This window comes from Ipomoea nil, unplaced genomic scaffold, assembly GCF_001879475.1.
Source record: "Ipomoea nil cultivar Tokyo-kokei standard unplaced genomic scaffold, Asagao_1.1 scaffold0382, whole genome shotgun sequence".
Classification (NCBI taxonomy): Eukaryota; Viridiplantae; Streptophyta; class Magnoliopsida; order Solanales; family Convolvulaceae; genus Ipomoea; species Ipomoea nil.
In genome coordinates, this window is record NW_017616810.1 from 502,911 (window position 1) to 574,577 (window position 71,667).

The 71,667-nt window shown below is 34.4% G+C and overlaps 9 protein-coding genes across 9 annotated transcripts; 4 read left to right on the forward strand and 5 right to left on the reverse strand.

Moving 5' to 3' along the window:
* Nucleotides 1-5,549: 5,549 nt before the first annotated feature.
* Nucleotides 5,550-9,140, forward strand: LOC109171866 (purine permease 1-like). Its single transcript, XM_019320942.1, has 2 exons — nt 5,550-6,245; nt 8,749-9,140. The coding sequence occupies exons 1-2, from the start codon at nt 5,550-5,552 to the stop codon at nt 9,097-9,099; spliced, it is 1,047 nt and encodes a 348-aa protein (XP_019176487.1). The 3' UTR covers nt 9,100-9,140.
* A 1,657-nt stretch (nt 9,141-10,797) lies between these two features.
* Nucleotides 10,798-11,418, reverse strand: LOC109171825 (zinc finger protein 7-like). Its single transcript, XM_019320905.1, has one exon. It carries the CDS (start codon nt 11,416-11,418, stop codon nt 10,798-10,800), a length of 621 nt encoding a protein of 206 aa, XP_019176450.1.
* Nucleotides 11,419-17,248: 5,830 nt separating this feature from the next.
* LOC109172068 (S-adenosylmethionine decarboxylase proenzyme-like) lies at nt 17,249-19,698 on the forward strand. The gene is made up of 3 exons (XM_019321229.1): nt 17,249-17,328; nt 17,950-18,097; nt 18,206-19,698. The coding sequence occupies exon 3, from the start codon at nt 18,427-18,429 to the stop codon at nt 19,513-19,515; it is 1,089 nt and encodes a 362-aa protein (XP_019176774.1). The 5' UTR covers nt 17,249-17,328; nt 17,950-18,097; nt 18,206-18,426; the 3' UTR covers nt 19,516-19,698.
* Nucleotides 19,699-20,046: 348 nt separating this feature from the next.
* On the forward strand, nt 20,047-22,849 carry LOC109171826 (pentatricopeptide repeat-containing protein At5g16860). The gene has a single exon (XM_019320906.1). The coding sequence runs from the start codon at nt 20,047-20,049 to the stop codon at nt 22,561-22,563; it is 2,517 nt and encodes an 838-aa protein (XP_019176451.1). The 3' UTR covers nt 22,564-22,849.
* Nucleotides 22,850-27,785: 4,936 nt separating this feature from the next.
* Nucleotides 27,786-28,496, reverse strand: LOC109171827 (zinc finger protein GIS-like). The gene has a single exon (XM_019320907.1). It carries the CDS (start codon nt 28,494-28,496, stop codon nt 27,786-27,788), a length of 711 nt encoding a protein of 236 aa, XP_019176452.1.
* A 14,818-nt stretch (nt 28,497-43,314) lies between these two features.
* LOC109171828 (probable pectinesterase 29) lies at nt 43,315-46,026 on the reverse strand. Its single transcript, XM_019320908.1, has 5 exons — nt 45,705-46,026; nt 45,208-45,364; nt 44,817-45,029; nt 44,055-44,299; nt 43,315-43,492 (listed from the first exon to the last, which is right to left on the reverse strand). The coding sequence occupies exons 1-5, from the start codon at nt 45,914-45,916 to the stop codon at nt 43,315-43,317; spliced, it is 1,005 nt and encodes a 334-aa protein (XP_019176453.1). The 5' UTR covers nt 45,917-46,026.
* Nucleotides 46,027-51,141: 5,115 nt separating this feature from the next.
* On the forward strand, nt 51,142-54,835 carry LOC109171893 (cyclin-SDS). The gene is made up of 7 exons (XM_019320981.1): nt 51,142-52,131; nt 52,352-52,513; nt 53,128-53,294; nt 53,962-54,090; nt 54,193-54,373; nt 54,549-54,593; nt 54,741-54,835. The coding sequence occupies exons 1-7, from the start codon at nt 51,142-51,144 to the stop codon at nt 54,768-54,770; spliced, it is 1,704 nt and encodes a 567-aa protein (XP_019176526.1). The 3' UTR covers nt 54,771-54,835.
* A 110-nt stretch (nt 54,836-54,945) lies between these two features.
* Nucleotides 54,946-58,136, reverse strand: LOC109171894 (binding partner of ACD11 1-like). The gene is made up of 6 exons (XM_019320982.1): nt 58,059-58,136; nt 57,705-57,779; nt 57,465-57,568; nt 57,226-57,301; nt 56,844-56,927; nt 54,946-55,833 (listed from the first exon to the last, which is right to left on the reverse strand). Exons 1-6 carry the CDS (start codon nt 58,062-58,064, stop codon nt 55,294-55,296), a joined length of 885 nt encoding a protein of 294 aa, XP_019176527.1. The 5' UTR covers nt 58,065-58,136; the 3' UTR covers nt 54,946-55,293.
* Nucleotides 58,137-59,661: 1,525 nt separating this feature from the next.
* On the reverse strand, nt 59,662-65,589 carry LOC109171892 (histidine kinase 4). Its single transcript, XM_019320980.1, has 13 exons — nt 65,464-65,589; nt 65,207-65,370; nt 64,650-65,016; nt 64,172-64,405; nt 63,914-64,083; nt 63,070-63,288; nt 62,769-62,955; nt 62,615-62,666; nt 62,288-62,517; nt 62,026-62,124; nt 61,130-61,827; nt 60,540-61,040; nt 59,662-60,316 (listed from the first exon to the last, which is right to left on the reverse strand). The coding sequence occupies exons 3-13, from the start codon at nt 64,974-64,976 to the stop codon at nt 60,061-60,063; spliced, it is 2,973 nt and encodes a 990-aa protein (XP_019176525.1). The 5' UTR covers nt 64,977-65,016; nt 65,207-65,370; nt 65,464-65,589; the 3' UTR covers nt 59,662-60,060.
* Nucleotides 65,590-71,667: the final 6,078 nt, after the last annotated feature.

The following is a 71,667-nucleotide window of genomic DNA, read 5'->3' on the forward strand; positions in this document are numbered from 1 at the left end:
TAAATTTTTTTACTAAATTAAAATTATATTATGATCAAACGCTTACCATTATGTCAAGAGTTATAATTAGTAATAAATGTGCAATTTTAATTTCGTATGCTTATGTAGCAGTCAGTATCATATTTCGATGATAGAATGCTGGATATGGACTTCTCAACATCCACCCACCAAGGGAAACTAAAGAAAGAAAGAAAAATTAATGAAAAATAATTATCAGTATTGATGCTAACTAAATCCAGATAAGAATAAATCAGAGATATAAGGTGTGGGATGTTCTTTTCGATAAAGACGCAAAATGGCACATTGTTCTTGCCGCTCTTGGGATGATGGCTCACAACGTAATAATGAAAAAAATAAATTTTGAAAACTTTTTTTAAAATGATTTTAGGTGAGACGTTGTTATTTTTTTATTTAAAAATCATGATAACATACTTTCTTATGTGTATAACACACGTAAAACACTAGTATATAATTATATATATAAATAATAAATGTATAATAATTTGACTATCATTTTAAATATTTAGTTGCGATATGTATTGCAGAATAAAAAGTAAACCGTTGATACATTTTTTACACTTTTTATTAGAGGTAGGCATTTCGGTTCGAATTATCAAAAACGAATTGAACAGTTTGTTTTGATTTATTATTAAAAACCGTTTGGTTATATATATATATATATATATATATATATATATATATATATATATATATATATATAATTTTACCAAACACTTTCAAGCATAACAGCTAGCTTAATAACTCTTCAATTTTCAGCTCATGGTTTATAGCTTTTCAGTTCCTTTTAAGCTTTCTGCTAAGTTTGCCAAAACATAGCCATAAGCGTTTCAATACTTTGGGTGTTTGATTTTTGGTGAATAACTACATTTTAATGAATGATTTTTACATTTTCGCTTGACAGAGAATCAAAATTGTAACAATTTTTTAGAGTTAAGAATACATTTAAAGGGTTAAATAAGCCCCTAAGTTTTACACCAAAAGTTTATTAGACACTTAAACTTTAAAAATGTGCAATTAAACTTTCAATCATGTTTAATTGAGCTAAGAAAATCCATGAACCAGTAAATGACCTTTGATTACAGTTCATTTTAATTCCAGCGAAAAAAATCCGGCGACCGACGATGGCCAAGCTGTCGCTGATCGCCATATACGGCGGAAGGCGACCTTCTCGGGGGAAGGCCACCAGAACCGATTACCTTCCACTAGAGAAGGCGACCAGAAATCTGGTCGCCTTCCCTGAGAATGCAACCAAATAGGTTGCCTTCACTTGTAGAAGGCGACCAGAAATCTGGTTGCCTTCTCCAAGGGATGACGACTAGTTTCCTGGTTGCCTTCCCTTGGAGAAAGCGACCAGAATGGTCGCCTTCCGCCGTATATGGAGATCGGCGACAGCTTGACCGTTGCCAGTCGTTGGATTTTTTTCGCTGGATGAAAATGACCTGTAATTATAGGTCATTTATAGGTTCATGGGCTTCATTGACTCAATTTGACATGTTTGAGGGTTTAATTGTAACTTTTTAAAGTTTAAGTGCCTAATTGACTTTTGGTGTAAAGTTTAAGTGACTATTTGACCATTTTCCCTATAACTTTTAGTGAGAACCAAAACAACCCATTGTGAAAATTATGGCAAATTATGTTGTGGAACCGTGTCCACCAAAACTGTCATAATTGTGAATATAGAGTTCAAAAATTATGAACATCAAGTTCTGTAATTGTGAATATAGAGTTCAATAATTGTGAATATGAAGTTCAAAAATTATGAACATAGAGCTTTATAATTATAAACATAGAGTTCTGTAATTATGAACATAGAGTTCTGTAATTGTGAATATAGAGTTTAATAATTGTGAAATGAAGTTCAAAAATTATGAACATAAAATTTTATAATTGTGAACATAGAGTCCAGTAATTATGAATATAGAACCGTTTCCACCTTGCAAACGAAAATTTGAGGGACAAAAATGTGTTTTTTTTTTTTTTGAACTTTTAATTTGGCCACAAGACAGATCTTTTTGGGCCGTATTTGATGGGTTAAAAGCCACGACTTTGGGCCAATGGAAATAGGTTTTAATTTCTCTTTTCTTTCTTTATTTTATTTTTATTGTTTTTAAATTCGGATTTCTCTTCTTGTTCAAATTAAGTACAAATAAAAATTTACTTAATTTTTTTTTGTATTTACTTTTCTTGCACAATAAGCAATATTTGACTAGTAATATTAACTCTGTGTTGTAAAAATCCCCTCTACTTGCCAGTCGGCCGCCTAGCGTATCACCATAATCAGTGGTGTAGGTGGTCGACTAGGCCGCTTGGCCCGCTTAGACGCTGACCGCAAATTATGCCCTGGAAACGTGTTCAGCATTCATGGTGAACACGGGTCCAAACAGTGTCATTTTTACAGAAAAAAATAATAATTAATGTGCTGTTAACGGAGCACGTTTGTTTAGATTATGAATTTTCTATAATGAGATTATGAACAACATAGAATTCATAATCGCATAAAAGAAAAACGTTTATTAAATTATGAACTTTCTGTTATGAGATTATGAATTTACATTTATGTAATTATGAATTTTCTGTAAATTCATAATCTCATAACAGAAAATTCATAATTTCATAACAGAAAATTCATAATCTCATAAAAGAAAATTCATAATTTCATAACTGCACATTCATAATTTATGAATGTAGAAGAAACTTGCGCGAAGAAGAAGTGAAACCGCGAAATGTGAAAATGAAGAAGAAAAGTCGCGCAGTTAATTAAGAAAAAAAAAAAAAGATAACGGTGCACCGTTACCGTTGGGACCGTGTTATGGTGAACACGGTTCCATGGCATAACGATTGGGCGCTGACCACCTAGGCCTCTTAGGCGCTGACCACCTTGGCCTCTTAGGCGCCGACTAGATCTCATAAGCACCGACTAGGTCGCCTAGTCGAGCGATTAGCTATTCTTTTTTTTTTTTTTAAAGGATTATTTCACTCCAAATAATATTGTTTTGAGCGAAATAACCCTAAATTGTTCAAACTCTAGATGTTTTTTAGGTTAATATTTATCATTTTAGTATTAACTATTAAAGTATTAAATAATTTAAAATTATTAGTCTTAAAAAATTTTTAAAAACAAAAAGTAAAATAAAAAAATACATGAGCGCCTAGGCGTCAATTAATTGCCGCCTCAGGTGCCCCGCCCGAAAAGTATCTAACGATTTTTTCAACCAAGACATAAAAGCTATAAAAATGAGAAGTTAGAAAGGTATGTGTATGGCAGAGCAGAAATGCGTGTGTCTGGCAGGGAAAGCAGTTCTCAAGGGATACGGTTGTACGGGAGGCTTTGGCATATTGGCAGAATTGGAGGTTCGTACATGTTGAGGGGGAGGATTGCCGAGGTGGGGGTGTGGTCAGCGAGGTATGGCAACCGCCAGATCCCGGGAGGTTGAAGCTGCATACTGATGCTGCCTTTGACTCTGTTCGTAATAGAATGGGGTTGGGTGGGTGTTGAGGGATGAGAATGGGCATTTCATGGCTGCTAATAGCATTTGCGTGCAAGGCCAGTATTCTGTAGTTGAGGCTGAGGTGTTGTGCGTGAGGGGGGCCCTGTCTTGGTTGCATGATATTGGGATGGGGGAAGTAGATGTGGAAACTGATGCCCAACTCTGTATTAATGCGTTAAATTCTGAACCTTTTTTTAATGCTTTTGATTTTTTAGTTGAGGATGTAAAGCAAGTGGCCTCTATGCTCAATGGGGTTCACTTTAGTTATGCTAAGCGATCTGCGAATCGTGCGGCCCATGTGTTAGCTAGGGAAGTCGTTCCCGTGTCAGGTCCTGAGAAGTGGTTTGATATTCCTCCTAGTTTTCTTGTTGCGATCATTGACTCTGATATAATCAATTAAGTTCCGTTTTCCAAAAAAAAGAAAGGTATATGTATAGAATTTGAAAAACGTGAAAAGCAACAATATTCATTTAAAAAAAAAAAAAAAAACTACATATTATCACCTCAATAAAATATTAACTAAAAATTAATGAGACAAAGATAATATTAAGTCAACAAATTACTTTTGATGCAATGGTTACATGCACGTTATTCACTAATGTAAATAATATAATATAATCAAGAACTATTAACATTTTTGAAATGTATTCCGTAGTGGCCTTGATGAACTAGCTAACTCGTAACAGATATTATTTTCTTTACTCAAACCCGATTAGTCATCACCTGACTCGTTATTTCAAAGCTCAGGAGGATCATATATGTACCCAAAAATATTCTCTAATACTGCAAGATTGTTTAATTTAAGGTGTCATATGGACATGAAGAAATGAATAGCAAAGTTCGAAGTAGGCAACGTTAATTCTTATTGTCATTGTTGATACCTTGTTTGGGCGAAGCACCTTTCCACTTCCGGCTTTCCGGCTTTCATAGTAGTAATAATTATGAAGGGATATGATATTTGCTAGAATATTTGAAGGGAACATTATTTTCAAAACAATCTCTTGAATATGGTTACAACTTTAATTTTTTAAAAAATAATTTTTATTTTCGTATTTAAAGTTTTTAAAAAGTGAAAACTTGTGTGAGATCATCTCACGGATTCTTGTTCGTGAAATGAGTCGAGTCGAGATGAAAATGTAATACTTATATAAAAAAAATGTAATATCAATCAAGAACAAAGTGTTTGTTACTTAACTCGAGTGATTTGAATTAATTAAATCAATAATTACATAAATACAAGATATTGAGTATGAAAGATAATGCATTGTATTAAAGACTTGTATAAAAATGATTACAAGAGAGATTGAAAGAGTGGAACATGATCTCTCTAGGCCAAGACGTACAATGGCCATATTTATATAATATTACAAGGTAGGGACCTAACAAAACCCTTAAAAATAAGGTACGTTGGGTCACGAGACTAAGTCAATGTCCATGATTAAGAGCTATCATTTCAGCCCTAGAGACCAGCTCTACCTGGAGGTAGCCCGGAGTCTATATTTTTGAGCTGTTTTTAATATATCCGTCACATTAGAGTCATGGCTAAAATATAACAAAATTATTTGTGTATGACTAAATTTGAAAGAATAATCAAAATTGAAAACAAAATATGATATTACTTCTTTATCAAACAAACAACTTCGTTATGCCACATTGTCTTCCATTTTTAAAGTTTACTCAGAACAAACAAACACACACCTATATATAGGGTCAAGTTTGAGTGCGAATAGTGTTTTCTGTATGATCGTACAATTAGACACTGTTAAGTATATATAAATATATCACAAAATATTAAAAAATGTACCATTAGATATAGTGTATTTTTGTGTGTGGTGTATTTATGCATTTGATTCTGATACATTTTCAAAGACTTTATGTATACTTAATGGTGCAATTCGCACCGACAATATCAAAAGCCCATCCTAATTTAAATCAGTATCTATATATATTCGTTATTAGTGTAGAACTGTAGATTATATAGAAGAGAAAATGAACAGAAACAAAGAAATGGAAGCCGACGACGTTAGCCGGCGGCGGCGGATGAGAAGAGCACTTCTTGTGCTGAGCTGTATAATGTTAGCCGTAGGCAACTGCGCCGGCCCATTGATCATGCGGCTTTATTTCATCCGCGGCGGGAAGCGTATATGGCTTTCCAGCTGGCTCGTAACAGCCGGCTGGCCGGTAATGCCCGCCATTCTGCTCATATCCTATTTGCGCCGCCGAAGCCGAAGCCACGGCCCCGAAAAAGCCAAGCCGATTCTCATGAAGCCAGCCGTATTCCTAGCCAGCGCGGCGATCGGCGTTCTTCAGGGGCTCGACGATTACCTTTACGCCTACGGGGAAGCCAGGCTCCCGGCTTCCACGGCTGGGCTGGTTATCTCCACCGAGCTGGCTTTCACGGCCGGCTTCGCTTTCGTTCTGGTGAAACAGAAGTTCACGGCGCATTCCGTCAACGCCGTTTATGTTTTGACGATGGCGGCGGCGGTTTTGGCGGTCCGGTCTAACGGGGACCGGTGGAAGGGGGAGTCGACGGCGGACTACGTGTTTGGGTTCGCGATGATGGTGGCGGCGGCGGCCCTGTACGGAGCTATTTTGCCGTTGATCGAGCTGATGAATAAGAAGGTGGTGAAAACGGGTGAGATCAGCTACACGGTGGTGTTGGAGATTCAGGCAGTAATCTGTTTCTCGGCGACGGCGTTTTGCACCGTCGGAATGCTCATAAACAAAGACTTCCAGGTCCCATCCTATTACTTAGTTACTATGAAAAAGAGTTTTTTTTTTTTTTTTTTTTTTTTTTTTTTTTTTTTGATAAATGAAAAAAAGTTAATTAACGAGATGGTCTTGAGTATAGCGAAACTACTAATTTAGTCTTTAATACTTTTTTAAATGTAATTAAGTCTTCAATTTTAAAAATCTTAACTAATTTGATTATTCATTTGTTTAGTTGTCATATGTCTGTTTAATTCGGGACCGAATTAATGGTTTTGCAATTGTCAAGCGTCCATTTCGGTAATTATTCGAGACTAAATTGGTAATTTCACTATAGTCAAGGGACTATTTTGATAATTAACTTTTCGTTCAATAAGATAGGAAATGATGCTTGCATTGTGATGTAAAATTTCAGCAATCCCTCGAATTAAACAAATTTCTGACGTTGACCGAACTAATGACCAATTTAATTAAGATTTACAAAGTTTGAGAACTTTAAAAAAAAAAAAAAAACAAAAAAACAAGTCAGGGATAAAATTAGTAATTTTACTATAGTCAATGGATCATTTCAGTATTTAACTATGTTGAATTTGGAAGATGGAATGGTCTGGCGGGTGGAGAATAATACCACCCGCCAGTTAGGCGGAAGCAATATGAAGAATCAAGACTAGGAAATGAATATAAAACTGAAATTATATTGGTATTATCTCTGTTTCTAATACAGAAACACAGTACATATATATACACAAATACATAACTGTAAGTAACTATCCATAACTGACACATATTCATAAACGTACACAACCCTATAGATAAACCTAACTCTTTAGTTTTCAACACTCCCCCTCAAGCTGGAACATCTAGAAGTTTCAAGCTTGGATTAAAACATACACTCTACATTACAAATGAAGATTAAAAGCAGCTAGAGAATAACAGTGTTGGATGGCTTCGGAGGAACAATGCTGATAGTGTTAATTGCCACGTAAGTAGTAATTAAGTGAATACGAGACCAATTAAAGCAAGTAAATGTCTTTTATTGATTACAGTGAAGCCCTAAGTACAATCTACTTGGTTGCTCTGAGTACCGACTGACTGCGGTCGGGATTCTCTAACAACAACCTATCGATCGTCCAAAAGTCCTCCACACTGTAGCTATCGCGGGTATTTATAGCCGCGGAACCGGAGACACAAATCCGGCTGTTCGGCATGCTTCCCACGTAGCCACCACGTGTCGTCGTCCCGGGTGCCCTGCCTGTCAACGCGTGGAGCCGCCACGTGTCCTTCGTCAGCTTTCTCGCCTAAGGGCTACCGCTCGGTGGTCGACACTGCCGCTCGAGCAACTCCCGGTCGGACCTCGACCGGGTTCTTCACTAGAAGCCCGACCTGTTACCTGCAAAGACAAGAAGACAAAGACAAAGGCACACCGGCCGGGGTAAAGTTATGTCGGTCGGGATATTCCCTACCAAATGCTATAAACAACCCTTGGGAATGAAGGCACCAGGGCGAAGCTTGTCACAAACAACCTTGGGAATGAAGTCACCAAGGGCGAGGATTAACACGAACACCCTCACAGCAGCATAAGCATTCTAGGATTTGCCATTCAACAATCTCCATCAAGAACGGCAGAGCAACCAAATTATGAGCAGCAAAGGGGATGTAGTAGAGCCCATAGATTGTTGTATGAATACCAAGAAAACCACATGATTGTTTTTTATACCTCTTATAGGATAAGTGAATAACAAAAGAAGCTTCCGAAAATAAACAAGGTGCCAAACATGAAAACCCTAGGGACTAAGTATGGTATACCGAATATAAAGAAACAAATATGGTTATACCAAAAACACCCCGGAAAGAGGTTTGGCAACCAACCCAAAAAGCCTTCAAACTTCACCAAAAGGTCCAAGGGCAAAACAACAATCTGGAATTTTCACCGGAGAATACATCACAAGGAAAAATACAATTTTGATGTTTGAAATACCCTAGGAAAGTAGGCTCTGATACCATGTTGAATTTGAAAGATGGAATGGCCTGGCGAGTGGAGAATAATGCCACCCGCCAGTTAGGCGGAAACAATATGAAGAATCAAGACTAGGAAATGAATATAAAACTGAAATTATATTGGTATTATCTCTGTTTCTAATACAGAAACACAGTACATATATATACACAAATACATAACTGTAAGTAACTACCCATAACTGACACCTATTCATAAACAGACACAACCCTATAGATAAACCTAACTCTTTAGTTTTCAACAAACTATAAGAAAAAAAATCCAATTAAACTATCTAATACATACCTTAAAAAGAAAAATGCAACCTTAGCCAAGTTCAATTGATTTTGTAAGTACAAGGTTTCAAGTGATGTTTGGTGCCCACAAAGAGTCCATAACTTTGTTTGGGTATAACTTTGTTGCTATCCTATCTAGACTCTATTTATTATTCACAATCTACCGCTTAGGAACAAACTGAAAATTAATTTTGAATCTAGTCGGTTAAATTTGGCATTGAAAATAAGGAATTTGCAGGCAATTCCGAGGGAGGCAAGAGAGTTCGAACTAGGAGAAGGCAAGTACTATTTGGTGGTAGCATGCAGCGCCGTGGTTTGGCAGTTGTTCTTCGTGGGAGCCATTGGAGTCATCTTTTGTGCTTCGTCGCTGTTTTCAGGTATAGTGACGACCCTTCTCCTCCCCGTCACTGAAATCTTAGCCGTCGTCTTCTTCAAGGAAACCTTCCACGCCGAGAAGGGTATCGCTCTCGCGCTCTCTCTTTGGGGTTTCTTTTTCTATTTCTATGGCGAGATGGCAGCAGCAAATGGGACGAAATCCACAGCTCCCCAAACAGTAGATGATCAGATGCTTATTCCAGAAGAGGCTTAGACGACAACTTTGTCGTTATTAATTATGGTGACCCGTAAAGGTTTAGGCTTGGTGATGCAATTTAATGTTTTGGATTCCAGTTTGATTAACAACTGTTGAATATTTATTGCAAATTATATCGTGGATCAGGTCTATCATGCGTGTTGTAAACCCTAATTCAGATTATGTATTTGTAGTACCGTTAACATACCTTAATTCAGATTATGTATTTGTAGTTAACAAATTATGTACTTTAAGTTAATTTAAGAAATTATTTTTTCAAAGAATAACATTGTCAAAAATAATTTTTTTTTATTTTTGTAAAATATGAATTGAAATAATTATTTTGAAGAGGAACCTAGTACATTTTTACAACATAAAAGAAAAATATTGGAGAGTAAAAGATGTTGAAAATGAAAGATAGACCTTTGCAGTACGTACAAAAATAGAGTGAATTCCAATTTTGGTCCTACTGTTATAGGGGCGTTTTCAATTTTAGTCCACCTTAATTTTTTTTGCCACTTTAGAACCACTATTATTGAATGTGTTCCACTTTTAGTCCCACCGTTAGTATTTCCATCAAGAGGCCATATAATCTAGGGGTATTTTGACATTTCTTCTCATCCAAGACTATGTTTGACTAAAGAAATGAGAACATTAAACATAAAACCTAAGAAACCTCGCCGACCCATGTTGGAACGAACGAAACGATGTAGCTTTGGCTTCCCATTCTCGTTGTTCGAAGAGCCATCTTCGAATATCGGAGGAGGAGGAGGACGAAACACCTGGATTAAAAGAAAAGAGACAAACATAAAAAGACCAAAATACCCTTTGATTATACGGCCTCTTGACGGAAATATTAACGGTGGACTAAAAGTGGAACACATTCAATAACAGTGGTTGTAAAGTGGCAAAAAAAATTAAAGTGGATTGAAATTGGAAACACCCCTATAATAGTAGGACCAAAAATGGAATTCACTCTACAAAAATACTACCTGGATTCTAAAAATTTACCTCAACTTTTATTATGTGTGTACACGTAAGTACACGTGCACTGTTTTTTTAATTAACCGCCTAGACGGTTTAGGCACTAAACGTTCCTCTATGCCTAGCGCCTCCTGCAACCGTTCTTATAACACACGTGCATACGTACGTATACATGCACAATGACATACGTTGCACACGTAAGCACATGCGCGCACATTCTATACACATGAACACTATTGTAGCTTTATTAATTTACTTTCACATCGGTAGTACTAAAAAAAATGTACTTTCACATCAATTGCTTACTATAGATTTGCATATACCATTCATTTTGTAGCGCTAAGTCAAAAATACAAGGAACGAAGAGCTTATTATACTGGTGCCCATAAAATTACATATTGAAATCGAATTTGTATGTGTCTTGTGTCAACGTTGTTGAGATATTTTGCTCTAATCTTTACACATATTATTATTGAGTTATGTCTTGGGACATTTATATTTATACATTTAAATTATTTTCTTTTTAAGTGTATTTTATAGCATTATATTATCGATCCAATTAAATTAAAAACAAAAACATGCATTTAATTAAAAGTTCAAATAATTAAAAAAAAAACTAAAACAAAAGTAAAAAAGTTTACTTTGATTATAATAATAATAAGATAACATTGCAAATGCAATTCAATGCATAAAATAACAATTTGAAAGGAAAAAAAAAAAAAAAAAACACAATTAAAGCTTCAGAGTCAAATTGATCCCCCAAGCATCTTCTTCATCCTTTCCCTTCTTATCATCTCTCAATAAAGGATTGTTTTGACCTTCAGTTTTTGAATCACCTGCAAAAGTACGATTACCATCAACTTTAATCGTAGAAGTAAATTGACCCATGTTGATATCCAGTTTAGATGAATTTGCGACGGAAGTCGTCGCAAAAGGACCATTATTGATCATCAGATTACTTGCTGGCCTTATCATGTCAAGGCGAGAGTAGTTTTGTCCCAAAAGTAACGGTTGATGATAGAAAGGCAGCCTAGGAAAGTTGGGCATTCCAAGGGACCTATTGATCAAAGGGTTATAGATGGGCATTTGTGACGAAAAAGTTGAGTAGGGGCGAGGATAGTAAGGATGGTAGCGCGAGTTGACAAAGGTATCGATCAACCCTTGGCGCCTTTTTGCCGAGGCACGCTCACTTTTATGAGCGTTTTGGTGGCCACCGAGAGCTTGAGAACTCGAGAATTCTCTCTTACAAAATTTGCAAGAGAAATTCTTATTAGCTGGTAAAGAATCATCATCTCGACGTTCATTAGGCTCTCCCTCATTCGAGGAATTGCTATTACTAATTATTGCTTCCATCTAGACAAATAAGCCAAGATTTTTGACTCGAGGATATGACTAGAGTCTGAATTGAACAGGTATAAATAGTATATCGAATCGAATAAATTCTCTAAATAGCCCATTATGGAAATTTTACACATTTTTGAAAAACAATTAAATCTTCATATGGCGTTATACATTCATTCCAAATTAGAAAAAATGATAATACTTTTTCCATACTCGGTCAGTAAATATTTTTCCAAATTTACCAAAATTTTAAATATGACTAAAATTGTAGTACATGGATCTGCAACTTCAACTCCTGATTATTTCACGTTTATTTAAGTATTTAAAATTTTCATTTATGGAATTGTGAGTTTATTATATGATCTCAAGTAATAAATAATTGCTAATCAGTAATTACTAATTGTCTTATGATTATTATTAATTTTTTATATATATGCTATTTCACTACTACTTGATATGATTTGTGATACATGCAATTCTTTTTCATATTTATTCATTACTTATAAATTAATTAGTCTCACTATAATATATTATATAGTTAAATAAATTTACATTAGAAATACAAAATTTGGTACAATAGTCACTGTTTTTATTTTCTTTTTTAGTGACAAAAAAAAAAAAAAAAAAAAAAAAAAACCGAATGTGTGCACTTGGTCGGCCATCACTTTCGGGCCATATAATTAAGTTGGAAAATTGTTTTAAAAAAAATTGGCTGTTCTTTAAAAAAATCTTACTTATATATAAGTTGGAAAATTGCACCACAAATAAAATCAATCATTATTTTGTGGACCATGGTCACATAATTATGTGGATCATATTATTAAATAATGTATATTCAGTAGACAAATAATATACTTTTAATATATTAAAAATGTACAATGTATTCAGGAAAAATATATTATTTGAGTACTGAAAATACATCATTTTATATAATGTATACTCAATATACGAATAATGTATTTTTAATATATTAAAAATGTGCTTTTTATTATGGTCAACGCAACACTGTGTGAACATCACGCAATAATAATTTGCCAGATAAATGACAATGAAAAAGTTGATCTTTTGATCAGTACAAAGTTTATTTTAAGTAAGTATTGTCAGATTAATTGTATGCCAGTTGGAAAATGGTACTCTTAATGAAGAAATATTTTAAATGAGTTCCTAACGACTAAAATCCACTAATTTGAATTTGGTATAAACATAATTGTTTTTTAAATAAACTTAATTAGTGTTAAAGATTAGTATGAACTGAGTCACCGGGCTTGGCCATTCCTCGGATAATTTTTTAAAAAAAAAAAAGAAAAGAAAAAAGATTAGTATGAACTTGGTCTAAAAAATAAAATATATTTTTATATGAAAATGTTTAACACCAAATTAAATTTTATACTATCTGATTGAACCTATTATATATGACGAGTTCTATTACATGTACTCTCAAATGTTAGTCTTTAGTTGACAATTTTTTAGAACATAATTATAAAATTTGATTACCCTTTCAATTAAAAATCATATTCTCTAATTAAATTTTTTTTTAGGCTTATTTAATCTTTTTTTCCCTATAACTATGACTAAAATTTTTAAATATGCAATAGTCTAAATCTAAGATTAATAGTTACGGGCCCAAATCTATGATTAATGGCTATGTGCAAATTATGTTATGCATCTGTGTGCACCATGCATAGTGCACACGGATGTAAAAACGACGTCGTTTTATTTAAATAAAAAAAAATCAACTTCAATTGCTGTTAGTTATGTAAATATATGTTCATAATTTTATAATTTCACATTCTGGATTTATAGTTAGGAAATTATGGATGTGTATTTATGTAATTCTGGATTTATAGTTATGAAGTATGGATGTGTAATTATGCATGCAATTCTGAATGTATAGTTATGCAGTTATAGTTTCACATTATGAATGTATAGTTATGAAGTTATGGATGTGTAGTTATGCATGCAATTCTGAATGTATAGTTATGAAGTTATGAGTGTGTAGTTATGCAATTCTGGATTTATAGTTATGAAGTTATGGACGTGTAGTTATGTAATTATGAATGTTAGACGTCAGGGCCGGTCCAAACATTTTATAAGCCCGGGGCGAAATTTTAAAAAAGGGCCCCTATATGAAAAATTTAAATTTATGAATATTGAAATAGCCAATCAACAATCTTTATTTCTACCAACCGGTAAAGATGTATCTTCAATCCCTACATAAATAAATGAATAAACACATTACACAACTTACAAAATAAAATAAAATAAAAGCAATCTTCATATAATAAACCTAATAAACTTACAATTTCATTCTACATAGGAATCTTAAGAAATAGAATTAAAAGACAAATAAAATTCCTAATTCCCAACTCTTAAACAACAAATCAATAATTCCTAATTTCAAAATGTAATATGCAATTCATTTTTCAATTTCATTTTTTTTTCATTTTTTTAATGTAATCTGCGATTCAAAATGTAATCTTCAAATCAATTTCAAAATGTAATACGCTATAATATGTAATGCCGGGCCTGTAAGATGAACATTGCATTTATTTTTTTCTACTAAACAAACAAACTATAGTAGTCTAGCTATGTCTACAGTGCCAGTGTGCCACAGTGGAGAATGTGGAGATGAAATCAAAGGAGTTTGAGCCAACCAGACTGAACTGAAACTTGATAATTTATGAGGACAAGTAATAGCAGGCCTGACAAATCAAATTTTTTTTTTTAAATGTAGTCTGCACTTTCTAATTTCATTCACAAATAAAAATTCCTAAATTCATAATTCCTAAATTCATATTACATTCAAAAAAAAATTCTTTCTCAAATAAGAATTCCTAATTTAGAATGTAATATGCACTTACTAATTTTGTGAGAATGTAATATGTAATTCCTAAATCCTAACAATTAACAAATAACAATTCATAAATTCATATTACATTAACAAATAGCAATGCCTAATTTGCAATTTTAAACCTAATCTGTAGATCATTTTTTTTTTTTTTTGGAGTACAGTTCCTAAATCCTAAATTCCCAAATCATAAAATACCTTTGCAATTGCAGATTACTGAGATTAGGCTGGCGAAGGCTGAAGGCGAGGGCGCGAGACATAGGACGGCAACCTGGAGAGTGGCGAAGAAGAGGCAGAAGGCGGCGTCTCATCTTCGTATTCCCGTTTTTCCGTCTTCCACTCTTTTCCTCTGTTATTCGTTTTTTATTTAAATATATATTATCTATTAAGTACGACGTATTAATATATATATATATATATATATATATATATATATATATATATATATATATATATATATATATATAATATTAATACATTATCTATGGGCCCCCTATAGACTTGGGCCATGGGCAGGTGCCCAAGCTGCCCATGCCCCTGGGCCGGCCTGTGTATAGTTATGAAGTTATGGATGTGTAGTTATGCAATTCTGGATTTATAGTGATGAAGTTATAGATGTGTAGTTATGCAATTCTGGATTTATAGTGATGAAGTTATAGATGTGTAGTTATGCAATTCTGGATGTATAGTTATGAAGTTATGGATGTGTAGTTATGCAATTATGGATTTATAGTTACGAAGTTATGGATGTGTAGTTATGCAATTCTGGATGTATAGTTATGAAGTAACAGATGTGTAGTTATGCAATTCTGAATTTTTTTTTTTAAGTCGGACGTCAAAACGACGTCGTTTTTGCAACCGTGTGCACCATGCATGGTGCACACGGTTGCACAACATAACGCTCCATGGTTATGAGTGTTTAGTAAACAAAAATGTAATTTTTTTTTTGTCACCGACAATTCCGACAAAATCATTTGGTTCATGAAATGTTAAATTATCTTTGATGGTTGGGAATGTTAGATTCATGTGTTTGGTTATAATTGAAATATGTAATATAAACTTGTTTGGTTTTGGAGTTATCTTTTATGTTATACTCTGTAATTATTATTTTGTACTTTAATACTCTTAACATAATTTTCATGTATTTCAATAAACTTTAAAATTAAAAGGGATAAGGGTCAAATAAGTCCGCTAGCTATATTGATTCATTCAATTAGGCCTTTCAACTTCAAAAAACTCAAATTAGAACCTTAAATTAAAAAAAAAAAAAAATACAATTACACTATTTTGTAAGTTACCTTCAGGTACCCGGTAAATTATTGATTATATTTTTCAAGCTGATTGGGAAGGGGAAATGGCACCCGGTTAACATCAAATATGTATTTTATAATAATTAGAAGGGAAAATGGCAACCCCCCCCCCCCCCCCCCCCCTCTCCCCCCGCGAGTTATATGCTTATAACACTTTTTTTACCTGAGTTATTCATGTATATATGCCGCTTAGTTATGTTAAAAGCGACGATTTTTCTCCCGCTTAGTATTTCATTTACTCCGTATTTTTTTTTGTTCTCCAACTAATTATTGCTTATATGTAGGGATGAGTACCGGTTCGATTCAAACCTAATTGGACACTGTAACAATTGAACCGAAATAGTAGAGAGGATTTGGTTACGATTTAGAACCGAAATAAAATAAAATAAAATAAAATAATTGTTGAATTTAGACTATTTTAACGATAAAAAATAAAATTTACATAAATAAATAAATTTTGAATCAACGGTTCAAAATTGAAACTGGAACCAAACCGAACCGATTTATCATTTACCAATAGTGTTTGATCATTTTCGCATTTATTATAATTCCACATATGAGTAGATATGACTACGCTTCGATTTCGGTTTACAGTTATGGAAATTGATAAATCGTAACGGGAACCTTTTAGGAAGGTTCCAGTTGCGGTTTGAACTGCCAGTTCGGTTCCAGTCCACGGTTCTTGTAAATGATAAATCGGAACGAGAATCTTTTATGAAGGTTCCAATTTCGGATTGAACCGTCATTCCAAATTTAACATTTTTTTTTTTTTTTTTTACGGTTCTGAATCGTAACCAGAAATGTCCCTACTGTTTCAGTTCGGTTGCTACAGTGTACGATTAGGTTCGAATCGAACCATTGTCATTTATACATATAAGCAATCATTTTTTGGAGAAGAAAAATAAATGAAATACTTATTTTTAAGGGTATTTAAAGTGTGCATTTAACAATAAATGAGAAAAAAACTGTCACTTTTAACCTAACTGATAGGAAAAATATAGATACATGAATAACTCAAGAAAAAAAAATGCTATAAGCATATAACTTATAAGGAAAAAAATGTCATTTTTCCTATTTTTTATGCGAAATTAAAGAGCATTTTTCTCAAGTTACATTAGACGAGGACAGATTAGTCAAAAAGTTAGTCCAGCCATCGTTACATTGCATACATTAAATCCTTGTATGGAAAAATCAACCTGATTCGTACTTTGTTCCTTAATTGGACTGGTCCAATGTAAATATAAATTAGTTTGAATATAATATGAATTTAATATGTCTCTTACATTTAGGATCTGCTTTGGACACTTGACCAAAAAATAAGGAATCCAAATTCCAACACAATTCCGGAAGGGTAAGACCGTAAATGTGCTCCAACATACGTGGCGTACTACTGCCCAACCCTACCGCGTATATATAAACGGCCCTGCGTCTTGCAAATTCATCCGCTCATTCACGTCTCGTAAACGGTCCTGAGAAGCTATTCCTTTTCTATAAAATTTCCCTCCCTTTTTCTAACCGCTTATTCTGCCGTCGAGAAAGCTCCGCTGCTAGGGTTACGATCTCGTTCTGCCGCTTTACATACGGAGCAGGAAGACGGCAATCATCTGCTGTTGTTACTCGTATTAGTTTGACTTGCATTCCGTGACGTGCATGTTGGTTGGATTGCCGATTGAGGTTACTGTTAATTTTGATTGCTCGAAGGCTTTGATAGAGGAGGATTAAACGACAGTTGATCGTTAAAAGTTTCATATTCCATATTGATTTGTAAGTTACGGTTCTTATTTTTCTAGCTTTAATTGTTCTTGCAGAGATGTGGAATTTGACTGCCTTAATGTATATTTTTTGGATGTCATTTATCAGTTTTCGTTATTTTGATTTTGATTTTTTTTCAAAAAGCATATATTGATTCGTAACATTATATCTTTGTCGTTTTTAAGTTTGATGCTTTGCGTTTTATTTAATTTCTGGCCTGGTATATTTGCTCTGTCGAATTTATTCCTAACTCAAATGGATTCTGTTTTGAAAATTCTAAAGATATTGGTCTTTGAAGTACAAATGCACGGTTTAGTGTTGATTGTAGCGGGGTCCTTCGTTCTAATATTAGATTCTTAGATTATTAGGAATGATTAATGAATGAATCATTAGGCACTTGTTGTTAAATACTGTTTGAGTTCATCTTGACTACACTATAGGATAACTCCAATTGCGTGCTTTTAAATCTTATCATTTTGTTATCCCTTAGTTTCTGCAATTTGTGGGAGGCTAGCATCTGAGCTTCTGGCAGAGCAGGAATTATGATTGGTTTACGCTATGATTTTACCCTTTATTACGTTGAAACAATATAATGATTTGTTCTGATTTACCTGTGCTGATTCCAACATGCAGGAGTAATGAACTGATGGAGTCTAAAGCTGGGAAAAAGAAGTCTAGCAGTAGTAAATCCTTGTCCTACGAGGCTCCCCTTGGTTACACTGTAGAGGACGTTCGACCAAACGGAGGAATCAAGAAATTCAGAACTGCTGCTTACTCCAACGTGAGTTTACTTAAATGTTCTTCATTGTTTCCATTGTTTGTGATGGTTTCACTTTCACTTATAGATGATACATAATCCTAATTTATCTTCATTTGCTTTTTTTTGCAGTGCGCTCGCAAACCATCCTGAGGTCCCCCGTGTTTTTTGATAACCACAATCAGTGGTTAAATTATAGTTAGTTAAAAGATATCATCTGCTCTCTCATACTTTCCTTCTTTACTCGTCCTCGCTATTCTCTCTTTTAAAACAACAAGCATTTTCTCTTTTGAAACAACAAAAACCTCTCTTTTGGAGCAACACAAACATCTCTGTGTTTGATTTAAGTCAAGATGGCCTTGTCAACCTCTGCAATTGGATTTGAAGGCTATGAAAAGAGGCTTGAGATCTCATTCTTTGAAGCTGGAATGTTTTCAGACCCTGAAGGTTGGGGTCTCCGAGCTCTTTCTAAGGAGCAATTGGACAAAGTTCTTAAACCAGCTGAGTGCACTATTGTCTCATCATTATCAAATAATGAAGTTGATTCCTATGTTCTTTCTGAATCCAGCCTCTTTGTGTACCCATACAAGATTATCATTAAAACTTGTGGCACTACAAAGCTGTTACTCTCTATCCCTCCCATCCTAGAGTTGGCCGATGGACTCAGCCTCAAAGTGAAATCTGTGAAATACACTCGTGGGAGTTTTTACTTTCCTGAGGTTCAGCCATATCCGCATCGTAATTTCTCCGAAGAAGTTGTCATTCTTGACAGTTACTTTGGTAAACTCGGTACAGGTAGCAAAGCCTATGTGATGGGTGGTGCTGGAAAACAGCAGCAATGGCATGTTTACTCTGCATCTGCTGAATCTGCAGAAAACACATTTCCCATCTATACCTTGGAGATGTGCATGACTGGCTTGGACAAGAAGAGTGCATCTGTGTTTTTCAAGACACAATCTAGTTCTGCTGCTGTGATGACTGATGCTTCTGGCATTAGCAAAATTCTTCCTGGATCAGAGATATGTGATTTTGATTTCGAACCATGCGGATACTCAATGAATGCTGTTGAGGGCGGCGCAATTTCTACAATTCATGTGACCCCAGAGGATGGCTTCAGCTATGCAAGTTTTGAAGCCATGGGTTATGATTTCAAAGATGTGAACTTGGATGCCCTTATCCAGAGAGTGTTGTCCTGCTTCCAACCTGCTGAATTCTCTGTTGCTTTGCACTGTGACTCCATTGGAGAGAAGCTTGATTCTGTGTTCAAACTCGATGTGAAAGGATATGCCTGTGGAGAAATGAGCTATGAAGACCTTGGCAAGGGAGGATCAATTATGTACTGTGGCTTCACTAGTACTGGTAGTTGTGGATCTCCCAGATCAACCCTACTCTGCTGTTGGAGTGAAAACGAGGACGAGGAAAGAGTGAAGAAACACTTCTAACCAGATGATCTAGTTTTTCTTCTCTATTAGTATCTTTTTATATTATCTACTTTTGTTGGGGAATAAAGATTCTGTTATGTGGAATCATTAGGTGACAATCTAGTAGTCTATGTTATGTTGTCATTTTAGATATTTATCGTATTCAGAGTTCATTTGTTATTGTTGAACATGTTGTGATAGTAATAAACTCGAGTGCTTAAGTAATAAATAATTATTTTATAAGTTAATATGACGTATTAAAATATACAATTACAAAAACAATTAAATATTATATGTATTATATAATAAGTTAATATAATTGTTCTTTTGAGAATATTATATCCTCTTGAAAAAGTAAAATAATATGAACCAAACATGAAGAATAACTGAAATACCGAAAAATTCACCATTTTAACTCAATAATAATAAAATTAAATAAGTTTGAAAGTGGCATTTTTACAACTTTAGTCCTTCAAGTTTTTTACTTTTACTATTTTGTAGTCATTTAAGGTCGATGAAATGGAGTTTTCCCGCCTTGACGCATGAGATTCAATGCTCTTCCGATCGCCGCCGATTCTGAAGCTTCTATTCTCGAACTCCGCTGTCCTCCACCGCTCTTCTTCTACTACCATTACCTACTTCTTCTCTTCTTCGGCACCATCCTCTTCAGCGTTCTCCGATTTTCTGAAACGATGCAAGTCTTCTATCAAGGCCAAGCTCGTAGTCGCCGGCGGCCTCTCGGCCGACCCGGAAACGGCGTGCTTGCATCTTGTGTTCTGGTGGAACAATCTGATCAAGCGCGGCGTCCTCTTCCGTTCCTACGAGCACGCATTTTTGCTTTTCCGCGAGATGCTGAGGCTCCAGTGGACCCCCGACGGGTACACTTTTCCTTACGTGCTCAAGGCTTGCGGCGAGCTGTCTTCCTTCCGAAGAGGAGAGTCTGTCCACGCTTTCTGCGTGGTGACTGGGCATGACGCCAATGTCTTCGTACGCAACGGCGTTATCGCCATGTACGGCCGGTGTGGCGCTCTGGACCACGCGCACAAGGTGTTCGACGAAACGGTTGTGAGAGGAATTGACGATGTTATTTCGTGGAACTCTATTGTGGCAGCCTATGCGCATAGTCAAGATTTTAGGAGAGCGTTGGGGGTTTTTGGTTCGATGATTGCAAAATGCGATATTGAGCTACGCCCTGATGTGATTAGCTTAGTGAATGTACTTCCTGCCTGTGCTCCTGCAAAGGCATGGCGGCTAGGCAAACAAATTCACGGGTATGCTATTCGGAGAGGTTTATACGAAGACGTTTTTGTGGGAAATGCAATTGTAGACATGTATGCTAAGTGTGAGCAGATGAATGAAGCCAACAAAGTGTTTGAACGTATGGAGGTGAAAGATGTGGTTTCATGGAATGCAATGGTCACTGGGTACTCCCAGATAGGGAGATTTACTGAAGCTCTAGGGTTATTCGAAAGAATGAGACATCAAGAGATTGAGTTGAATGTTATCACATGGAGTGCAGTAATTGCAGGGTATGCACAGAGGGGGTTTGGCTATGAAGCACTTAATGTCTTCAAGGAAATGAGGCTTTCTGGGACGAGGCCTAACATTGTTACCCTTGCTTCTGTTCTTTCTGGCTGTGCTGCTGTTGGAGCCTTGCGTCAGGGGAAAGAGACTCATTGCTATGCCATCAAACAGATGTTGAGTTTAGAAGGGAATGATCCCGAAGAGGATCTAATGGTGATTAATGGTCTTATTGATATGTATGCCAAGTGCAAGAATGTAGAAATAGCACGTGCCATGTTCGATGCTATTGATTGCAAAGATCGTAATGTAGTGACATGGACTGTCATTATTGGTGCATATGCCCAGCATGGAGATGCCAATGAGGCATTGGAGCTTTTGTCAGTGATGATGAAGGATGATAGTTATTCAATAATACCAAATGGATTTACAATTTCCTGTGCCCTGATGGCATGTGCCCGTTTGGCTTCTCTCAGGGTTGGTCAGCAGATTCATGCATATGTGTTGCGCAACCACTATGAAAATTGCATGTTATTTGTGTCTAATTGTCTCATAGACATGTATGCGAAATCTGGGGACATTGATAAAGCTAGAAAAGTGTTTGATGTCATGACTCAGAGGAATACAGTTTCGTGGACATCCTTAATGACTGGATATGGAATGCATGGTCGAGGCGATGATGCTCTCCAAGTTTTTGAGAAGATGCGGCATGGAGAACTGGTGATTGATGGTGTGACTTTCTTGGTTGTGCTATATGCCTGTAGCCATTCAGGCATGGTTGAAAAAGGAATGAATTACTTCAATAACATGACCCGAGATCATGGAGTCATTCCTGAGATTGAGCATTACGCTTGCATGGTAGACCTTTTAGGTCGCGCTGGTCGCTTGGATAAAGCCATGAAGCTAATACAGGACATGCCTATGGAACCTACCTCAATAATTTGGTTCTCTTTGCTGAGTGCTTGCAGGGTTCATAAGAATGTGGAGATCGGGGAATATGCAGCAGCTAAATTGTCAGAATTAGAGGCAGAGAACGATGGCTCTTATACACTGCTTTCAAACATATATGCTAATGCCAGACGTTGGAAAGATGTAGCTAGGATAAGGTCTCTGATGAAACACTCTGGGATCAAGAAGAGACCTGGATGTAGTTGGGTTCAAGGAAAGAAGGGGACTGCAGTATTCTTCGTGGGAGATAGAAGGCACCCAATGTCTGATAAAATATACAATCTCCTCGCTGACCTGATTCATCGCATTAAAGGAATGGGGTATGTTCCAGAGACGAGCTTTGCTCTACATGATGTGGATGATGAAGAGAAAGGCGATCTTCTCTTTGAACATAGCGAAAAGTTGGCCCTCGCTTATGGAATTCTCACATCAGCTCCTGGGATGCCAATCAGGATAACAAAGAACCTACGCGTTTGTGGAGATTGTCACTTGGCCATGACATACATTTCTAAGATCATTGATCACGAAATTATTTTAAGAGACTCAAGCCGCTTCCATCATTTCAAGAATGGATCTTGCTCTTGTCGGGGATACTGGTAACAAGGTAATTCTTCTTTACTCTCTGATTATTGGATGGCTTGCAGCAAAAATCCAAGAAGATGATGAAGTTTTTAAGAATACTGATCACACTCGGTTAGTCAATGGATAGTTCATAGTTCTTTTCATCCTGCTTTCCTTGCCCTATGTTTTTTCATTTCATTTCTTGATGCTTCCTCAAATGGTGTTTTGTTTGGATGAGATGTTCCCAGAAATATATATACTGCATAGAAGCCATAAAGTTTCCCCCAGAATATCAAACCTGCAAGGCTGCTATGCACTGTTGTAGACTTATCAGACTTACAGCCATGTTCATTTCATTTCATTGATTTGTTTGTCTGATAAATCATGCAAACATAGTTTTATCACTTTAATAGGATGTTTACGTTAATAAAATTGTCAGGTTCAGATCAAACATCATAATAAATCATGTCTCATTTCTTTTATCCTATTAGTCTCATAATGAAATGAATACCAGCACACAAAAATATAATATTGCTTAATTGTACAAGTGCAACTCTCAAATAATAAATGGCAAATACTCCTTATGTCTTTCTTATAATATTTCTAGGAATAAATACCCAAAATGGTCCCTCGACTATAGCTAAATTCACAAATTGGTTCTCGACTTTCAATTTCAACCAATTAAGTCCTTAACTTTGTAATTTTGACATGATTTGGTCCTCTATCTATTTGACCATTTGTTGACTGCAAAAAAAACGGCGCCGTTTCTTTAAGTAAAGAAACGGCTTGTCGTTACTGTTAACGGAGTCCGCTTGTTTGGTGTATTAAACAGCAACTGACATTACAATATATCTAAACCGACACTGCAGTTATATCAAAATGATACTGTAGTTGTAGTGAAATGAAACTGCAGTGTATATAAAATGAAACTGAATAACATTTCACATATTTGAGTGTATATTGTACAATGAAGGTGTAATTATATCAAAATAATCATGTAGTTGTGTTTTAATGAAACTATAGGTATATAAAATAAAATTAAATAACATTTTCACATATTTGAGTCTATAAATATCGAATGAAACTGTAATTATATCAAAATGAAACTGTAGTTGTGTTGAATTGAAACTGTAGTGTAAACGAAATGAAACTGAATAATAGAGTTACTTTTTGCGGAAGGGTGCGGAACGACGAAAAACGAATGCCGTTTGATGGAATAATATAATATGTATGCCATATTATTATTATTATAATTATAATTATTATTATTATTATTATTATTATTATTATTATTATTATCTTATAATAATAATAATAACAATATATTAGTCAAAGAGAAGAGGTCATCATGGCAAGAAAAGAGGAAATGTTACGGGAAGTTACAACTGCACAAATAGCATTATATAAAGATTCACGCCAGTCTCAAACGGGAGGACCTCTCTTCTACGTATAGGTTCTTTCTTCTTCCAAATATTTCATGGCCATGGCCTACTTACCTATGTACATGTACTACACAACTTAGTGGATTACGGCTTGGCTTAGCCCAAAAAGGCTCGTGGTTTTCACCGTATTGGTTTCCACGTTAAATATTTTGTGTTCTGCATATTTATTTCTTATTTATTGGTTCCCTGCAATCCTTTTATCATTCATATTTTCTCCATGGAGGCGTCTGTTCATTAATTGAGTTAATTAACACGGACCCCCGGATTAATTAATTCCATCACCGTTTATTTTCATTTAACAAAACGACGTCGTTTTGATGCGCGGTGCATAATCGATTATGCACCGTGGTGCACGATATAATTTGCTGGGTGGGTACCTCTGGATCCATCCCGAATTGCTATTGGGCGTTTGGTTCAGGTTATATTATATAACCAAGGGAATGTGACATTCCCGAGCTTACATTCCTATGTTTGGTTCATTTTCTCTGAGGGAATATAACATTCCCAGGGAATGTAACATTCCCTCCACATAGGATTTTGAAGGGAATGTGATTCCCTTCATTTTGTTAGGTAATGTAAGATAACCTTGCATATTTATGAATTTTGTCATTTTAATTCTAATTATTTAAAGATATATATTTTATGTTAGCTTATTATTATTATTAATATGATACCGTTATCTTATTTATTTAATTTAATGATTAAATTTATTAAAATATATGAAAATATGTTAAGGATATTAGATATATATATATATATATATATATATATATATATATATATATATATATATATATATATAAAGATAACCCTAAACCAAACATGATAATATTACATACCTCAATTTTAACCAAACACGGGAATCTAACATTCCCAGTAATCTAACATTCCTAGCAATCTAACATTCCCTAAGGTAATCTTACATTCCCTAAGGTAATCTAACATTCCGTGAACCAAACGGCCTACTTCTTATCGTTTCTATCCAAATGAATAAGTAAAAAGTTTTATTTATGGAGATAATTAGAATCTGAATTGAACATGTATAAATAAATAAATAATGGATTGAATAAATTCTCGAAACATTAAATGGCCAATTATGGAAATGATACACATTTTTGGAAAATAATTAAACCTTCATATGGCGCTACACATTCATTCCAAATTAGAAAAAATGATATAATTTCGGTCGTCACTCGATCATTGTATTTTTCCATAAATATCAAATTTTTTAAAATATGACTAAAATTATAGTGCATGGATCTGCAACTTCAACTCCTGATTATTTCACATTTATTTAATTAGTTCAAATTTCCATGTACGAAATTTTGAGTTTAGTATATGATCACAAGTAATAAGTTCTCCGTAATAAGTAAGAGTTAATCACAAATAGTCCTATGACTACTGGCTTTCTAGTCATCGATTTTTAATTCTCTAAAAGAGGTCATCATAATTATATTAATTAATTTGACGATAATACCACTAGATTTAACACCATTTTAATATAAATCTTAACAGGGGACTATCAAAAATGAAAGTCAATATACGTGTTTTGGTCGAATTGAAAGTTAACTAAAATGAGTACTAGCTCAATAGTTAGACGATGACCATTTGTGGTATTAGCTCAATAAGTAATTACTAATCAATAATTAGTAATTAAGTAATTGTTTTACTAATAATAATTTTTTTTTTGATATATGCTATTTCACTATTGGATATGATCTGTGATATTTTTCATATTTATTCATTACTTATAAATTAATTAGTCTTGCTATAATATAGTTAAATAAATTCACCTTTTTAACCATCATAGGCATTCACATTAGAAATACAAATTTTGGTACAATAGTTTTTTTTTTTTTTTTTTTTTTTTTTTTTTTTTTTTTTTTAACGAGGGGAAATCCAAAGTCACTACTTGAATGTCATTGTGTTCAACATGGTAAATCCCGCTCTTATGTAATAGCTCACAAACCACATAGAAAAGTTAATCGTACTAGGAAGACCATGTGCAACGGGCTTGACCGGAAATGTATTAGCAAGAATTAAACTCGTTACCATCATGTACGAGAATTATACTTTACCCACTCAATTACCCCTTTTATGTCATAGTTACTGTTTTTTTTTTTTTTTTTTTTTCTAAATTTAGTTTTACACATAAATTGGAAAATACACATAGATAAGAAGTTGATGATACAAAGTTTATTTTGAGTAAGTAATGTCAGATTAATTGTATGCCAGTTGGAAAATGGTACTCTTAATCTCTTATGCCACGAACAGCTGTTGAATCAATTATGGATTTATGTCATGAAGTTCAAGAAATTTTAAAAAGGGAAATATTTTAAATCAGAGTTCCAAACGACTAAAATCCACTAATTTGAATTTGGTATAAAAATAAATGTTTTTTTTTTTAATAAACTTAATTAGAGTTACGTTAAAGATTAGTATGAACTTGGTCTAAAAGAAAAAATATTATTTATATTAAAATGTTTAACATTAGATTAAGTTTTATACTATTTGATCTACCCTACTATATATGACATATGTTATTACTATTAGCAAATTATAATGTAAACTATGGTCCACATTGTAATATAAACCATGAATAAATATTTATTTTTAATATGTCAAAAGTACATTATTTGTACACTGAAAATTCATGGTTTAATATATTACTAAATAATGTATCTTCAAAAAATGAACATTTAATGTATTTAAAATGTATTTTATGTTAATGGTCTATCATACAAGGTGGACAATGGTTCATAATATAATGATTGTTTATCATTGGGGTCATACTTCATTACTTCTAGACCAATGTGTCGTCGAGCATATATATATATATATATATATATATATATATATATATATATATATATATATATATATATATATATATAATGAATTAGGGTTGATTTGGCTTACTTTAATTATTATTATTATTATTATTATTATTATTATTATTATTATTATTATTATTATTATGAATGTAGTTATTAGTCATTTGTCATATGTAACCCGCTAAGAGTAATCAATTAATTTACGGAACATATTTCTACAACTAATTAATATTATTTGTTGGTCAAACCAGCTAAATCAATCAGCTATCAACTATCAGCTATTAGCTACTAGTTAATTATCAAATCAAACACCTTTAATCTCTAAATGTATATCGCTTTGTACTTTAGGACTACATTTAGTAATCTATTTGAAAAATTAGTTGAAAATGCCATCACACTCCATATTATAGTTATTAATTTTATTATTAAAAAAATCAAGGATACTTCGATCATACATAGAATTAGTTGTACAAATTACAAATGCTATCAATATTTTGACATTGAAATTAAATTTATTATATAAACAAATGCGCACACACTTTTAGGGTTTTTTTTTTTTTTCAAAATATTAAAGAGGAAGAAATAATATAAAACTAGTCAAATAACGATACTAGAACAAGTAACACCAACCCAATGAGCAAAAAGTCGAGCTAAAATAACGCCTCGATTTCACCGGGGTTTCAAAGAAATACAAATCATGATCGTAATTAAGACACTCGTGATTTGTTGTTATATTTAGTTAGTATATGAGTTTATCTTATTAGAATGTGCTGAATTAGTTAATTCTGTCCAATCTCGAGATATAATATATAAGTGACTATCACAAAAATAGAATGTTGAAATCTTTAAGTTTACATACGGGAAGCTTAATTAAATAAAAATATATTACTCCCTAAAACAAAATACGGAGTATAATATTTCCTTGTGCCATAGGAAATTCAAAACATAAAATAAAAAATCGAAAGAATTTTTTAAAAAATAAATATTAAAGCTTTAAACTCAAATCAATCCCTGAATCATCTTCTTCAACTTGATTTTGATCTTGATCTTGTCCCTTATCCTCATCATCTCCCAATAAAGAATTATTTTTACCTTCATTTTTTGAATCATCTGCAGAAGTATGATTATCGTCAACTTTAATTACAGAACCAAGTTGACCCTTATTGATCTCCAGTTTAAACGAATTTGCGACGAAACCTGTCGTCCCAAAAGCGCTGCCGCCATTATTTCCTTGAACACTCTCCGGCGGCCGTGTTAGCAGCGATCTCGGTGTCGGCGACCACTTCTCGCCGCCGAAGCGAGAGTAGTTCGAATTCTCCGCCACCAAAAACGAGGGATGATGATAGGAAGACGGCAGCCGATGAATAGCAGACGAGTAATTGGGCACTACGCCCAACGATCGATTCCCAAAAGAGTTATAGAACGGCAAATGCGACGAAAACGCCGAGTAGGGGTGGTAGTAAGGGTGGTAGTGCGGGCTCACGTACGGCGCCACCGTGTCCAACAACCCTTGCCGCCGTTTCGCCAAGGCACGCTCTTGTTTATGCGCGTTCTGGTGGCCCCCGAGAGCTTGGGAAGTCGAGAACTCTCTCTTACAGAAATTGCAAGAGAATATTCTTTGGGACTCGAAATCTCGACGTTCAGCAGATTCTCCCTCGTTCGAGGAGTTGCTAGGCGGGGGAGAAGAAGTCGTCATAACTCTAATCTAAAAAGAATGTGAATGAGATGATGAGAGTCTGGAATGGACTACGTGTTTAAATAGGGGATGAAATAAATCCTCTAAAAATGACCAATTATGGAAACAATGCATATTTTTAGACAGCATTAAACCCTTCATATAGCGTTACTGATTCATATCAAATTAGAGTGGGAGATGATCAAGTTTACAAAAGGCTAAATATCTTCTAGATATTACAAAATTTTAATATGATTAGTATCTGCAACTTTAACTCATCACGTTTATTTAGTTCAATATAATTTTTCATGTATGAGTTCAGTGTATGATCGCAAGAAATAAGTAATTAGTGATCTGAGTTGTTTCTTCTCTCCTCCTTTAGTAATTTTTTTTTTCTTTTTTTGGTTGATATATGGATTTTGTGCTTAATATTACACCGTACAGTTTGATCTATACTACATGTAATTACTTTTCATTTCATATTTATTACTCCCTCCGTCCCATTTTTTTTATGTGTATAGTTCAATTAACGAGGTTAGGCTTGAAGTTATTTTTAATTCAAATTTTCATAATATTAAGTTTAGTGTTTGTACAAAACTTATATATTTAGAAACTACACTAAAAGTACTATTAAACACAACAAAAAAAAAATAAATTTAAAAATGAGTACAAAATACTAAAAAAAAAAAAAATAAACAAAAAAAAATTGATTTAACCAATGAATAGTAGGTAGGACATATAAAATGGGCACAAATTTGTATCAATCGGCACAAATTTCATTTGTCTTGTATAGTTGGACCAATTATTATGCCATGGACCCAGGTCCAAAACGACGCAACTTTGCGCGTTTGGAATAACGGTGTCGTTAGTGGCACCGTTTCCTCATCCAATGATTTTTTTTTTTTTTTTTTTTTTTTTTGTGAATATAGAGTTCAAAATTTGTGATATACTGTTGAATATGGAGTTCTGTAATTGTGAATATAGAGTTATGAAGTTGTGAATATAAAATTATGTAATTGTGAATATAGAGTTCTGTAATTGTGAATATTGAGTTCTGTAATTGTGAATATATATTGAGTTCTGTAATTTTGTACATTGAGATTTAAAATTGTGAATATATAAGAACAAATTCTGAAGACAAAGGGCAAATTAACGGCAAGGAAGGAAGTAATTTTTTTTATTTTTTTTATTTAGACGGCGCTTCAAAACAACGTTATTTTGGACCCTTCCACAACATAATTTTCCGTTGGACACAACCATGCATTTTATATCTGGTTGCTCAAGATAGTATAGGACAATTGTGAATAGTACCCAATGCAACTTAATTAATAGCATACATTTTCGTATTAAGGTAAAAAATATCAATGCCAATTAACAATTTGGAAAAATCGATCACTTAAGTAAATAAAGAGAAAATACAAAAAATAGTCATTCAATTATGTTATAATTTTCAAATTGTTCATCAATTATCAATTCACTCAAAATGATCCATCGATGACTATGTAAAAATGTACTCAATTTAGTTCTTAGTGTACATAACAAAGGACTAAAATGAGTAAAGTTTTACATATTTGAAGAACCATTTCCGACGAATTGATAGTAAATGACCAATTAGATAATTATAAAATTGTTAAGGGTCCATTTTAAGAATTAGGTCTTAAATAAATTCACATCATATAATACAAAAGTTGGTGCAGTAGTGGGAAAGATTGATGCAATAATATTATGGATAAATCTATAGAGACGGGAAATTTTCACTAAAATAATCTTTATTATTTAATTATTTAATTTGACGTGATAATATATGATTCGTATTTTATTAATAAATAATTTTTTAACAAAACGGGATCAACTAATTCATGATAACTTATAATGAATAAAAGAAATTTTATTTTTCTACATCATAACGTAAAGATTTTGAAAGATTAAAAAAAAAAATGTCCCAATAGCTTTATCCCAATATTATTGTTCTTTTAAAAAATAAAAACTGTTAATCATTAGTTGTAAAATGATAGAAAATTAAGATAATGGAGATGTTTATAAAAACAGAGATTATTTTGAGTAAGTATTGGGAGATTAATTGTACATTACTATATTCCAGGTGGAAAATGGTAGTCTTAATGAAGATTTCAATCACCGACAACTGTTGAATCAATCATGGATTTAATTAATTGTGTATTTATGATGTCAAAGAAATTTTAACTCCCATCACCACTAAAATCCACTAATTTTGGGGTGTCTGTATCCTTAGTTTCCTTGTACGGAGTGTTTTAATTACATTACTAATTACTCTTAATTAAATAAAATAATTATAATTATAATAGCTTACAATCTTAGACCGGCAATTTGGTGTTGGTGTTAGCTTTGTTATTTTTTTTTTTTTTTTTTTTAGTGGGTTCAAATTGTACATATAGATATGAAGAAAACAGTTGTGAATTGTAATTTTGATGGTATGATAGTAGGGCTCAATTTTAAAAGTGATAGAATACGGTATTTTAGTGATAAAAATTATCTTATAAATTATTACACTTGTTTTTAGAAAAAGTGTTTGGTCAATATTAAGATTTTATTTAATAAGGTGGCAAGTTGTGTTAAGATCAAGCACTTACCACTTACCTTTAAGCCAAAAGCACGGGTGAATCAAGAAAAATCATGTTGGAAGGGCCAAGTAATATAGAAAAATTACAATATCAATTGACATCAGTATAAACCATATTCGATAGCATTATATATACCATACATGATTGTAACAAGTATTATTTGACAATGGTTTATAATGATACTCTATACAATAATGTGTGAAGTAAATACCGGCGGAGGTCCTCCGACTTTGGTGGCACTGCCAATTTTAGTCCTCAACTTTTAAATCAACCACTTTTAGTCCTCTTACTTTTTGTTTCTAGCCATCTATGGTCTTTTCATTAAACTTGACCATCTAATGCTGTTTTTTAAAAGATAATTCAGTCCTTTCATAATTAATTTATTAATTATTATGTTCAATTTCCGCATTAGAATAGTCAAACAATGGTTTCCCCAGCTATTTGAGCGTGTACAAAACCAGCTCATGAATCAAAATGGAGTACAAAAGCTGGTACGATGGTTGTGCCAAAACGACGTCAGGATATCTTGGTATGACTCAGGCACTCAGCAAACATAATAATTAAAAAATTAATTATGAAAGGTGAATTATCCTTGAGAAAACGGCATTAGATGGTCAAGTTTAATGGAAGGACCATAGATGACTAGAAACAAAAAGTAAGAGGACTAAAAGTGGTTGATTTAAAAGTTGAGGATTAAAAATGACAATGCCACCAAAATCAGAGGACCTCCGCTGGTATTTACTCGTGTGAAGTAAATACGATTCACACTCATGCCGATTGTTATTTTTAAAATATTCACATAACACATAATACATGCAATAATTAAAAATTACATTTATACATTTATTTGTCAGTCTTTTATCAAATAATTTTTTTTAATTATTTTGTCGACAATAATTTTTTTTATATATATAATTAAATTATATTCATTTTATTGGTTTGAATGACTAAATAATATTTTTAAATTTGAGGGATGATGGGTAATATTATATTCCTCGAGCATACGTAAGGTATACCTATTTCGCTATTCGGAACCCCGTCTAGTTACCGTGAGGAACTATTACTAACCTCGACCGACCCGACCTCGCTGCAAAAGTCGAGCAATTAAAGAGCCAATGTACTCATTCAACCTTACCTTAGAGATTGGTATTGACCCTGTAGTGTCGAGACGAGTATCCCGAGCAAGGCCACTTGGAGTGCATTTAAATAATAAGATTCATGGTTTCAACTCGTTCTTATTACCAATGGCCAGTCAGGAATATCGCAACACGTGAACCCCATTACACAGCCGCTCGAGCTCTCGACTGCATGTGCAACACGTGTCAGACATGCTAAAAGCCGAACATGTGCCCTTATCAACTCCTATAAATAATGCATTAATTGCGAAAAAAGGGAGACTTTTGGCATTTCTTCCTAACCTTAAGGAGCTCGGGACGCATCGACCCATTGTCACCTCTTCCCGAACTCGACTATTGAAACCAACAAACATACTTGTACAATCCTACGTCTACAGACCAAATATACATACACTTTTCTACGTACCTTGCTGTATTTACTCCGGTGTATTTACCACATTAAGGGACAATTAAAAACCCAATATTATGTGTTTTGTCCTTTTCAAATTTAATCTTTTAAACTAGAAAATGTACATCTTAAAAGTGTAAATAAATAATAAAAATATGTAATAAATTATTGATTAATTATAAAATAAAAGAATATGCCTCAATAGTGATAACTAGTAGTGAATGTACAATTATATATATATATATATATATATATATATATATATATATATATATATGTGTGTGTGTATGTATGTATGTATAATATTCAACACCATATTTCAATACCATGATGTTACACTTGGTCCTCAAGCGTAGTTCCGAATAAGTTGTAGTTTATGTTGGTCACTTGGTGTATTATCTATACATCCATGATAAATCAAATATTTAGGGTTGGGGTTCAACCTTTTGGAAGAATGATAAATCAAATATTTTTTTCCTTTATTATAAATAAAATTTATACTCATTGAATTTTGGGTATAAACATCACAAGGACAAAAAATTAAAAAAAATTGAACCAGATAATCTTTTTGCATATATTGTGCAGTAAATAATATTGGCGTAATGTTGTACCTTTTTTTTTTTTGAAAAACCGTAATGTTGTACCTTGATTTTATATGAATTTAATTTTATTCCTTTGAATATTTGTTTTAAAAGTTGTTATATATTGTGTATTGGTATTAGCATCTTAAAAGATAAAGATTAATTCAATAAAATTTTGATTTGGTCACATTCAGAAATCTTTATTAACGACTTTATTGCATTTACAAACACACGAATTCATACTCTTAACTTTATGCTTAAATGAACTCTAACCTAACTCATACAAAAGTAAAAAGTTTGGAAGGTAAATAAAAGTAAAGGGAGAAAGGATAAAGCATAGGTGAATTGGAAAGGTTACTCTGATTAAATAAGAAAGAGGAAGGGTGTATCATCGAGTTGGAAATAATTTTTGTTGATTAGAATGATGAGTTGTAAATATTTAATAATGATTTTGATGGAGATATTGGACTTACAAGTATGGAGATAAGTTTAAGAAGATCTTGAGTTGAAGCTTGACTTTTGATTGAGGTTGGATTAGCTCGACTTGATGTGTGCAAGGTTTATGACGTCTGTGACAGTTCTTGGAGATATGGTAACACGGTCGTTAGAGAGCACCCGATCTGTTTTGTTGTTAACTAAATGTTGTTATAAGACTTGCATAAGTGTCATGTATATGTAGGAATGAATAAGTTACGTTGATAATACAATCTATTTATAAAAATAAAGGGTTTGAATTTTGAGAATATAAACTCAATGGCGTAGAAATAAAGTAAAAAAATTCAGGATCATTCTATGTATTGGGATTCTATCCCTCCTGACTCTATTACAGCTTTGATTCATTAATACAATCTGCCGATTGGTTTTCAAAAAAAAAAAAGTAAAAAAATTCAAGTTGTGCATGTGTAATACACATTTTTTTAAAAACTTATTCACTACCTCCCGATGGTCCTAAAAACGTTTGTAGTGTCAATCTCCCAAAATAAAATAAATGCAGTAATATAATTGAGCCCTCAAGTTATATTACTCACGGCAAACTAGAGCACAAGGAGTTTAGAAATATAATGTTGGCAAAAATTTTCAACGAAAATAATTTTCGAGAGAGATAGGAAAAAGAGTTTTGAGGTTGTTAAAAAACTAGCATAAAAAATCTGCCCAACACCATAATATTTTTAGGAGATAAAGAAATAAATAGCAATAAACATTTCCATTTAGCATCATATTTAAAATTAGATTGTAACTTTCGAAACCAAAAATTTAATCTAAAAATTAACACTAGCGCTTACAATGTTAATTCTCAAAATAAATTGAAATTAATGCAAAATTAATTTCTATTGAAGTAAAAAAAAAAATATATACTCTTCTAGGCGTCCTACGCACAAGAGAGAGTCTTTAATCTTTATGCTATACAATTCAAGTTCTTTCCACAGAAGAATTATATATATATATATATATATATATATATATATATATATATACACTAGTGCAAACGCACTTGAGCAACCTCATCTCGACTTCAACCTCTTCAAGTCTCCTTTTCTTTTTGGCCTTTTCGACTTCTTCAACTGTGGCCCTTTCGATCTTCCGGATGTACATTTAGTTTGATATTTATTTACATTAAAGTTTATGTTCATAAACATATAGAGCAAATATTATGAACATAGTACAGAATAATGAATATTATTAAACATGATGTGTATGTACATAGTATAATGTTTATATACATTAAACTTTATTTTTATAAACATATAGAATGAACATTGTGAATTTATATTATAGAATAAATGGAAATACATATGATGTACATTTAATTTAATATTTATGTATATTAAAGTTTAGATTTATGAACATAGTATAAGATAATGTTATTAAATATAATGCACTAATTGATATTAAAAATGACGCCGTTTTAAACTAAGTTCATCATGCAATGTGAACCTTGATCCATGATATAATTTATGCACAACAGAAGCAACAGCCACCATGGTGTAATTTGATAGTCCAAAACTGTCAAAGTTGGCATAACATGTCCCAATTGTTACCAGGGTCATTGCATTGTGAATTCTAATACAAAAATTATTCCGTTAATGCATTCTATACCTACAATTAATTAAAAATTTAGAACGTTATTAAGACAAAAATTTCCCAAAAAAAAAAGATCCAATTTTAATTTTGGAGAAATATATTTTCTGCACTTACAAAAAAAAAAAAAAAAAAAACAAAAAAAACAAAAAAATTATCCAATTTTTTTTTTAAAATGTGGAAATGCATTTTTCTTTAGAGATTAGTGAAAACATGAAAGTAGAATATCTAACTATTTGGTCTAATGATACCTGAATTGGATTTTCATTAAGAATGTTGAGAGTTTGAGCCTCAGTAGAGGCGTTATTGTTTCTTTGTGTTGTTTCTTTGTGTTTCAGTAGGTTGAGAAAGTATATGAACAGATATTACATTGTAATAGAGCCAATAACATTCAAAAAGATATATTATTAACGTTAATCACCGTTCACGACCACTAAAGACAATTTTCAGATCTTATCGCCTTCTCCAACCTTTGGTTGTCCTCTCCATTCAAATCTACTCGTCTTCTCCAATAAAGAGCCGTTCACGACCACTAAAGACAATTTTCAGATCTTATCGCCTTCTCCAACCTTTGGTTGTCCTCTCCATTCAAATCTACTCGTCTTCTCCAATAAAGAGTTTTTTTTAAAAAAAAATTATTGTCGCTAAAAATTTTTATTCACCAAAATTTTAAATGACTAATTATTTTAAGTAAATAATCTGCTACCGAGTTTAAATTTCCCAAGATGACAAGTTCAAATGTTTAATTACACTTTTCAAAATTCAATAGTCTAACTGTACTTTTGAATAAAATAGAATCTATTTGACCATTTTACCTACTTTCAATTATATTATAAAATAATTAATATTTATACATATTTAAAATTTTAAATTTGCATCCTTTTTTTTGTGTTATGTGAAGGAGGGGAACACCCCAGTAAACTACTCCAAGGCAACTTGTCTATCCTCTGGGTATTCCCCACTTCTCATCTTCAAGGATCTTGAGAATGTTCCTAAGTCCCTTCCACTCTTAAATATGTATGATTGAGTTTTCTAAAATAATATTCTGCAGAATATACTATTGGATGGACGTAACACGAGTTCGTAAAAAACGCCATTCGTTTACAAGTACTGTGTAATTGAAATTCTCTCTAGATCACCATAGATCTTCCACAGTTCCAGTACAACAATCCAGGAAAAACTTTGCTTGAATTTACAAAAAATTAACAAAAACAATCTATAAATCTTTTTTAAAAGCTTGAAAAAGTGTTGGTGATGGATTTAATTCACCCGGGGTGGCCCGAATTATTAAACCCGAATAAGAATGTGTACGAAATAAATAATATAACGCAGAGATGTCGTAAGGTCGCAGGGACCGTATATTGTATTAATTATCGCTAATAAGCTATTACAAGACTTGATTAGGACAATAATGCTAGAAGATAGTAGTTCAAGAATATGTTGCGTCCCTGTCTAGGACAAGATGGAGTCTTTTTATATCAGCTCAAACCCCCAACTGCACCCCTAGAACCGGGGGCGGTTAGATCGGCCCGCTTTGACCGCGTTCCCTCCGGGACCGGGTCCAAAGTGGGCCGACTCGGCATGGCCGAGCCGAGCTCGGCCTAACCGAGTCCACCATGGACCGACTCAGCAGTGGCCGAGTCTGTGGCGACGAGCTCGAGTGTACCAAGCTCGTTCGTGGTCGGACTCGGCCCAAGGCCGAGATACTTTGGGCCGACTCGGCCACGACCCAAGGGATTGGGCCGAGGTGTCTCGGGTCCGTCTCTCCGGGTCGATTCGTTCCGAGTCCAATATATCCATCACGAGTCCCCGCTCTCTTCGTTGTGATAAGTCGACAACGACAGATAATAGACACATTGCGAGCCGACCCCTGCGCGATTGTCCCGAGTTGAAAATTAGCCGACCCCGTCCGAATAAGATCTTTGTTGCGGATAGAATTTTCCTTCCGAAAAATCCTCCTCAGATATGGTAGAATCCCTCTTAAAATGCAATTCCCTAAACCCTATAAAATCTTGAGAATCCTACTCATTATTTCCATCAAATCTACTTCCCATCCCCATCACCTTTTCCTTTTCCCCATACACCTTTTCAAAATAAGGGGAATGAGGATGTGAGTAAATTTGATGAGAATAATAAAGGGGATTCTCAGGGAATGAGGATGGGAGTAAATTTGATGGGAATAATAAAGGGGATTCTCAAGATTTTATAGGAAAGGGGTTGCATTTTGAATGAGATTCTACCATATCTGAGGAGGATTTTTCGGAAGGAAAATTCTATCCGCAACAAAGACTTTATCCGGACGAGGTCGACCGATTTTCAACTCGGGACAATCGCGCAGGGGTCAGCTCGTAAGGTGTCTACTCTCTATCATTGTCAACCTATCACAACGAAGAGAGTGGAGAACTCGTGATGGATATATTGGACCCAGAGCGAACCGACCCGAAGAGACAGACCCAAGACGCCTCGGCCTAATCCCTTGGGCCATGGCCGAGTCGGCCCAAAGCATCTCGGCCTTGGGCCGAGCCTGGCCACGAACGAGCTCGGTACACCCGAGCTCATCTCCATAGACTCGACCACTACCAAGCCGATCCATGGTGGACTTGGCTAAGTGGAGCTCAACACGTGCCCAACTCGGCCATGTCAAGTCGACCCGCCTTGGACCAGGTCCCAGAGCAGACGCGGTCAAAGCGGGTCAATCTAACCACCCCCGATCCTAGGGGTGCAATTAGTAGCCATCTTGTCCTAAACAAGGACACAACATATTCCTGAAATACTATCTTATAATATTATTGTCCTAATCAAATCTTGTAATAACTTATTAACGATAATTAATACCCACCTAACAATAACTGTGCGTTATATTATTTATTCCGTATATGTTCTTATCCAGATTTAATAATTCGAGCCACTCTGGGTGAATTAAATCCATCAGTTGGTATGAAATTGCATGATTACAAAGATTAGAAAAAAATTAGATCTATTGCATACAAACAAATTTCTCTTTAGAAAAATAATATACAAAAGTGAAAAAGAATTGTATGTCTCTTCAGTTCAGGTCTCCATAACTTTCCGCATAGATTTTCTCGGAAGAACGAAAGTTATAATTTTGCTCATCATCAGAGACAACAAACATTGCATACCAACAATTGAACTGAAATAACTCAATGAATCGGAAACTTAAATAATAATAATAAAACAAAAAAAAAAAATCAGACCCAGAACCAGAAAATCTAGTAAGAATTCTTCGAAGAAAAATCTTCAAAAGTGAGGAAATAATAGCAGAAATTCTGCTACACAATATGGCTGAAGGGAAAAACGAAGAAGAAATCAAATAGAGAAATCGACGATTAATAGAAGCTTGAACAAGAACGAACGAAGAAGAGGATGGAAGACGACGGGTATTCAAGGTAAAATTTTAAAAAGTGATTTAGAACAACATTTTTCCGAGAAAAAATCTGATCCAAATTTAATTTTGGAGAAATATAATTTCTCAACACTTTTAAAAAATTCCAATCCAAATTTTTTAAAAATGTGGAACTGCAATTTTCTTTAGAGGTTAATGTCTAACTATTCAAATCGACTATTAATAGTGATTATGTCTACTTATGTATTTATTTATCATTCTAATACTTTTAATTATATTATAAAAAAAATTATACACTAATCACCATAGATCTTCCAGAGTTCCAGTACAACAATCCAGAAAAAGCTTCGATTGAATTCACAAAAATATTAACAAAAATAATCTATAAATCTTTTTTAAAAACTTGAGAAAGTGCGGGTTGGGATTTGCTTACAAAGCTTTAAGAAATTTAGATTTATTGAATTCAAACAAATTTCTTTCAAAAAAAATACAAAAATGAAAACGGATTGAATGTCTCTTCAGTTCAGGTCTCCATAACATTCCGCATAGATTTTCTCAGAAGAACGAAAGTTATAATTTTGTTCATCATCAGAGACAACAATCATTGCATACCAACAATTGAACAACTGCAAAAGTAAATCAATCAACGGAAATTTTTTAAACAAAAAAAATCAGATCGAGAACCAGAAAATCCAGTAAGAATTCTTCGAAGACTAATATTCAAAATAGCAGAAATTCTGCTACACAAGATTCCTGAAGGGAAAAAAAAAGCAGAAATCAAATAGAGAAATCGCCGACGAACAAAAACTGGAACGAGAACGAATGAAGGAGATGAAAGACGACGGGTATTTATAGCGTTGAAGGAGCAACAGACGAGTGAGATTATAGAGCCCTAGGAGGTTTGGGCTTTATTGGAAAAGGCTAGGGCCAGCGTTTGGGCTTTATTGGGCTTTAGTACATTTTTGTACTCTTTCCAAGTTTCAATTTTTGCCTTCTTTGACTTCATTCTTTTTTTTTTTTTTTTAAATAATTGTAGTGATGAATGAGTGTCCACTTTACCAAGAGGGGACGTTATGCCATTGAACCGTGTTCACCATTCATGGTGAACACGGTTCTAACGATGTTAGTGCATCGTTATCTTTTTTTTTTTTTCTTAATTAATTGCGTGACTTTTCTTTTTTATTTTTACATTTTGCGGTTTCACTTTAATTTGAGGTGAACAAAGATTTCGGACATTCATAAATTATGAATTCATGCCTGCACATTCACTTTGGAACCATGCCTACACATTCCCGTCCGAAATCACGGACATTCATAAATTATGAATCCATGCCTGCACATTCACTTTGGAACCATGCCTACACATTCCCGTCCGAAATCACGGACATTCATAAATTATGAATCCATGCCTGCACATTCACTTTGGAACCATGCCTACACATTCACTTTGGAACCATGAGATTATGAATTTTCTGTTATGAGATTATGAATTTTCAGTTGTGAGATTATGAATTTTCTGTTATGCGATTATGAATTTTCTGTTATGAGATTATGAATTTTCATAAAATTCATAATCTCATAACAGAAAATTCATAATTTGATCAAATGCGCGCCGTTAACTCCACATCCGCGAAATTATTATTACTCCCTCCGTCCCGAATTGGTTGTCTCATTTGCTTTTTGCACGCTTTTTAAGAAATTAAAGTAAATGCTATGTATTTTTCAATTATGCCCTTCACTATTGGAAATAAAAGCAAAAGTCATAAGGGTAATTTGGGAAAAAGTAGAATGATGGTGATGTTCAATTTTGAAAAGAGGACAACATTTTGGGACAAACTAAAAAGGAAAGTAAGACATGCAAAATGGGACAGAGGGAGTATTATTTTTTGCCTAAAAACGACGTCGTTTTGCATTGTGTTCACCATTCTCGGTGAACACGATTCCATGACATAATTTGCGTACCAAGAGTCGTCAAAACGGGCTTAGCCTGCTGGACTTTCTCGTCTCGTCCCGTAAAAAAGACGGAGCGGGCTCATGTTTTAGAAGCCCATTTTTAAAATAGGTTTTTTTGCCCGCCCCACCTAACTCACCTTTTTATTTATTTTTATTTTTATATTGTTCTAAATCCCAAATAAAATAGTCCGCCGGCCCGCCCTTTATTTTTTTTAAAAAAAATCTAAATCCTAAATAAAATAAAATTAAAACTAAAACTAAAAGCCTAACTCCCTAAATCATGAAACTCAAACTTGCGGTCAAAGCCCTAACTTGTGGAGTTTTTTTACTTTGAATGTTTGGTTTATGAACTTATGTAGTATGGTGTATTGATTATTTGGCCCTGGTGCATTGGTGTGATTGTTGTCATGAACTCATGATGTGATGAACTAATTTGTGTTATTTACTTATGAATAAGTGTGTTAAGTAGATAACAAGTAAGTTATTAACATAGACACATTAGAGTTTAGATTTTAGGACACATGGTAAATATAAAATATAAAAAAAATAGGCGGGCTTTGGAGGGGGTCCGCGGATCTAAAGGGGGCGGGGCGGGCTGCCGCAAATTATGCTTTGCAACCGAATGCACCATGTGCATGGTGCATACGATGCAAAACGACGTCGTTTTGGTTTTAAAAAAAAAAACGCGCGTCTCACTTAAAGTAGAAATCAGGTTCGATTCCCGGCAATAACATTTTTATATATCCGTAAATTCATAACTATATATCCACAAATTCATAACTATATATCCACAGTGAATGAATGAAGTGAAAATCCACAATGATTGAACTAAATATCCACAATGAATGAACTAAATATCCATAAATTCATAACTATATATCCAGAGATGCATAACTATATATGCACAGTGAATGAATGAAGTAAATATCTACAATGAATGAACTAAATATCCACAATGAATGAATTAAATATCCATAAATTCACAACTATATATCCAGAAATTCATAACTATATATCCACAATAATGCTATTGCCGAGAAGCGAACCTGATTTTTTTTAAAGTGGGATGCGCGTTTTTAGTCAAAACGACGTCGTTTTGCATCGTATGCACCATGCGCATGGTGCATTCGGTTGCACAGCATAACTATTGGCGGGCTGCCCCCACCTAAGCTCGTATTCTTGGCGGGCTTTTTAGCCCACCCCGCCAGCCCGCATTGACAGCTCTATTTACCAATTCACTTTGGACAAATTATACCATGGTCCGTGGATGAAGATTTATCTTCCATTATTGACATTAGTTAAAAAATATTCCGTAACTTTTAGATTTTGTACCTAGAGTTCACGATTCTGTATCTATAGTTAATCGTTTATGTACATGTAAACAAATTGAAGGCACGTTACATGATAATTACAAACACATTAACTATTAATTATTGGTAAAACATATGTTAAATGTATACACATAATATGTTAACTAACATCTTATGTGTCTCCAATTAACATATTCTATATCTGCAGTTAATAATTATGTGTTTGTAGTTATAATATTATGTGTCTGTAATTATCATGTTATGTACCTTTAATTTGTTTACATGTACATAAACTATTAACTGTAGGTACATAATGTGACACATAATTTTTGAAGAAGTGCTCATAATGCAATATGAACCCTAGTCCACGATATATCATATGTTCACTTTGTCTCATATCTAATAATAATAAAATATACAGTACCAATTTGTACTTTTTTTTTTTCAATTTGACTGCATTATTACTGAAAGTAAAATGTTAATTGCGAACATTATTTCAGTCAAGTCTATTGCATATGATTTTTTCTTATACGATTTACTTTTTTCATATGTCGCTACATGTTATTATATATGAGAAAAAAATTACCTAATGCATAATCTCAGTAAAGATCATAGATTATTAACCATTTTTAAAAAGATTGTGCACACACACACATATGATTATATGTTTTACCTTAATGTATAAATATAGAATATTACTTTATAAAAATTCATGAGTATTTTAACTTAATGTATAAGTATATGATTATATGTTTTTTTTTTTTAACTTATCCCCCTCCCGTTTGATTCCCTTTTGATCCAAATTAAAATAAACATGAAAATGGTTGTTTATACTTTTATCTAATATTTAAATTAATTTTGAATTTAATTAGCACGCATTAATGTAGTAAATATTGTTTAATGTTTATTAGCAAAATTAATAGTATGAAATATAATATGAATACTTATTTATGAAGTAGTTAATAATTTATGATAAATATTACTATTAAGTAATAATAACATATATACCATATTAATATTAACCATAAAAGATAATTTCTAATCACAAATCAGATCATAATAACTTTCATTTTCTATGTACCTTTAAATCTAATTAATTATCGTATATATGAAGTAAAATATTATAACACATAAAACCATCTTCAAAATATATGAAATAAAACAATTCTTTAAACCTTAGCTTTAGAATTTCTACTCAGAATTAAAGTATATGGAGTAAAATATTATAACACATAAAACCATCTTCAAAATGTTAAATAAAACAATTCTTTAAACCTTAGCTTTAGAATATCTACTCAGAATTAAAGTAGCAATAGACTGAGAAATTATTAAGATTCCACATAAAAAACGTAATTATATAATATATAAATCAGCAATTTTCTTTCTAATATAATATAATATATATATAATATAGATAATTTAAATATACTATTCCAACAGCCTGCGAAGGGGTTGCCTATAAAGCCAGCCTTGGCTATTGACGAATGATAAGCTCGTGAATCTCTCCAATTCTTCTTTGCTCATTTTGGCCATCCACCCAACTCGTGCTGACGTGTCCGACCCGGGCCCACTACACCCATACTCCGCAAAGCTCAACTTACCCTCACTGATATAACAAATGTAAAGAGAGTGATTTTTTTTACTATAAGTAAAGCCTGTTTTGTGATTATAAAAGTAAAACGTTCAAATTAAGAAGGTCAATAGACCATTCTTATTATGAATTGTATAATGTTGAGTGAGTATGCACATATGGAAAAAGGGTCAAATAAGTCTCGAACTTTAACTGAAAAGTCAATTAGTTCCTAAACTTTTTAAAGGTACAATTACCATCAACAATTTATTTTGATGCAATGAAGCTTAAAACTCGACTGCTATCACAGGTCATTAGCGTTCCAACAACCCTCCGGTAAAATTTCAAGGAACAAAGTGACCAGCAACCGGTAGACGGTCATGGAGAAGGAGATCACTGGGTCACCTTCTCAACCGGAGAAGGCAACTATTGTGGTCGCCGATTACTTTGTTGTCTGATATTTCGCCGAAGGGTTGTCAAAATCTTAAAGTCTTATCTTACAGTTTTCCCTACACATTAATGAGGTATCAAACGAATAACGTTTTGTCCACTTTTAGTATAGGAATTAAGTAGGAATTGGAAGCGCAATGGGGCTTACTTGGTGTTGCTAAAGAAATTGGACCATCCTTCAGGGACAATAATGTTATCCATGAAAGTGTTGTAGAAGATAACCCTGGCATAAGCTCTCCAAGGTCGACCCAAAAAGGTTTTTCCATTCCCAAACACACGACAATTCTTGAAAACAAAAGCACTATTGTCTTCTGGATTATCCCTCCCCTGTGCTGTGATGTACCCTACCAGTCCAGGCTCTAGGCTTCCTGCATTCACTGCTATAGAACATTTCTGCAAATTACAAAATCAAAACACTTTTTAATTAAAAATTATAATTTCACATATACACAAACATACATTCAGTCATCAATGAGAATTTAACTTAGTTAAGTTCATCAGGCTAATGACTTGTTAACCACAAGACCTGGAGTCGCCTATTGACCTTTTCAGTTTGAGAATTGAGACACACTTACTTACTTGTAGTATTTTGCGAGCTAGTGTCACACAGTCTTTTAACAGATCATGTCTTTTGATAGTTAAAGTCTTGCCGGCTAGGGTCATAATAGTCAAAATGTCTTGCCGGTTAGGGTCACAATAGTCAAAAGGTCTTGCCGGCTAGGGTTACAATAGATAGACGAACTTAACTACTTGTGATTCTTTTATCTGCCAAGGACAAAACTTACAAGGTCTTTTAACAGGCTTTGTAGTTTGACGACGACTAAAGTTTTGTCGATTAGGGTGATAAGAAGAGTTCAATTAGTACATTTATACTCTCGAGTAGAGGGGGCAGCGAGCTTGAATTGCTTACCTCGTAGATTGATTGACCATTACCAAAGATGAAATCAACAGCTCCATTAATGGTGCAACGTTTGAAATAGTGATGACCTTGAACATCCCACAGCGTGTCTTGCCAACCCTTAAAACCGCACCGATAAAAGGCGGTGTTATCTCCCATTACCAAAGCCGCCACGGCCACCCTTCTTGGATTTCTATTGACTTCCGGTGGAAAATTGTAAGAGTTCTGTCCATTTATCAAAACGAAAAAAAAAAAAAATTAACAATTAACTTATTCCAAAATAGATCAAACCACGTCGGTCCAAATTGACAAAATTTAAATTATGCTGAATTTACATCATTATAGTCCTGGATTTTTCCGTGTCACCCAACAAAATAAATTTGTAGAAGGAGAGATTTCTTACCACGAAGGTCATGCTTTTGACGATTACATTATCAGCATAGGTTGAAAACGTGGCAGTTTGAATGTTGTCGTGACCATCCCATATGATATACGTTTTTCTTTTCCCATCTCCTTTAAGATAAATATAAGACTTCTCCATTGGAATTGTCACCTTCTCCCTATACAATATATTCAATAAAACCCAACTCAAAACATTAATAATAATACAAAACCATAAACTATACAAGAGAGAACTAAAAGACTACAAAAATCTTGGCTTACATAGGGTCTAAACTCTCAAAACACTTTCAAAAACAATATAGTGATTATAACTATATGCTATGGGGTATGTGACTCTAACTGGTATAGAGAGTTAAACCAGCCTAGACTAACTATGTAATAGCGGACCAGTTTAAACAAAAAAGGTCAATAAACATATATGTTTCGGGAAGTTTGTCAAAATTGGTGATTTTTGACACTCTAAACATAAAAAAAGTGACAAAGAAAATGGTGACGAACGTGTAAATTCCAGCTCTGACGTAAATACAGATCCAGTTCTGGTTGAACGGAGGCACAGAATCAATGGCGGATTGGATAGTTTTGTGGCCGCCCCACCCCGACTGATCGACGAGCACCGTCGTGTAGTTGCCGCGAAACCCCGCCGGAGTATAAGCACAGCCGCCCACGGCCATGGCAACCATTAGGCCTATGAAGAAGATGAACTTAGACATTTTTCTTTTCTTTTCTTTTCTTTTGTTTGTCTGCGTGGTGTGAAGATGAAAGGGTTTTGTGGTTGGATAGTGGTAAGTCTATGTATGGAATGGCTTTGGCAATATGGAAGAGAGTTGAAGGATGAAAGGAAAGAGGATGACCATAATTAAGGCAATTTTTGGATTCTCAAAATATGTTGTAAATTGTAACCGCAATTGATTAATTTACTTTGACTATCCCAGTCATGATACATTGCCCTATTCAAATACTTTTGTAAATATTTATTTTTCTCACTAATTTGTTATTATTGTATTAAATTAAATTTGGTATTGTATTTCCTTTTCCTTCGTAATTTATTTCCTAGTGTTTGTTTTTGACGTGACAATCAAGGTTAAAAAAAACCGCTAGGCGTCCTCTAGGCGCCTGGGAACCGCCTAGGGCGCCTAGAGCGATTAATCAGTGTCTGGCGCCGATTATTTTTGCAACACTGACAATATAACTTTTTATTATTATTAGTTATCAATTATCAATTTTTCATAAATAAAGAAACTTAATGGGGCCTAGTTCAATCACCAAAGGTGGATGGGGTCAATTGTTATACCACGGACATACCAATGCCTATCTTGCATTATGGATCATCGTTTAAAACGGCATTCAGATTATGTACTAGTTAATATATTATGTACATATTAAAATTAACAAATTATGTATATATGCATGTAGGTTTCCTTTTGGGTTTGGGAGTTTTGGGGCTAGGTGGGAAGATCAAGTATTTTTTGTGGGCTTCTTAGAAATAAGTTATTAGTGAAATGATAATTTATATTAGCAAAATTTTTAAAGACTAATTAAATTCATTAATTTACTATAAATTTAATGACTAAATTGATATCGCGAATAATTAAAAGACTAATATTATACTTACTAGAATAATAGCACTACAATTGAGGGAGTGTTGCTTTTTCTTTCCCTTTTTAAGTTAGGATTGCATTCTAATCCTTAATGGTTTCACTGCTCATACCGGAATATTGGATGGAGTTTCCTTTTTTAAGTTTTATATATAATATATGCAGTATTATGTAAGGAGTGAAGGAGCTATTTTAGTATCATTATATTTCTTGTGTATCCTTGTAATAGCCCTTTAATTATATAACTTTGACGTAATTATTCATCTTTTCTTTTATAGATCAGATTCATATATAAATAATATACCCGTCAAATATAATTGAGTTAATTCCATTTTTGTCTTAGATTTATAGGTGGTAATCTATTTTTAGTCATTTTTCATCAAAACATCCTCATTTAGTTATAGTATTATTGTGGCATGATCATTTTTGGTCATCCATCAATAAAATTGTATAAATTCCATAAAATACAAAAGGCATTTAGGTCTTCAATTATATTTAAAAAATAAATAAATAAATAAAAATATAGCAGGTCAACTCACATTGTATAAAAAATCGAAATGTCCTCGTATTTAACGATTTTGTTAACGAATGACCAAAAATGATCATGTCACAATAATATTATGACCAAAGATGATGTTTTGAAAAAGAATGACTAAAAGTTGATTGTGACCTATAAATCTAGGACCAAAAGTGAAATTAACTCTAATATAATTTCTAGTAATTTTTTTTTCAAGAAATAGTATTAGTTTTATCCAACAAATTTGTAATAATTAAACATGATTTTACTTGCCAATGACTTTGTGGTCTAGTAGCATGAAGTGACTCTTCCAATTAGGAGCTCATAGGTTTGAACATTAGTAAAAACGGTATGAACAGATACTACATTGTAACACAGTTAGTAATACTTTAAAAAAAAACATGATTTTACATGTTAAATCTAAACATAGAGTGAATTAATTTATAAATAGTAAATAGTTAATGTATATACATATAGTGATGACGTATGTTACTTATAAGATATATTGGGATTGGTTTGTGATCAATTCCCAATAAAATAAAACTTTTGTTTTAATGTATGTAATATATGATTTAGAAAAGAATGTTGAATAGACCATTGAGCTTATTAGATTTGTGAAATTAAGTCATTAAATTAAAAATATGTATGATTACAATATCAAATAAGCAAAAAAACAAAACAATTTACATCTTTTTTTAATATGTTAAGTTATAAGTTTTCAAGTAATTGATGAATTAGCATGTCACATAGGCATTTGATTACCTGGAAAGTTATAAAAAAAAATAGTAATTAATTAATTAAACAAAAATTTAAAACAAAAACAAAATTACTAGAGGTACTAGCCATGGCCTACTATACCTCCTTCGAATAAAAAGAGGGAGGCTTTTTCCTCATTGTTGGAAAATTAGTTAAAAATAAGGTTAAAGTGGTCATTTTAAGATAATATTTTGAATGATATCTATTTTTAATTTGTGTGTGGGTAAAAGTGTCTTCGGGTTCTCTTAAGTGGGATGTTTAATTTGATATATTATATAATCAAAATAGATAATGAATGAATGAGAACTTGAGTCTCAAAGTATACCCATTGAATTGAGAACAATGAAGTTTTTAAAAGCTTTTAAGTAATTTTTGCTCCACAATAAGAATGTATGTAGGTTTGCACTAGTATATATACAAGTCAACTTTTTAAGAAGTTTGAATTGTATAGTATAGAGCATCTCTCTCACGCCTAGGAGGTGCAAGTCAAAATCTCAAAATAATTAGTTTGTAAAGTTTGAATCTTTTATTTTATTTTTTGTAAACCAGTTTGGTTGGTCTGAGTGATTGTGCACTCTCATCCATTAAGAGAGGTCAAGAGTTCGAACCTCCTCTAGTATGGAAAAACCAATATGGCTAGCACTTTGCCCCTTAATTGGGTCGGTCGAGTGCGAACGGAGATTAATTTGAGTATGGTATGAGCAAATCTTTTTTGCACCAGATCCAAGCACGCTGCTGCATGTTTGTCTGAAAATAACCTCATCTAGTATATGTTTCTCAACCTGTTAAAACACAAAGAATCTAACACGTACCACCTCCACTGAGGCTCAATCTCATGACCTCCCATATGGGAGAGTCACTACATATCATCTGAGCACAAGGTGCTTGCCACTAACCTCATATGTTATTTCATATTACAATTGAGATTACATATCTGAATTTAAAATTCAAATTGAATGTCTTGATTGCTTACACCACTGAATTTTTTGAATGTCAAATTGAATGTCTTACACCGTTGAATTTTTTGAGTTTTTCATTCACACTACTCTCAACTTCTAAAATTTTTTATGTAACTTCTTTAAATTTGTGTATCTCTTTCGTTCTTATTCGCTAAATAAAAGCAGTATATTTGAGTGTTAGAATATACTATTGTAATAACTCATTATATCATGAAAATTGATGAATTTATACTCTTAAGAAAATTATGAGTGTTACACACCTTAAATTAATCATAATATTACCGAACTGTTTTGAGGAATTTTATTTTAGACTAGTAAAAAATTCCTACACCCCCTTTGTCACTATGTAATGAAGGAGAATATTGCCTCCCCTTCTTTTTCATCACTAGCGATGAAAGAGACAACATCTACTATCTTCTTTTTCATTCGCTGCCGTGACGAAGGAGGAACCATTTGTCACCCCCCCCCCCCCCCCCCCGCCCCGCCCCTTCCCTTCCCTTCCTTTTCATCCCACGGTGATAAAAGAAGTAGTAGTCATGGTCATCTCTAATTTCTTTTTAAGAGGATGCAATTATGATTACTCTCCTGAAAGATATGAATTCGAGTATTAAAAGATATGAATCTAATAAACATATTATGTTTATAGTTATACTCATATGTATAAATATACAATGACAAGTGACAATACATAAATTTAGTTAATATAATACGTGAATCGTGATTAGTATAATATATGAATCCAATCGACATATCATGCATAACATAACTTACCAAGTTATACACAAATGAAATGATGTTAATTTAAAATTAATTTGTATAGGATATATAAATTAATATAACATGCATAACATAACTTGTATTTAACCCAATTAAATCACATTGACGTTGATAGAATATGGGTGTTTGACAATTAGCTACTTGTTAGTAACTTATTGTGTTAGTGGATAACAAATAGTTACGTTGATTGATGATAAGGGGTTGTGTTAACTATTTTAATCAGCGAATAGTATTGACGATTTGTAGAAAAATGTTTGGTAAATTAATTGTTTACCGTCATCAAGTAACATGTAAAATGACTTTAAAGGATATACATTTATTATTTTATTATACTTAAATTACTTTTAGTTTTAGATATAAATTTTAAAATAAGTCTATTATTATTGTTGTTATGTATTATTTTAACAATTTTTTTGTTTGTAATAATAATAATAATAATAATAATAATAATAATAATAATAATAATAATAATCATCATCATAATAATGCAATATTAAAAATGTATTTTGAAAAAAAATGAATAAACGTAAGCATCACAATAACCAATCATTATTAATGGTAAATTAGATTTTTAAAAAGAAAATTCAATCAACTATTTATCAAGTATTTTTTTTTTTCATTTTTAACTTATTGGCATTATTAAGCCCCAAAAAAATATTATTTAACAGACATTTACTTTTTTTTTTGTTTGTTTATTGATCAAACAACTACAGTTGGTCAAATAAGTCAAAAATTGAGTGATAAGTTTATCAAATATCCTCAATAACTTTTAAATGATATTCTTTATTTACGGTTATTACACATTAGTGAGGTTACTCAATGCACACTCTCTGATAATATCTTCAGGTTTTCTTCATCACCATAACAAAAAATAAAAATATAAAATATAAAAAATCCTTATAAATTTTGTGATAAAAATATTTAAATATAATAAATATATCATGCATAACATAACTTATATATTCAACCCAATTAAATCACATTGATGAAATAAATACAATTTTTGCGCCATGTAATAAATTAAGTCAAACAGTTTAAAACTTATAATTTAATGCCAAAAAATTAAACATAAATACATATGAAAGTAGATAGTAAATTAAAAAGGGAGAAAATGAACTTATATAAGCATGACCCGTAATTAAAATGGTAACTTGTCCGAACAGTGCGGAGGAGTTATCGTGACATGTGCACAGCTACATTCTCTCTGTCCAACTAACGAACAGAGTTAACGGCTTCTCCTCTCTCATCTCTCCATTTGAATTCAACTCCATAGCTTCACTTCATACTTTCTTCCTCAAACCAAACTAACAAACTTCATCTGCTAAACTGCAATGAAGCGGAAGCAATCTCGAGGAGCGGTGGCTGAGATTGATCCTCCGCCGCCGCCGCCGCCGCAGCTGCAGCAGCAGCTTAACTTTGCCGTGAAGAAGCATCTGCGATCGAAGCTTCCTCGCAGAATTCGGACTCACTTCTCGCCTATTCTGCGTTCGTTGTTCATCGCGCCGTCTGCTCTGGTTACGAGCGAGGCGTCGAGTGTGATTGAGAAGAAGGACGTTCAAATGGAGTTGTCTGAGTGCTCGTGTGTGGAGTCGAATTCTGGAGCTTTCGGAGGGGACAGCGAGCTGAAGTTGAAGTTCAAACTGAAGAAGAGTGGAAATGCGAATGTAATTGAGGATCCCGATGCGGTTGTGCAGTCGGAGATTTCCAGCGTTGAGAGGTTTTCATTGTCCGGCAAAGCTAGGAAGCCGAACAGTGAAATCGTGAGCGTAACCGAAAAGGCAAAGGAAATTGACGAGAGCGAAATTTCGAGTCAGAGAAAATTTTCCGGCAAGGTTTCGGAGTTCAGCGAATGGAAAGTGAAACGAAGCAAGGATGCATCTGAGATGAATGACAACGATGTTGTTTCAATTAACTCTGCTTTAGAATCCGCCGCTGAATCGAAGTTAGCTGAAAACAGAGCATTTGGTGAGGAGGTGTCTAAGCCAGAATCTGCTGCACATAAAGTCCTTACAACCGACTTTGATCTGGAATGTTCAGAGAACTTGTCTATAAACGATGAGGTTTTCGATGACTACTCGTCGGCTTACTCTGAGCTTCAGTCGGATATTCTCCAGGAGAGTTCCGATTTGGATTTCTCCGATTATAGTCCGTCGATGTGGTACGATTCTGGCAGCCAATTCTCTGAGAAATCCATCGGTGACGATTGTCCTTCACATAGCTTCCACTTGTCACGTCAGTTCAGTGAAGAGTTCTGCAGGTCAACCTATGCTCCGGATGACTCATCATACCCTGAAGAACACAACATTTCTGATGAAATTTCAGTAAGACTAAAATTCAAAGCATTTTAATATTTTCCATCTTATAATTATGAACGATTATTGTTAATGTTTGAAATTTCTGGAGTAACTGTATGAATTTTGATTACTTATTGTACTATAATGTTGTGTGTTGTTCTTGTTGTCTGATTAAATATAACCGCCTCTTTTTTAGAATATTGTCTTTTCTTATGTGATTTTGCCGAATTTTGTTGTGCGCGTGAAGTTGGAGTTGGAAGAAGAGGATGGAGAGCGCTACCGGATGCTAAGAAGCAGAGAGAGAAGGCAAGTGTATCTACGCGACTATGCGGAGGAGTACTGCCTGGACACAGGCTACGGCGATCTCGTCGTTCAACAACGCCTGCAGATGGTCCATTGGATCGTCCAAGTAAGTTAATAATTAGCCTCTTCGACTCTTCCGATCATCCATGTTCCTTCTAAACTTATCGTTCTGATCATCTGATGTCGTATTTAAATATTCATATGGTTTTTAAAGCTTTGGTAATTTATGTCCGTTTCCATGACTGGTTACATCGAATTGTAAGCTTTTCTAAAGGGGAAGGACGGAGGGGTTTGTGGTTGAAACTGAAAGTTAGTTTTGATCCCAGCATTGCGTTTGATAAATCTGATTGTGTCACGTTGTCTGTATGCGGAAACTTGACGCTGATAGCGTGTGCTTAAGCTTCCTGCCTTCCCGTTCATACTTCATTTTTCTGTTTGCACGTGAGACTACACGTGAATACGTGATGCAGTTCATTTAGCTTTGCACGCACAGTATGAACTTCAATTCGTTGGCAATTTCTCATGAAACATCTTTAAAAAGCGGGGAATCACAATTTAAAAGAATATGTTCTCATCTATATCTTTCTACGTTTCTATTATTTGCCCTTTGTGAATTCTATTTGTAATTTGGTTAAACCAACTAAAAACGGCAATGTTTCGTGTTCTATTTGGTTTCTGGGATCTTCTTCATTGGGTATTTAATCAGTACTTTAATTGCAGCAATCCTCAAAGAATGAGCTTCAAAAGGAGACAATGTTCTTAGGAGTTAACCTCTTTGATCGATTTCTAACGAAAGGGTACTTCAGAAACAAGAAGAATCTTCAGATTGCTGGCATTGCTTGCCTCACTCTTGCCACCAGAATAGAAGAAAACCAGCCTTTAAACAGGTTAGGGTCACCCCTCTGACCTGTCCTCTTTTGAGTCTAAATTGTGTTTCGAAAACAATCAACCATTGTGTACAAGACTTGATTAAGGATTTCATTTGGGTTAAATAACCTATGTTTTGCATACTTGCAATCAATACAATGGAACAATCACTGCAGAGCTATTTCCTTAGCTAAATTTTACAAATATAATGTTCCTAATGCCCTGTCTTCCTATTCATTTGATACAAAGCCTAGGTCAGCATATTAATGACAAAGTAGATGAGCTCCTATTATGTCTCCAGTTGTGTCTCATTAACTTGTCTGGATCTACTTGCCTACACAACCTGTTTGCTTCAATGGAACCAAAGTACCATTTCATCTATTCTTATTTATTAACATGTGGTCATTAGACAGAAAGAAATTGGCTGTGAATATCACTAACCACACCTCTGATGAGTATTAAGTTTGATTTTATAGTTTTACTTATCACTATCATAGCCAAGTCGCCAAGCCCCTGAAAAAAAATTCTAAAAAGTATATTTTGTGCATTTTTTTCTTTCTCCATGCCTAAGTATGGGTTACTTGTGAATTCCCCTCTCTGTTGTATATAGCATATTAGCAAGGCAGTTCACTATTTATACTGGTAAAGTGCATTTCTGACTCATTAAATTTGGTCATATTCTATCAGTATTCAGGATGATACATTCAACATAGGAGGCAATGTGTACAGCAGATGTGAAGTGGTGGCTATGGAGTGGGTGGTGCTGGAAGTTCTTAACTTCCAATGCTTCCTTCCCACCATTTACAACTTCTTATGGTAAGAAGTATATGATGCTTGTGGAATGTAAGCCTTTTGCCTAGTAAAGAACCCGTTTCTTCCCAGCGCTACTTAATTATGGACTTCGTTTAAATGAGTCAGGTTCTACCTCAAAGCTGCCAGAGCTAGTGATATGATGGAAAAGAGAACTAAATATCTGGCAGTACTAGCACTTCTAGGCCATGAGCAGTTGAGTTACTGGCCATCAACAGTAGCTGCCGGATTGGTTATCCTCGCTTCTTCGTTCATAGATCAGCATGCCTCCTGTGACCTTTTTACAGAGGTATCTTCTGAATTGAGGGTTCCAAATGGTACATTAATTTGTATCTGCAACTTCCTTACACAAGGGCTCTCATTACTAAGTTTTACAAACAATTATTCCTAGGTCTAAATATCTGTCCTGATGAAAATCACATCTAGGTTCTCATTTTTACAATTTCTATGGCTTGAATTTTCAGTGTCATTCCAGAACCAAGGATGACGATCTACCCAAATGCATAAAGGTAATAAACAGAAACACTGGCATTTCTCTTTTATTGTAGTAAACAAGTGTTCCGTTGACAATATTGAGCATTTCCTAGTAATAGTTGAATAAAATTTGTGACTGTTATTTAAATAAGGTCCTAATGAGGTGCATTCATACATGACAGAGCTTGGAATGGTTGGTGAAGTACATATAACTCCAACATCGCTAAGCATTCGAGTCCTCTGCACAAATGCATCACCTCTCTCATTCTTTCGTTTACCAATTTCTCCTCCACATATTTCAGAAGGTCTCAATAACAGGTTAATTTTAGTATTCTTTTGCAAGTGTAACTATGTATGACAACATAGAAAGAAAAATAATATAGTCTATGGAAGAAAATGTGTACATTGTTTCAGTCATTAGCCTGACTGTCTGATTTTTGGGAAAGGTGACAACCTTATGTAGCTGTGAAGATATATAAAAGGTGGAGAGTTCATAAGAGAAAGCTATTAGTATGTTGGCTATGATTACACAAAGTAAATACAAATTTCGAACTGTTAATCTAATCCTGTTAGCTAAGCGGCTTTTAATATTCGAACTCCAATGTGCCAAACACATGCAGCTTTAGTTCATACTCAGTCCAACTGCAGTAGTGCATATGCTTGTACAGTGTCATGAAATATATAGTGGCAGAGAGACTGTAATACAAGAGTTGAAGAAGCAATCCCCGGCATAAATTATACGAGTTTTCTGCTATCAGCAGAGTAATTAGGGGCAGGATCTCCAGCCAAAGACTGATCAAGAAGGGCAGCATCGGAATCATTACCAATTGCAGTCCGTCTCTCCTCCTCGGTTTTTTCAACCTTTTCCTTTGTCATTGTGCTCACGTCCTCTGCTGCTTTCGCTACAGCATTATATGCGGTTGAAACCCAGGATGCTCCGGTTGAGACATAAGGATTGCTCATGAGTGCAGACCCCGTCTGCTCAGCTGCCGCAAGTGCAGATTTTGCCTTTTCTGTAACTTGGAACTTCTCGTCCATCTCCTTAACCCTTTCGTTAACTACTGCTGTCCCTATGCTTAGCTTCTCACTTATTCCCATTTTAAGGTCAACAGAGGCAACCGTAGCTGAGGCATTTGATGTCACATGGTAACTTTCATCCAAAGATTTTGCCTTGTTTACGGCATCCTTTCCCAGGATGAAGCCTTTGGCAAGCATGGAGCTTACAACGTCCTCCGCCTTCTCGACAGCATCAGAACCGGATGCTGGCTCCGTTCCCTTAATAACGAAATATGTGAAAGATAAATAATGCCATTAACAAAAAACAATATTAGTAACAGAAAGAAACTATCTTTCTCTTAAATAGGGTGTGAGGTGATGGGTTCTATGGAGATATAGAAACGGTTTTAGTTTTCAAGAACTTATTTATGGTGTTTGGAATTGGATTGCTAATAATATCCAAATTCCATTTGTCATTGTTTTGTGAATAGGATTAGGTGAGATGTATGACTATGGTCGTGTAGGGGACAATAGACTATGGTTGCAGCTACTGTCTTGAACTCATTGATTAGTTAGTACTTGTGTTAGGTTGGAGATGCATGACTAAAGTTGTATGCTGGTACTATTATTAGTTGCTGCATTTTTCTTACTGTAGCTGAAGGTTAATGCACAGCAAATGTCAGGCTGGAAGAGACTGTTACTTTGCAAGTGAATTCATTGTGGAGTTTTGATTTGCTCTTTTGGTGACTTAAGTTGTGGCATAAAGTCATAAACAGGTACACATTGGTTCTTGACTGGCAATAACTGTTTTCTAAGACACCTGAACTTATTGAGATATATGACAGCTGTAGATTTATTCCTCTGCTGCATAAGATTGGCTGTTGTGTACCAGATGTATATATGGAGGAATGGTGCATAGGTGGTTTGGCAGCTTTTCAGGTTAGTTGTTTTCTGCTGTTATAATCATTTTTTTGGTCAAAGTGATGAGGTGTCCTGAGCATACCCTAACTGTGGAAGACACCTTTAAGCCCGTAGTCCCGTACCATACTCAGACTAATCCCCATTCGTACCGGGCCGGCCCAATTAAAGGACAAAGTGCTGGCCAGATTGGTTTTTCCATACGAGAGGGGGTTCAAACTCTCGACCTCTCTTTTAAGGGATGAGAGTGCACGGCCACTCACGCCAACGAAGCTAGATTTCTGCAGTTATAATCATGCATTCTAGCTATTGCAGCTTTTGCTTTCATGAATTTATTGAGAAAATTCAAAATAATAGAAAGAAAAACTTACTAGGGTTAGAGGAGGAGCATTAGGAGGCAGATCATAGTTCTCAGCTGGTGCTATAGAAATGGAAAGATTAGATATGACAGCTCCCTGAAGAATCATATATAAAGTGATAAAACAGATAAATTCTAATGAGAATGTCAGTCCACTAAACAACTATGTTAGAGATAATTTTTTAAAAAAATTTAAACTAAGCAATGCCCTTTGCAGAGTTGCCTCAAATGAGCTGATTAAGGTTCGGCTCGACTAGATTAGTCTCATTCCACAGATGCAGATACCAGTACAGTATAGTGCGTAGAAACTAAGCAGCAAAATGTGAATAAATTTATGTGGGTGAAGCAACTGAACTACATTTGATAATCAAGAAATTCTAGGACAGCTGACATACCGAAAGAAGCATTGCGGTTTCTGCTCCCTTTGGATCCTTGTATGTGACATATGCAAGTTGAGTGGTGTCACTTTCCCTGCAACACATATAGGGGTGTCCGGTAAATAGCTGTTAGCTGATTGCGTTAATGACTTTAATTAGTTGATAACATTAGTTGATTACAGAAAAGTGTTTGGTAAATTAACTGTTAGCTGATATCTGATTTCATGGGTGGACTGATATTCTGTGAACTTACTCACCTCTGCATTTCAATGAAATGCATATCCGCAGGATAAGAGAAGAATTCCTTGATATCATCCTCAGTAGCAGACACTGAGATATTGCTAACTTTCAGCGTTCTTACCTGTGACACAAAAACAAGAATTGAATGCTTTTCTAAGCTATCAGAGAACCCCAAAAAAAAAAAAAAAAAAAAAAAAAAAAAAAAAAAAAAAACATTCTAAAAAGAAAAAGAATGTTGGTTTAAGAATCTGACTCACTTCATTGACATTGATTGTCCAAATTGGGGGACAATCATCTCCAGACTTGTTATCAACCGCAGCAGAAGCAGAAACCTACACTACACTTCACTTTCTCAATCACAACACACAAAACAACAAACCAATGAAAAATTGTAAAACAATCAAACAACTTATATTACTTATAACAACATTATAATAATGCTTCACAATCAAATTAACCAGGCGCATCCATCTTTCATTCCAGGGTATTTTCTCAATTCTGATGAAATTGATAATAACAATAATAATAATAATTCATCCAACAAATGCACAGAAAATCATTGAAGAATTGGCATCATAATCCCAACTAAAATTCCAAGATTTTTCACTGACCGACATTTTGAATTTGTCAAGAATGAAATGTCAGGTGCTACAATCCTTGAATCTCGAATCCAATCGAAAATGTTTTTTTTTTTTTTTTAATGTTTTTAGAAAAATTAAAATAAAGGCTAGAGGGGAGAGGAGTGAGTTTATTGGGTGCATTTGCGGATGAGGAGAATTTGACGGCGTGGGATGAATCGATCGGATCAGGGTTCAATCTTGGATGATCATAAGCTATAACTGTTATGAAAAATATACATTTACTGAAGAGATTTAAATACATGTTATGAATAAATTAAAATTAATTTATTTTAATAATAAATACATAATATTATTCTACAATTAAATTACTAATTATTATTCTTTTTAAATTAAATAATTATTAGAGGATTGAAGTAGAATTATTCATTTTTATTGTTTTTACCAAAATAATTAAATAATTATTAGAGGATAAAAGTTCTGTAGAATATTCCAGTAAAAAAATATATGCATATATACTCCAATTTAAAGAACAATTCTAACAAACATCCATCTCATGTTATGTGGAAAAATCAAACTACAAACATAGTACATGGCTTGCAATATAAAACAAAAACCATAAACAATACATGTTCATGAATTATTACCCAAAAAAATCATGAATAAAAATCATGGATAATTACCATAAATAATACGTATTTATGAATTATTACCAAAAAGATCATGAATAAAAATCATGAATTATTATTATAAGTGTAAAAATGATGGGATCGAAATACAATAAGAAAATAAACAGGAAAAAGACCGTAAATACAGTAAGTGGATATGTCCAAGACGACATTCTTAGTTTCTGGACGGTCTACCTACCGTATTCACTATGCCCAAGACGACCTACCGTATGCCCAAGACGACCTACCGTATTCAAGACGACCTACGACCTACCGTATTCCGTATACGACCTACCGTATGCCCAAGACGACCTACCGTATTCCCCAAGACGACCTACCGTATTCAAGACGACCTACCACCTACCGTATTCCGTATTCAAGACGACCTACCGTATTCACTATGCCCAAGACAACCTACCGTATTCACTATGACTAAGCGGGAACTTCACACGTTCTATGAAATTTTATTTTTCTGATTATTTTAACAATGTTACATAGACCAACTCAAGCCACCAATAAAACAATCAAAGATAAGTAAATAACCAACACTCTTTTAGTTGAACTCGTTACACAGATTTTTCCATTGCAATTTACGTTAAAACATCTCTCATTAAAAAAATAATAAGAGAGAATATATAGGTTTAAGTTAAACTAACTAATTGGTTGGATGTGACCCTAACCCAATCTTAAACTATAGCACAATTTATTATCTCTCTCTCCTTGTAGTCAAACTCTGTTTACCCAAACTTTAATCCACATCCGTATTGCAACCCTATAAAAAATAAAAAATGGAGTAAATAAGCCAAACGACTACCATAACCTGAAGTCTTCATTTCTCTAAGATGTACTACCAAAACAAAAATGAAATTTTGCAAATTAAATAATACACACAAAAATGAAATTTTGCAAATGAAATAATACACTTTTTTTTAGAAAAAACATTACCTAGACCGAAAATAGGACAGGACTGATGCACAAATCAAAGGAATGGATAACCTCAATAGAAACCTCTGAAGACCAGACCATACAAGAATGTCAATATTGTACATCTTTGGCTACCATTGTCAGATTGATTGTACTCTCTTTAGCTTCCTCTTCTAAAATCTACATACACCTTGGAGGGAGAATGAACATAATAATATTCCTGGGGCAACTATAGGTACACGCCTTTTATAGCTAATTAGTTAAAACTGAAACCGGTTAGATACAATAACCGACAACGTTATCATCCCCAGGAACACATCTCAACAACAACGATGCTTCATCAGGATATCCATGGCTTCCAACCAGTAGAACGTGGAAAACTTTGCTGCTCAGATGCACTTTTCAGGAGACCCGTGCTGCACGGATTGCTTAGCTGGGGGACTTTAGACATCGGGCATGGGCTTCGATTCAAAGAACTTGGCCACGGCCTTGTAGAGATTCTCTTCCTCGAATGGCTTTGAGACGTATCCATCCATCCCGAATTCGAGGCATTTGTCTAGTGTGGCATGAATGACGTCGGCCGTCATGGCCAATATCGGGACGTGCCACATGCGCCTTCCTTCTCCCTCTAGTCCTCCGCCGTTCACCCGATCATTAGCTTCTTTTTCCATTTTACGAATACGACGAGTGGCTTCAAATCTGTAACAAACAAAATCCGCAGTTCTCATAAGTCTTGTGTGAGACCGTCTCACCAGGAAACGTATAACACTTTTTTTTATAAATGCATAGAAAAGTATTACATTTTAACTAAACAAAACTTACTCTTACCCTAAAGATCAAAAGAGTTCTCGCCTATACGACGTGAAAATCGAGCAAGTTGAACATACATCAAGAGTAAAGAATCAAGAGATTTTACACATACCCGTCCATTTCGGGCATCTGAATGTCCATGAAGCAAGCATCAAAATTGTGCGGTATCTGAAGCAATGCAAGAGCGGCTGCCCCGCTCTCCGCACACTCCACGTCAGCACCAAACTTCTTGAGTGCGCCAGCCGCAACTCTCCGGTTCACCCGGTTATCATCGACCACCAAGATTCTTTTGCCGCAAAGTAGGCCACGAAGAGTCGATTTGTTGCACGCGTCTTTTCCTTGGGTCTTCTTTCCCATTCCCAACACCTGATGAAGGCACGCCCCCACCATGCTCGCCCTCAAAGGCTTCATTATGATCGTATCCGCAAATCCCGCAGCTTTAGCCTTCTCAAACTCCGCACTCGAAATATCCACCGCAAGGAGAATCATCTTCGGCACCTTGTACGTGTGTCCATTCGGCTTCAAGTTCGGTATCTGTAAGTTCATCCCCCCGCCATCTTCAGACATCCACACATCTTTCTCAACAAGAATCATATCCGGCTGAAGTTGACTTCTGCAAAAACAAACACAAAGTTACACCTACTACTATGTGTTCTTCACGAAACAAATTTTACCGATTTCATCGATAAAAATAAAACATACTTGGAAATCAAGGAACCATTTTTCCCGAACACCGCTACAGCTTTCTTAATGCTATTCACCACCTCGACCAGGATCCCGAGTCTCTTCAAATGATACTTTGTTACAGAAGCTCGAACGGGCTTCCCATCAACGACAATAGCTCTTAGTCCTTTAAACGACATAGGCAAATCATCGGAAAGACCCTTTTTCAAATCAACGCTGCCATTCGTCTCGTACCTTTGGAAGTTAACGGTGAAAGAAAACGTGCTCCCTACATCGGGACGACTGATAAAGTTTATCTGACCGCCCATCAGCTCAACTAGACACTTGCTAATGCTTAATCCAATCCCGGTTCCTCCATAGTGTCTCGAAGTGGAACTGTCGGCTTGCATAAAGGGCGTGAAAACTCGGTCTTGTGCATGTAACGGGATCCCGATCCCGGTATCTTCAACAGATACCATCAGAGTAACATTCTGAGACGCATCATCGGTCATCAGTTTGTTCGCAGCTCTATAGTACAACGGTTCATCGGGAATTACGTGCTTAAAACTGTCCCAAGTATTCCGGTTATCGGCAACTTCGTAACCACTTAGGGTTTCGCAATGATACCCACTCGACGGTATAAATCTTTCCGATCCGCCGTTCAAGCATGCTTCAGATTTTGCCTTTGCTTCTTCGGCTAGACTAACTTGAACAAATACATGCCCTCGTTCAGTGAACTGTTAAGAAAAAAAAAAAAAAAAAAACGATATATCCATGTTAATAATGCAAATCTCGTAAAAGGCTATTCATACTTAACAACATTTCTATTAAAAGTCTAATGTGATCGTAGAGTCTTTAAATGTTCATATTGTCTCCAAGAACGAGAAGATTACAATGATAGAATAGAATGTTTAAGGTTTTCAGACATCACTTACTTTGACAGAGTTGCCAACCAGATTTGTTATCACCTGTCTGAATCTTCCGGGATCCCCAAAAACAATTTCGGGAACCTTATCAGAAACAAAGACGGCCAACTTCACTTCCATAAATTAGTGTAGTGTCGGGAAGGAGCGAACACCACCCACCGCAATTCAGGCGAAAAACACAAGTAAGTACACAAGAAATGCTATGACTCGGAGAAACCAAGAAAAATTAATACAAACTATGAATTTGTACGGAAAGCTTCGTGGGCCCTACCTCGACGCCTTTCTTCCTAGACTTCTCGGAGAATAAAGAGAGAACATCGTCAAGTATTGAGCGAATATCGAACAGGACGGTCTCGAGTTCTAATTTCCCCGCTTCAATTTTTGCTCGATCCAGCACTTCGTTTATCAATGTTATCAGCGCTTTTCCACAGGCTTGTGCTGTTTGAGCATAATCCCTTTGGGTCGAACTCAAATCCGTATCAAGAAGCAGAGCAAGCATTCCTGCAATAACAAAGCGACATTAAAGAGAATTAAGATACCGAAATTGATTCTTTTAACCGAAACCCTAAAAACCGAACAAGGAAAAGGTTCACCTTACCTAAGATTCCATTCATGGGAGTTCTTATTTCGTGCGAAACGGTAGCTAAAAACTGTTGTTATTAGCAAAAACGAGATTCAGTAGTTTGGACAAAGGGCAACGGATTAATGAATAGGAATCGCATATCACATCCCGAAAAGGATTGTTCGAATACCTGAGATTTTGCAATGTCAGCAGCTTCGGCTTCAACCTTCAATTCCTGCATTTTGTGGAAATCGTCCTCGACTTTAATAATGTGAATTCCAGCACCGTATATCATATACCCAACCAAAAACCCGATCACGAAGATAAAGAACGCAAAGGTTACTGCAGCCCACGCGGTAGGAGCCTTCTGAAGATACCTGCGTAGATATATTCACAACGTACATCTTTAAGAAACCTCGTGATGTTCCGGCTTTTCGTTTTTTAAGGTAAAACGGCTCCTAAAAATGAAGACAGCAACCAAGGAAACAGACCTGCATATCATCTCGTGCTTACGAAATGGATCGCCAAAATCAAGCTTGCTCACGTGTGTCAGGGACAGGTCGCCCTCTTGGCCCGGTTGTCCATACATGACTAAAGGATCAGAAGCATTGGTAATGTCGTAAACATTCACGACGATCGCTTGGTTTCCGGCAAGTTGCCCGAGCAGGTTTTCAACTAGAGACTCGACATCAAAGGCCCCGCCAAGGTATCTGCTTACATCAATACATTAAACAAAAAAATTAACCTCCTTTAGAGATTGTTAATAAAAAAATAAAACCTCTCAGGAGACTATGTTAGCTGATTGAGCTAGTGAGTTTAACGTTGATAGCATTAGTTGATTGTAGAAAAACGTTTGGTAAATTAGCTGTTAGCCGTTAGTTGATTACATATAAAATGACTTTCTCAAAAATATGATTGAAAAAGCTACTTTGAGTAGCTTTTTGAATTTTAGCATTTTGGAGAAATAAGTTGTTACAAAAAGCTAATTAATCAAACACTCGTATTGATTGTTTAACCAAGTCAAACAACTAATAGTGGTCAAATAAGTCAAAATTGACTGATAGACTAACTATTTTACCAAACAGGGCCAGTTATCTTAAAAATAAGTTTTGCACAAACCGCAAAGGCTACATAATTTATCGTTTTCTAATAGGTCAATTGCACACGATGTCCTCCGACCTAACCTTAAAAAATTTCATTTCATTTCGGTTGCACATGATGTCCTCCAACCTAACTCTAAAAAATTCGAGTTCATTTAACATGTAAGTATGTCAACGCCTCGCTAACAAGTAACAACACCTTATTTATTGAAGTCACACGTAAATATAGATTTACCCTGCAGTTGCTTCGATCCTATCCTGCTGTGACGGGTTAGCTGGCAGCATGGATTTGTAAACCGGAAATGTCAAAACGACACCAAGGTGATTAGAGTCTAGAAGCCTGAAGGGACTTGTAAGAACAGCCTTCCCAGTAGCCCTAGCCCTCAAGATGTTTTCCCGGTCCTCCTGCATCAATAAGCTACCGTATAATCAGATAAAAGCTCGGAGAACAATGACAAAACCAAATCCATATAACCCGACACTAATCCATTACCTCCCCTGACATCATGTCGATCGACTTGAGGTAAGAAACGGTTTCTTGTGCGAGTATGACCGGGGCATACTCGTCCCTGATCGGTGAAGGCTCTTTATCCATCGTTCGAATAGTCCACCCGTGCTGATCCTCGAAGCTCCCCCGCTGCGAATTAAGAACTCTCTCCGCATAGGCTACCCCGCTCAATAAAGGCCTCTCGAACGCTGTTCTAGCAGTGTATTCAGCGAATGTTTCCTGCATTATAAAACCGCAAAATCAGCCAAACCCACAACACAATACAATACAAAATCAAGATTCAGAAACCACACCCTTCAGCTAAACACATTAACATCAAGTCATCAACAAGAACAAAATCAAGATTCAGAAACCACACCCTTCAGCTAAACACATTAACAACAAGTCATCAACAAGAACAAGAACAAAATCTGGGAATATTACTACTCGATATTATTACGAAACGAGAAGTCGAAAACCTAACCTTATCAATGGCAGAAGGGGTCTTGTAGTAATGGAAAGTGGAGACAAGGATGGCAAGGGCATGAACATGGTTAACACTGACACTGAATTGATCTTGCAACATCCTAGCCCTCTGATCACACATGCTCACCAAAGCCTCTTTCCTCTTCTCCTTGTTCATAGCATCCAGAGAATTGAATATCACACTACTGATAAAGAACATGAGAAGAATCCAAAAAGCCAACAACTGTGGGAGCCTATTCCTGTGGATCAATGTGTACTTCCTCTTACTGCTCAATTGCTCCCCCAACCTCATAGCCACCGTGTGGTGGTGCATCTTCTGACCCATCAACACTAATCTCTCCTACACCTCCAATTCCTCTCCTCACCTAAAACATGGCACCCAACAATAAGACAACAACATAGTACACAAGCATGAGTTTCTTGAAAAGAGTGACAAGAAAACACCTTTTTTGTGCAAAACAAAGAAAAGGGTCTGCTCTACTACCCAAAGCATATAAAATAAGAAAAAATGATTACAAGGGCAAGCAAGATAGATAAATTGATAATATCCCATACCTCATGGGGTTGAAGGCATGCCTGCAGGTCCCTCAAAAGCAGCAAAAAACCCAGACTCCAAAGAAGAGGAAAATGTAATTTAAAGAAGAAAGCTCCCCTTTTTAGCCTTCACTTTGCCTGGGTGTGGAAGGATGTAAGAGTGCAGACAAAGAACAGCACGTTTGCTGCCCAACACAACATAAAATATTACATTTGACCAGCGAAGCAGAGAAAGAACAATGAGGGAAGGAAGGGAGGGAGAAAAGCAAAGATTAAACCTGTTTTTTAAGTTCTTTGTGGGAACAAATACAATGAACTGTGGGTTGGGTGTTTGTTGAGGCTGTGCTCTCTTGGGTTCTGATTTCCCAGCTCCAAATCTTGTGAACACAATAGAATATAGAATAGAATAGGTTTCTTTGTTTTTGTTTTTATCTTTAATCTTTAATTATTTTTTTTTTTTATTTTTGTTGGATGGTGATATAATAAAATAATATGAAGTATCTTCTTTTCCTTACTTTTCAAAGCGACTGAATCGAATTTGAGGATTTTTGCAGATACGCTCTTGTCCCCCCATACCCTCTCTGCTCCATAAAACTATTCCTCTCTCTCTCTAGAAAAAAAAAATAATAAAACTATTTTTTTTTTACACAACCAACCAGTTGTACATTTTTCTCCATTTTCTTCATCGCCAGAATTGCCATTTTTCTTTACTCTCTCTTTGACTTTCAAAAGATGTTTGGACAATTGGACTGGAAATATTTTATATTTGTCCTCTGGAATTAATTACTGAGAAGTTGAAAATATATCTTTTGGGCAGAAGTGTACAGAAGGTAAGGAACTTAAAATTATTTGTACAATTGAGAATTTATTTCTTTTGGTACGAGTTCATAAATTTCATGATATAATCTAACAAATCAAAGAAATTTGAGATATCAATAAATAAATAAATAAATCTTTGCATACAGTAATAAACTATTCACACAATTGACCAGTTGATAATATTAGTTGAATGTAGAAAAATGCTTGGTAAATTAGTTATTAAATGATTGCCGATTACACGTAAAATGATTTTATCAAAAAATTGATCGGAAAAAAAAAAGTTACTTTTAATAGTTTTTTGAATTTTAGTATTTTGAAACAATAAATTGTTGCAAAAAATTAATTGACCAAACACCCATATTGATTGTTTAATTAAGTCAAGCAATTAATAATGATCAAATAAATTAAAATTGACTGATAAGTTAACTATGTTATCAATATTATTATTCTCTTTTTAATATTGTGTATTGCAAATCTAACTCGTCCGCCATGTAACGTCATTTGTTGTTTATAATAAAGGTATATGTTATTTGTTATATTATATTATTATTATTATTATATTTTAAGAGTGAATTAAAAATGAGCATAAATAAAATAGTGATGAATTGTATGTAAATATAATGATATATTATTAGAACTCCCGGTTTAAAAAGTGAAAGGGTATCCTAAGAATGCATGGACTATAAATCATTCGTGTTAAGGTGACACTAAATAACTATATAATAACAAAGAGTTTATTCGATAATGACAATATGATACACCACCCACATTTATGCAATATATGTGTTATTTGTACGTTCTAATAAAAACAATGGTGCGTAAAATCAAAATTCTAATTTATTAATAAATAAATATTAAGGACAATGGCAGACCGTAGATGTATTTTATGGAGTATAATTTCCATCAAGTGTTCAAATTTTATTGGATGAAGAAAAGATGTAAAAAAAATAATAATTAAAATCATGGTCCACAATTCTGCTGGTGAGACTCAATCCAGAGTCATTGTTCTAAAATTTCACTCTTGTGACCAACTAAGTTGTCCATACGGGCATTAAACAATCAAATAATGATACATCATATGAAGTAAAAAACTAGAGTATGAATATAATTACTCAAATAGCAATACAATTATAAGGTCGGAGGATCGTTATAAATCATGTTAAAAGATTTTATCAAACATTTAAAAAAAATCTAAATTATTTTTACAATGATAACATATGTTATACATAAATAAATAAATTTACGCATAGCGAGATAATTATGATTTGATTATTTTTTTTTCATAAAAATATGAGATTTCAATAGCTTACAACATAATATTGTAAGATATGATCGGACCATAATGTGTGGTTTACACCTACAATATTGTAAGACATTAAAAAATGGTTGAATTTTAACTAACGGTTTAAATAACATTTTCCACTTCTTATTAAAAAATAATAATAAACATCATAGTAAAATGTATTTAATAAGTTGAGACATCGATAACATGGACAATAAAATGTCATTTGCTTTGTTTGTTTGCTTCACCATATAGTACTTAAACTAGTAATTCACCCGTGCAATGCACGGGAAAAAATTATGTTATTATAAATATAAATAAAAAATAGAAAAATTAAAATATTTTAAATTATTTAATATAATAATATTTTTGAGCTTCCATTGGTCAAGTATTTACGGAGTATTATTTTTATAGAATACAAAATTACAATTAAAATTAAAATTAAAATTTTGTATGGTTAATATAATCTCTAATTATGTGCATATTCAAATAAACTTATAGAGAGAATTTACATAATTACATTGATTTATTCTTAATTGTATTTCATCTATATTATAATTTTCACAATTTGAATAATAACTAAGATAATTACATTTGAAAAGTAAATTTCAAATTTTGTATGTGTAAATTTAAACTCTAATTGAACACATTTTTTATATGATTATATAATATATAGCTATTTAATTTTTCAAAAGTATATTTTTTATATGATTATATAATATATAGCTATTTTATTTTTTAAATGTTGTGTTTTTTTTTTTTATAATAAAGGATGTTGTGGCATTAATTGTAACATTAATTATTTTCCAAACCATATAGCTTTATTATATAATGGATAGGAGCTAAGTAAATTGAATTTGGATTATTGTAAATTTAATTGTTGTCAATGTTTTATCTTTTAAAGTACGTTGTATTGTGTTCGTTAGTATGATTTACATATCATGTGTAGTTTATGAGATGTACTCAGTGCACATCCTTCGACAATTATTGTGAGTCTTTCTTATCACCAATAAAAAAAAAAAGAGCTAAAGCATAATTTTTTTCTTGTACATAAATATAGAAATTAATAATCATTTTTTATTTAAAATAATAAATTTATATTGTTGGATATATTATTTAAAAAGTATATATATAGTTATATACGGCCAAGTCATAGAGGTTGGTCAAATAAAAGCAATCACCTATTGTAAAAAGTGAAAACTAATCTCAAGTATCAACCATTCATAAGAATTCATTCATGGAACCTCAATAAAATGTCCTTTACTTTTTTACTTACAAACATATTCTCACTCGAACCTTTAATAGTTATATATATGATGGATATATTATAAATGGACTCAAAGCAAATTAACCCGGTGGAGTCGACCCGAAAAATACCGGAGCTCCAAGGGTTGAGCCCGTGCTCCGCGCCTTGGGGTCCAAACCTGGGCCTAAGGCCGAGTCATGAGCTTGGCACCTTGGAGGTTCCAGGCCAAGTGCACCCTCGAACGTCCCATGCTAAGTGCACCTCGGAGGACTGTAATGGACGACTGTAACACATGTAGTGGATGCGTTAGACACAGTCAAGAAGGTCCAAACTACCCGCCATTTTCTCATAGGAGCAGTTAGAGCACGACTTAGTATAAAAGCACACATCTTTGTCTCATTAAGACATCATTGTTCACTCAAATCCGTGTAATTAACAATTTTACACGAGTCTTAATACAATCTTGTATCCATAACACCTATTTAGTATCTTTACGTTCATTGCTATTATCTTTTAATTATTGAGTTGTTTGAATCGGACTACTCGAGTAAACATAATCCATCAATATATATCGAGAAAAACTACACCAATTTTAACAGATGCTAGCGCCAAGGTAAAGAAACAAAACAGTACTATGCAATGGCTTTTGTGTAATTTCGAGCATAAAGATGAGGATATTTTCGGGAATTAGATCGAGCATCGGAGCAGAGCAGTAGATGATGAGTTGGACTACTTTAGAGAAAGGGTAAGTTTGATTGAGAAAGAGAGAGAGACAATGTGTATTTTTATTTTTTTATGAAAAATAAAAATATTAATAACATAAAATTAAAATTAACAAAATAAAAAATATACGAAAAATATTATAAATCGCTTTCGCATATCTTGGCGATAATGACATCGCGACAAGGAGCAGATCTCATTCCCAATTAAATTACCTAAAAACCTAGTTCCGTTCACTGAAATTACTATGCTGCCCTTTCCCCACGAAATAGTTCAATAAAATTATGTTTTTTAGTTTTCAATTGTAATATAGATTTAAATATTCAATTATTTATAATAACATTTTGTTAACATTTTTAAAGACCAAATTATATATTTTTCATTTTGATTTAAAAATGAAAAACACACGTTTACGTGATATGTTTCTATACCTATGAGTATTTGTTTGGCCTTGTATAAGCAAGCTTACCAATTGATTATGTTTTTATCATGCTTTAAAGCATTGGTGATGATTAATGGTAATGATAATGTATGAAAATATATTATAACGTATATAAATGTATTATTTTCAAAATTTAATTTAATATTAATATTCAATGTTACATTTTAATTTTATCAAATTATTTTTTTAAATAACGGTATGTAATTTTGTTAATTAATAGTTGTAGAATTCATATTATATTAAAAATATAATTGATAATTTGAGTAATATTTATGATATGATTAATATTATTAGATTGTAAGAATTTTAGATATGATAAATTACTAAATATAGTTATAGTAACATTTTATTAAAATCTAAATGAAATCAATCTTATTTATCATATTTTTTTGGGTGTACCTAGAATTTTCACCGTCGGACACAATGACTAATCTTCTCGCTGAAATTATTTCAATATATAATGTTTATACCTAGATTATTACAATTGAAGAATATAAGAAAAAATATTGTGTTATGCATGTGCATGATGATGATAATAATAATAATAATAATAATAATAATAATAATAATAATAATAATAATAATAATAATAATAATAATAATAATAATTGGTAGGGAATATCCCGACCGACATAGCTTCACCACGACCGAGGAGCCTTTGTCTATTTCTCCTTGTCTTTGCAGGTAACAGGTCGGGCTCCACAAGAAGAACCCGGTCGTAGACCGACCGGAGTTGCCCGAGCGACGTTGTCGACCACCGAGCGGTAGCCCTTCGGCGAAAGAGCTGACGAAGGACACGTGGCGGCTCTTTACATCGACAGGCAGGGCACCCGGGAGGATGACACGTGGTGGCTACGTGGAGGACATGCCGAACGGCTGGAATCCTGTCCCCGGCCTAGCAGCTATAAATACCCACAGTAGCTACAGTGTAAGGGACTTTTGGACGATCGATAGGTTGTTGTTAGAGAATCCCGACCGCACTCAGTCGGTACTCAGAGCAGCCAAGTAGATTGTACTTAGGGCCTTTACCGGGATCAATAAAGATTTTACTCGCTTTAACTGGTCTCGTGTTATTTTATATTGCTTACGTAGAATTAGCAGTATCATTTTGGCGCCGTCTGTGGGGACCCGTGCAAGAAACCAACGTCTTGACGAGCACCCGATCACCATATCGACATGTATCCGTGGGCACACAACAACTTCGCCGACGACCAGGCGGATGCGGCGAGCTCCTCCGACCACTATGCTACCCAACAGCAGGGTCAGACAATGGACCTCAACCTCAATCTCTCACCACCACATCCGTCGAATACATACCCGGCCGCCCAGCAGCCGGTGAATTACATACAACCGGGATACCCACCACCCGGTTTGCCATACCAGCACCCGCCGATGATGTATCCCGCCCAGTATCCATACCCGGTCCCACCTCCACCGTATGGGTACTGGCCAGGCCAACCGATGTGCTACACTTCCCCGGTTGGCTATCCACCATATACGCCAGCTTATACAGCTCCAGCCGCCGCCCCTCCAGTACAGCCGACCGCACAAGTAGAGCCGCAGCGTCAGTCCACTTCCCGGGCTCGACGCTCGGCTCATTCGCGGTTGGGGTCGGGGGGTGCTGATGCGATGGAGGCACCAGCTCAGGCCGTTCAAGCGGAGGACCCTGAAGAGGTTGCCCGAGCGGTAGCTTTCGATCGTCTCCGACCAGAGATGCGCCAGCGTTTGGGACCCCAAGACCCGAACCGCGGACAAGAGGACGTACAAATGCAGGAAGCTAGCCACGAGGCTTCATCCGGGTATAGCGGGTCGAGATCTCATCGACGTCGACGCGCTCGGGATACAGCCCAAGCCGCTCAAACCGCCGAGCTCAACGAAACCCGGGGATTGCTCTACAACCTCCAGGCCGAAGTTGCGCAGCTCAGGAGTGCGTATCCTACAGCACCCCCGGCCGACCGATCGACCCTACACCA

Excerpts from the sequence above, each read along its gene's own strand:
- LOC109171866 (XM_019320942.1), top strand. The coding sequence starts at position 5,550 with ATGAGAAGAGCACTTCTTGTGCTGAGCTGTATAATGTTAGCCGTAGGC. Across the intron at positions 6,246-8,748 it reads TCATAAACAAAGACTTCCAG|GCAATTCCGAGGGAGGCAAG; the intron begins GTCCCATCCTAT and ends AGGAATTTGCAG.
- LOC109171825 (XM_019320905.1), bottom strand. The coding sequence starts at position 11,418 with ATGGAAGCAATAATTAGTAATAGCAATTCCTCGAATGAGGGAGAGCCT.
- LOC109172068 (XM_019321229.1), top strand. The coding sequence starts at position 18,427 with ATGGCCTTGTCAACCTCTGCAATTGGATTTGAAGGCTATGAAAAGAGG.
- LOC109171826 (XM_019320906.1), top strand. The coding sequence starts at position 20,047 with ATGCTCTTCCGATCGCCGCCGATTCTGAAGCTTCTATTCTCGAACTCC.
- LOC109171827 (XM_019320907.1), bottom strand. The coding sequence starts at position 28,496 with ATGACGACTTCTTCTCCCCCGCCTAGCAACTCCTCGAACGAGGGAGAA.
- LOC109171828 (XM_019320908.1), bottom strand. The coding sequence starts at position 45,916 with ATGTCTAAGTTCATCTTCTTCATAGGCCTAATGGTTGCCATGGCCGTG. Across the intron at positions 45,030-45,207 it reads TCAAAAGCATGACCTTCGTG|AACTCTTACAATTTTCCACC; the intron begins GTAAGAAATCTC and ends ATAAATGGACAG. Across the intron at positions 43,493-44,054 it reads AATTTCTTTAGCAACACCAA|TGAGGGTAAGTTGAGCTTTG; the intron begins GTAAGCCCCATT and ends TTGTTATATCAG.
- LOC109171893 (XM_019320981.1), top strand. The coding sequence starts at position 51,142 with ATGAAGCGGAAGCAATCTCGAGGAGCGGTGGCTGAGATTGATCCTCCG. Across the intron at positions 52,132-52,351 it reads ACATTTCTGATGAAATTTCA|TTGGAGTTGGAAGAAGAGGA; the intron begins GTAAGACTAAAA and ends GTGCGCGTGAAG. Across the intron at positions 54,374-54,548 it reads CCTGTGACCTTTTTACAGAG|TGTCATTCCAGAACCAAGGA; the intron begins GTATCTTCTGAA and ends TTGAATTTTCAG.
- LOC109171894 (XM_019320982.1), bottom strand. Across the intron at positions 57,569-57,704 it reads GGACAATCAATGTCAATGAA|GTAAGAACGCTGAAAGTTAG; the intron begins GTGAGTCAGATT and ends TTTGTGTCACAG. Across the intron at positions 57,302-57,464 it reads CATTTCATTGAAATGCAGAG|GGAAAGTGACACCACTCAAC; the intron begins GTGAGTAAGTTC and ends TATGTGTTGCAG.
- LOC109171892 (XM_019320980.1), bottom strand. The coding sequence starts at position 64,976 with ATGGGTCAGAAGATGCACCACCACACGGTGGCTATGAGGTTGGGGGAG. Across the intron at positions 63,289-63,913 it reads AGGATCGAAGCAACTGCAGG|ATACCTTGGCGGGGCCTTTG; the intron begins GTAAATCTATAT and ends TGATGTAAGCAG. Across the intron at positions 60,317-60,539 it reads CAGATGCCCGAAATGGACGG|ATTTGAAGCCACTCGTCGTA; the intron begins GTATGTGTAAAA and ends TGTTTGTTACAG.